The sequence below is a fragment of the Nicotiana tabacum genome, chromosome 23 (assembly GCF_000715075.1).
Source record: "Nicotiana tabacum cultivar K326 chromosome 23, ASM71507v2, whole genome shotgun sequence".
Lineage (NCBI taxonomy): Eukaryota > Viridiplantae > Streptophyta > Magnoliopsida > Solanales > Solanaceae > Nicotiana > Nicotiana tabacum.
In genome coordinates, this window is record NC_134102.1 from 20,674,873 (window position 1) to 20,746,961 (window position 72,089).

General features: G+C 36.8%; 2 protein-coding genes and 1 pseudogene across 2 annotated transcripts; 2 read left to right on the forward strand and 1 right to left on the reverse strand.

Moving 5' to 3' along the window:
- Window positions 1–9,949: 9,949 nt before the first annotated feature.
- Window positions 9,950–26,683, forward strand: LOC107764195 (uncharacterized). The gene is made up of 14 exons (XM_075245292.1): window positions 9,950–10,323; window positions 18,574–18,735; window positions 19,008–19,073; window positions 19,221–19,364; window positions 19,446–19,559; window positions 19,780–19,881; window positions 20,003–20,188; window positions 21,664–21,753; window positions 21,819–21,953; window positions 23,446–23,568; window positions 23,669–23,754; window positions 23,835–24,447; window positions 24,604–24,681; window positions 25,266–26,683. Exons 1-14 carry the CDS (start codon window positions 10,057–10,059, stop codon window positions 26,307–26,309), a joined length of 3,210 nt encoding a protein of 1,069 aa, XP_075101393.1. The 5' UTR covers window positions 9,950–10,056; the 3' UTR covers window positions 26,310–26,683.
- On the forward strand, window positions 11,704–11,820 carry LOC142177715 (U6 spliceosomal RNA; annotated as a pseudogene).
- Window positions 26,684–29,931: 3,248 nt separating the features above from the next.
- LOC107798535 (NAC domain-containing protein 73-like) lies at window positions 29,932–37,931 on the reverse strand. The gene is made up of 4 exons (XM_075245293.1): window positions 37,805–37,931; window positions 37,317–37,537; window positions 36,461–36,650; window positions 29,932–31,038 (listed from the first exon to the last, which is right to left on the reverse strand). Exons 2-4 carry the CDS (start codon window positions 37,467–37,469, stop codon window positions 30,557–30,559), a joined length of 825 nt encoding a protein of 274 aa, XP_075101394.1. The 5' UTR covers window positions 37,470–37,537; window positions 37,805–37,931; the 3' UTR covers window positions 29,932–30,556.
- Between the last annotated feature and the right edge of the window lie 34,158 nt (window positions 37,932–72,089).

Sequence of the window (72,089 nt, forward strand, 5' to 3'; positions counted from 1 at the left end):
GGTTTTTCTCTTCTTCTTCTTTTTTTTCCTCTTTTTTTTTTCTTACTCAAGAAGCCGGTCAACATACAAGCCAAACAAATTAATGCACAAGTAGCACGTAAAGAATGCATCAGGATGGTCCTTTAATTTTGGGTACACCTGTCCTAGACGGACCCAATCCCTGTGTTGAGTCCCCTAAGTCAAATGCACGTAATGCAAGCAGACGTACCTACTAGGGATCCGGCATGAGATTGTGTTATTCTAAATTTAAATCTTGGGTGTATTGTTCTAGACCTGGCTTACCCCAGCGGATAACTCGAGCCGGGGGGAGGGGGCAGTGTACCGGGAATACAGAAGTTTCACCGGCTTTGCAACTTGTCCGAACCTCGTTCTAAAATTAGGATATGACTCTAACAGAAAAGAAGTCACGCGAAGCGCACGCTTCCCAGAAGATTTAGAAGACTCAGAGAGAAGAAGGGCTACAAAGCAGTTTATATACAATTCACACAATAAAAAAACGGCATTTAGCACATTAGGCTCAAACACGTAAAAATCAGACAATCATGAAAGCCAATCATAACAGCTATTTTAAGCTCGAATTCTGAACCCTGAACCAGAGATTCTGGGTTCGATCCCCAGCAGAGTCGCCAGAACTGTCACACCTCCTTTTTTCGTAGGGAATATTAGGGGGAGTTTTTCCAATTTAAGTGACATTGTTCGAAAAGGGATTATTTATTTGATCAGAGTCGCCACTTGAAATAGTTGTTATGGTGTCCCAAGTCACCGGTTTATTTTAAATCCCAAATCGAGGAAATTGACTCTATTTTATGGTCCGCGAACACAGAAGACCGGGTAAGAAATTCTGTTAACTCGGGAGAAGGTATGAGGCACTCCCGGATTCTGTAGTTTTAGCACGGTCGCTCAACTATTAATAATTAGCCCAATTATCTCACTTATTATATATTTAAAACCTATTGTGCTTTTTAGCCTTCTGACCGCTTTTAATTATTTATGGAGTTTGTTTTAACAAGTCGTGATATCGCCCACTCGCTTGTTTTTGGTACACGTTATAAATTGCGCCACATAAAATACACCCGCGATTTACGACGTATTTATTTTATTATTATTCGAAATTATAGTCGGGTCACATAAAATGCACACCCGGATTAGAATTACGTATCATGACTATGTTGCGGGAACTGTACTCATAGTCACGATGATTTATTTATGAATCGCGCCTAAAGTAAGCTACGATATTCAAAATCGCTCATTTCATTTTTAACTTCTTATTGCATGCATTTAGACCGAGTCAAATCCTAAAGCATGTAAATTAAGCAGTAATGGGCTAAATCTTTCCCGATTCCCACCCCTTAATTTCAAGCACAATAATCCTTGTTCATCAGGATGACACAAATCCAAAGCAGACAAAACATCAAAACAAATAAAGAAAGGGATAAAAGAATGATACTGATAGCCATACATTCGAAACAGTTGAAGATATGAGAATTAAGGAAAGTTGGAAAGCATATGAAAGCAAAGTGAATCTGAATAATTAAAAAAAAAATTAAAACAAAAGTCATTTAAAGATTTTCCTATCACCTCCCCCATTCCTTATGATAAATTAAGCATGTCCCATCTAAATCTCCTACTAATTTTATCTAACTGATTTATCCTTCCGATGTTATCACTCGAACTCACACCAAACGCACCCTCAAATGACACAATGGAATGACACCATAACTCAATTTAGTAAGAAAAATGACTAACTCTGACTACTGCTTAACTAAATGCTATTAAAGATTTTTGTGATTGCTAAGTAGCATACTGCAGACCCTAATCCCTTCAGATCTTCAATTCTTTCTTAGTAAGAAAAGATTAACATCTTCTAAAGTCAAATATAGGCAAATGACGATACATATTATAACTCTTAAAGATCTCTGCTAAGACTCAACTAAGGAAGTAACTCCTCAATGCATATGGGTTGGAGTTAACAGAGGATTTTAAAATGCTAATGAAACTCTTTAACCAAGCACAGTAAAGAAAATGCAATATGCTGAAATCAAGCAATGGAATACTTCAAACACTAAGACATATTCATTGTGACAGTGCTATTGCAACATGAAGTCCAATCAAATCTCTGCTCACTCCAACATTAGCGTAACTTAATAGAAGAAGTTGAAAAACAAACTGACAGTCCAAATAAGATAAACCAATTGAAAAGGAATTAGTAAACCCCCAACAACAGCTATTAGTTTAATTCATCTTTTAATGGTTCGCCTAAGATTCGATTCACAACAGAATAAAGGGAAGAGAAAAAGAGAAAAAAAAATGTGAAAATGGAAATTCAAGGCTCAATAGAATCATTCAACATGTTCATAACTTCAAAATAGGCCATGTAAAGTTAAACAAAACTACAGGGATTCCATGTGTACCTATGATTCAGGCGACAGTAGAGTCGCGAAGACCAAACAAAAGCAGTAGAAAAAGAAGAAATCCAAAGCTCAGCTAACAACAGTCGATAGATCCAGCAATCAATGATAAACCCAGAAATTTCAGACCAGTCAAAGCAACGAGCAAAACTTGAACCGATGATTGAAATCAAATCTCGAGCGTAAATTCAGAGTTCAAACTCACTCCATGCTTAAGAATAAAAAAATTAAAATAAAAGAAAATGATTGAAATAAAAAAATTTACTTGGCGGCTCAAAGAAAAAAAGGGGAAAATTGGACCAAAATATTTTATTTTTAAAAAAAAAAAATTCAAACCCTAGAATTTTTCACCCTAGAAAATTTGTCCAAAACCTCCTCTTCCCTCAAATCCGAAAAAGAGTATTTATCTTCATAAATCCCCCAGCCTCTGCCTTTGCTCCCAAGAAACGATTTAAGCCCATAGATCTCTTTAGATGGGCAGATTTTTGACAAATGGAAGGCTAGGATCAACAAGCTTTAATCCTGAGACTCCCATTAACCTTAAATCCATCCAAAAAGAGAGTGAAAACGTGGAAAAAACGGGTGAGACATATTCTTTGTCAGAGGTTTGTTAGGCTACGTGGCAAGAGGAGAGAGGATGGAGCATGTGATGGTTAGAGGAAATTTTCCGGTGGGTTTGGGTGGTGGCGACGCGACAGTGAGGGGAGTGGAACGGGTGGTGTGGCTGGTTAGGGTAAGGGAGATTAGGGTTAGGAGTTGTTAGAAATGAAGATTATATTGGGCATGGGTAAATAACATGGAACGTTGGATCTAAGTGGATGGATGGCCAAGATTAGGAGGGAGTGGGGCAGATTAGTCGGCGGGTCAGCGGGTTGGATTGAGATTAAGGGTCAAGGGGATTGGGCTGGGGCAGATTTTGGCCCAATTTGAATCAAGACCAAACAAAGCCTCTCTTTTCTTTGTTTTCTTTCATTTTAAAAATCTACAAATTTTGAAAAACAAATCCTAATTAGATTCTAGCTCAATTCTAATTTGCAAAATTAACCTACTCATTATTTCTAATATTTAGATAATTAATTAACCTAAAACTAATGAAAGCAAAATTAATTATTCAAAACTAAAAGCTAAAAATACAAGAACCTATGGTATTTTGTGATTTTTGTTTAATAATACAATTAATTAACAACTTAACCTTAAAAATGTAACTAACAACCTAAAATGCAATGCATGAAATTTTGAACATTTTAATGGTATTTTCTATGATTTTAAAATATTAAATATGAACTAAATGCAAACAATTGATTAACAAAATTTCCTACAAAATCTTATGAAGAAAGAAAGAAAAAAAAACAATTAAGAAAAAGGTCTATTTGTAAATATTGTAGCAATATTTTAGTCGGGCAAAAATCACATGCTCACACATAGTAATAGTTTTAATTTGATATATCAGTCAAAGTAGGAGACAATAATTGAAAAAACTAACGATTTGCTTAATAAGAAATTGTCTCATTATTAAAACAAACCTCATTTGATATATGGTAGATTAGTGTCTCATCATTTTCCATTATATTTCTGCAATAGTCACTTTTCATATTGTGTGAAAATATAAATTTACTTTTAAGTTCTTGAGAGAAATGGATGGGCAGGGGTGTAGGTGTTGGTTCAGATATTTAATATTCCACATCGATATATTAAGACATTCAAATAAACTGATGCTTTGAGCTATTTTATCTATTTTCTTAAAGTTTTTGAAATTTCAAATTCTTCCTCAAAGCTTTCTAAATTAGATACTTGAAAATTAGAGAATACTTGTAAATGAAAATGCTTCCTAGCTTTGACAGTTGTGAAATAAATTAAAAAGCAATTTGAAAAGTTATTTTTTTTGTTTTTTTTTAAATGTTTTAATTTGTGGGGCTACAGCCTACATATGAACCTGTAGGAAACGTACTGTTAATTTAAACTTAAATTTCTTAAAGAGATCATTTTACCTATGGGTGTTTAACGGGCCGGATTGACCCGATTTTGGACTGGCCCAGACCGGTATTAAACTGGATCGGTAGGTAGGGGCCGGGCAGGGCTGGGTTCGGGGGTAAGGGGTTGAGCCGGCTAGCTTCGAAATTTCGGTTAACCAGACCGGTCTAAACCGGTAAAGTCAATTCACTGGTGAACCGGTTAACCAGCCCGGCCCAGTCCAACGGCAATTTCAAAAAAAAAATTTAAAAATTAACTTGACCGTTGACAACGATCAGCTTCCAATTTGACCGTTGCCCAACGGATATTTTGCAACAATAGCCCTTTTTGGGCTTTTTTAAAAAAAAACACTTTTAGTAATTACTAATTTAGCACTTTGAAAAATTATAAATACACCCCCCGCCCTCTTCTTCATTTCTTCACTCATCTCTCATTTCTCAAACTCAAATTCTTAATTGTCATTCTCTCATTCTTCACCTAAATTGCAATCAACTATTTGGCTCTCATTTTTTTTTGAAATTTAATTTATGGTATTATTTGAAGTTTGAACTTTGAAAAATTGACGTTTCTTCATGGTAACATTGGAGTTGCGAAATTCAATTTCAAATATTCAAGACTTCAAAAATCATCAAGTGTTCAATTTATCAAGGAATTCGGTGCACTCCCCCCAACTCTTTCTCTTATTTACTATTTTATTTGTATATTTAATTTTTATTAGTAGTTAAATTTTTAAAATATGTTTAATGCTGCAAAAAGAGTTTGTAATAAGGTTGCTAATCGGAGTAATCCGGAAAATAGAAAAAAAGGTACTACTTCAACTTCTAGAAGTAATTTAAATGACTTTAAACATGTTTCTAAAATATCACTTGATAATAATATAGATTATGAATAATTACAGGAAGACTTGGGTATTAAAGATAATGAATTAGAAATTGAAGATGAGACACCACTTACACCCAGTAGTATTAGAGTTAGTAGTAGGGGTGGTGGTCGTAGCGCTAGTAGTAGACCACATGTGGCCCAGACTAGTAATCAGAGAATGAGAAGTAAAGTTTAAAAATATTTTGAGGAAATAAAGAATTCTGATAGAGTTAGATGCAAATTTTGTAAAGATGATTTTAAACATAAGACTGGAGGAAGTTTAGGGGGGACTGGGACACTTAGTAGACAGCTGAGAATTACTCATCCTATAGAATGGGGCTCTGATTTAGATGAAAATCAAGGAACTCTAAACCCTAGTACTAGAAGACTTGTGAAATATGATAAAATGAATGATCATGAGGAGTTAGCAAAAATGATTGCTTTGGTTTGTCTACCTTTTTATTTTGTTTCTTCGTCATATCTTATAATGTATATTAAGAGGATTTATAATCCTTTATTTAAAGGTATCCCTATAAGTACTTATAGATCTGATATCGTTAGACTTCGTGGGCAGTATCAGACATACATACGTTATTTTTTTGACCACTTTCCTTGTAGAGTTTCTTTAACTTCTGATATTGGTCATGTTGTTAATGAAAATGATTATTTGACAATTACATGTCATTGGATAGATAATAATTATTGTATGCAAAAACATATTATCGCTTTTAAATATGATGAAGATCAAAGTCATACTGTTATTTTATAAGTACTACTATTTGCGAAGTTGTTGAATTTTATAATCTTAATAAAAAAAATATTGTGTATGTCTTTTGATAATACTTCTAACAATAATGCCGCTATTTCAATATTAAGACCGCATTTGAAACCACCACTTGACGAAATTTTTCATGTTAGTTGTGCGTGTCATGTGTTGTAATTTAATTATTAAAAGTGGGCTTGATTTATTTTCAACTGAGATTACTCATGTTAGAAGAGCAGTGGATGTTATTCAAGGAAATAATAGGCAATCTAGAATTATGAAATTTAAGACTAAGTGTACCGAGCATAACCTTAACACCAGATTCATGCCAGATGAAATTGTTACTAGATGGAATTATATATACTTGTTTTTAAAATGTTGCTACAAATCTAGATTGCCGATAACTGAAGTTGCTAATGCGCATTGTACTGATCCAAACCATATGTTAACAACTACTACTTGGGAGACTATTAATGATGTTGTTAAATTTTTACATAAATATTATATAGCTACTGTTGAGTTTTCTGGAGCATATTACCCAACTGTTACTATGTTTTAATACATATAGCTGAAATTTCTTTTCTACTCTCTGGATTTAAGAAGAAAGAAAAATATAAGGATGCTGTTGAAAAAATGCAAGCAAGATTCAAAAAATATTTCTTTTCAATTCCTCTGATTTACTTAATTGGTATTGTTTTAAATCTTTCTACTAAGATGTTTAATTGTCACCAATTAATCAATATTTTATATACTTATACGGAGATTGGACCAACTGAAACCCCATATATATATATATTATTCTTGTATGAACAAGCTAAATGATTATTTACAATAATTATATAATTATTATGTAAATATAATTGATGTTGCTGCTATTAATGCAGGCAACGTTAGTCCCACTATGCATTGTACTACTTCTACTGCATCTGCTACTATGGATGAAGAAGGCCTTGATGGTTATAATATTTGGTTTACATTTCCTTCCACTCAAACCGGTAGCAGAAACATTGATGAACTTCAATTCTACTTGCAAAAGCAAACAGAGACTCGCACAAAGGAATTTTCACCGTTGGGATGGTGGCATGAGAATGAAAAGCAACTTCCTGTTCTTTTCGCTATGGCTCGGGACATGCTGGATGTGCCAATTTTAACTGTTGCATCAGAGAGTGCATTTAGTCAGAAGACGAGGAACTTGAAGATATATTAACACATGATAACCCATCTGAATTTAACACTCTAGAAGATGGCCAAGAAGTTCATATTGATTATGAAGAACTTAATAAGACAACGCAAACCTTTGAAGTTCTGAATTTATATTTAGTAATTAAACTTTGAATTTACTCTTTTTTCGTTAATTTAGTTGTTGTTAAATGTAAACTTTAATTTGCAAGTTTGAAATAAAAAAAATTGCAAATTATAAGTGCAATTTTTATCCATCTTCATTGTATTCTATTATATTAAATTCTTAATGAAATATTCAAATATAAGGATTTTAAAGTATTTGCATCCTTTATTCAAACACTCTTTTTATAACATTATTTTTTTATTTTTTATTTTTATTTTATCTTAATATAAATTACGGTAGTTATACAAAATATTAAAAAAAAATCAAAATCAGCCCGACCCGTTAAGCCCTGAACCGTTCCGATTCATTAAATAACCGGATGGACTCTGGCCCGGTAAAACCGATATGGAAAAACCGGTAACCGACCCGGTTCGATGACCAGCCGGTCAACTTTTCGAGTAACCCGGACCGGACCGCCCCCTGTCACCTTTACTTTTACCTAGCTACCTGCGAAGGAAGGCCAATGTCGTCCTTGGAATTCGCAATCAAATCCACTAACTCCCTCACTGTTGCAGTTCTCGTTTCTTTAACTATTTCAGTTGCATATAAAGTTTTTATTTGTAAATGAATTTTTGATTTAGAACAGAAAAAATATTTAAATTTATCCAATTACTATTTGAAATTTCTTAATTTTACTACGCGTAACATTTTTGGTTCATTCATATCCTTAGCAAATTATCTCATATTTCCCGCCATTTTCATTAGTGAAACTCAAACATGAAATAGATAGACTTCACATGTCCAAATTCTTCGAAAAAGATCCAATTTTGGGCTAAACTTTTGATAGTGTTTCAACATTTCCTAAGATTGGGTCAAGAGAAACAACAATTTTTTTCTTAATAAATGGAGTTAAAATTAGACAAAAAGTTTAATGGAAGGCAAAGGTGTTCAATTTATGATAGTATAGGAGCAAAGTTGACTCGTTTATCTTTACAATATGAAATTCAATTAAAATAATTATTTTGAATTTAAATAATAGTAAAAAAAATTAACAAAACTTTTTCTTCTAATTTTAAAGTAAATACCAATTCCCAAATATTCAACATTCACATAATGTTTTTTGAAAAATATTACTACCCAATCATGGGCGGATATAGTATATTACTAACGGTTTCAACTAAACTCATAACTTTCGACGCAAAGTAAAATTTTATATGTAAAAAACGGTAAATGTCACCCCCTGACTTGGGGAGCGCGACCGGCGCTCGACCGAGACATCCCAGTCAAACAAGTCTACTTGTTGCCTTTTACCCAACCTTATCCATGAACAATTTAAGAATCAGTAACAAGAAATAGACATGAGAAGAATAAAGTATACCACATCCTTTTTCCATTACTTGTATGAGCTTCATTTACAATTTCCAAAATATTACAAATTCATAGTTACGAGGGAAAACATGTTCGACAACTACAACATTTCTACTTCATTACCCCAAATTGAATACCACCCACAGCATGTCTACGAAACCTCTAAGTGTAACAAAAGAGTAGTATGAAAGTGCCGGCGACAAGGCCCCGACTATACCTCAAAACACAATGTATAATATCAAGTGACATAAGGCCCCGGAATAGAGTAGGCCCCGAAATAGAGTAGGGCTCACCAAAATCTGTTGAGTAGAGGGTAACTGCTAACGAGGTCAAAGCTGCCTGCTGACGAACCACCTGCATCCATTAAATATGCAGCGCCCCCGGCAAAAGAGACATTAGTACATATGAAATAGTACTAGTATGTAAAACTAAATGCCCTATCATGAAGTAGAGTACCAACATAAAATGAGGTAAACATGGAATCAATAAAGAACTCAAGTAATACTAAATGCCAAGTTAAAACATAATCAATTCCAATTAAGTATTAACAATTTTGGTTGGGAGATCATTAGCCACCGATCATCTCATCATGCACGAGGCACAAAGTTCGATAACAGCTCGATCGGCTAAGCCATCTCTCCACGAATAAATATGGATCGACATGTGATGTGAATCAAATACAATAATAAAAAGGAGGAACCGCCATGGGTGCGACGCCTGGGTCCGGTCGCCACATATGCTGTGTGAGTCGACATCAACTTTTGCTAGCAATCACCTCATCCCAATTAAGGGGAATAATCTCAATACAATATACCACAGGAATTCATCCCTCAATCAACTCGTACACTGGCACGTGTAGTTTAAGGTGTGGACCTTTACAACCCACCATTCCTCGGCTCGCTAATGATACTTCCAAAAATATTTTTATATACAAAAGGAATAGAAATATAAATGTATTCATTTAATAGCCTTTCATACCATATATAGCTTCATTAGCACTTTTAACCACTCACAAGTAAAAATTGCAAAAATAGTAGATATGAACCCATAACTTTAAAAATATAATGAGTTCAATATTAAAACCTTAAAAATTGAACCTATAGATTTTAAATCCTCGATCCGCCTCTTACCTTATACAAATTTTAACTTTCAAAAACTCTTTTTAGGATTTTAAATTTTTAATTCTAAAAGTAAATTCTTTTCAACTCCTCAAATTTTGCTCAAACTGGTCAAAAAAGAAGGAAAAAAAAAAGAAAAAGAAAAAGAGATCAGTCTCTTGGTTGCCCTCACGCACGCTCCAACATCTTGTAAAATAAGAAATCATTCTCTTCACACCGATTCGTTTCCCTCTTTTCTAATTAAACACACACACTCTCTCTCTCCTACAAGTCGCACACATCATGAGGAGGCTATTCGGCAGAGGTTCCGCCGGAGACTCGCCGCAGCAACCTTCGCCGTCACCGTCGCCGCCACTGTCCTCTCTTCACTCCTCCGTTAACATTGCCGCTGGTCCGGCGAGACCGATACGTTTCGTGTACTGCGATGAAAAAGGAAAGTTCCAGCTCGATCCGGAAGCCCTTTCGATACTTCAACTCGTGAAGGAGCCAGTTGGTATTGTCTCCGTTTGTGGTCGCGCTCGTCAAGGCAAGAGCTTTATACTTAATCAGGTAAATTTCAGTAAAGTTAGAGATAAAGGTAAAGCCTTTTTGTATGTGTTTTTGTTAATTATGTTAATTAAGGTTTGTAACTTAGTGTTATTCTCCGATTCTATATGAGAGTGAGCCTAATGCTAGGGTTGTGCTTCTCAGTGCTAGTTTTGGTTAGAATTGGGATTTTGGAAACTAGCCATCAATTATTTAGTTGTTTAATGACTAGAATTTCAAGCATATTGCTCTGAAACTTGAGATACATAATCATTAAATCACTCAATCAACTGTGCCTTAGCTCCAGGGTTTAGTTCAAGTGGCAAAGGTTGAGGGACGTGTGACTTAGTTCACATGTTCGAGCCCTGCGCCATTCGAACTAAGCCAGCTATTTAAGTGGGGAAGTATAGAGAGGTGGGCCCATCCGAGTTTCTAAGGCTGTACCTGGTCCTTAAGGTTTGCCCTAGATGGATTTCTCGATCATAAAGAAAAAAGAGCCTTAATTAAATGGTACCATTAAAGAAAGAAAGAAAGACGTAGAGCAAAAATATATTTGGAAGAATTCACGAAGCACACTGGGATTAGAATGTTGGGAAAGATATTTATGAGTTGGTTGAAGGATGTTCTTTGTACGGGCTTAACTATTTTATGTTAGCTCAACATGCTTATCCAGATGAATTAGATTGCTTTCTAGGAGTGGTTTAACCTATCAAAGATTTTTACCTTTAAAAGTTTACATAACTCAGTAAATTTATAGATAAAATAAAGCCCTTTTTTGTGGTTAATTACGTTTCTTAGGGTTTATAGTTTAGTGTTAATTTTTCTGATTTTGTGTGAGAGTGAGTGTGAGTTTATGGTTCTGTTTGTTAGGGTTTTGCCTGTCAATGTTGTAGGTTTTGGTTAGAATTGGGATTTTGAAAGCTAGTAGCCAACTATTTAATTGTTTGAGGACTAGAATTATCAAGCACATTGCTCTAAGACTTGAGATACAGAATCACTAAATCAATCAATCAAACCATGACTTAGTCCCAGTGGAGACAAAATCACTAGGCAACTTCTTTCCATTTGTCTAAGCTTTGGTGGACAGAATTACATGGTACTTGTGCTGTTGAGAGGTAACTGGTCCACTGTTGTAGAATTAGTCGAGGTGTGTACAAGTTGACCCGAATGCCATCGTTGTCGAAAAAAAAACTATGCCTTAACCCAAACCTTAGACCCAAACATGTTGGAGTCAACTATATGAATTCTCACTTCATTTAAGCTCAATTCATGTCATCGTTATTCCAATAAAAATTATAAGTGAAAAGTAAGTTAAATACATATATAAATAATAGTCATAATAATAATTTTTGAAATTCTCGAATAAAACTAAATCTTATTCCTCATTAGTAGATACCACTTATACCGATCTTTTTATCGGATGTCCCATAAATATTGGAACTATATAGAGAAGATTAGCATGAACCCTGCGCAAGGATGACACACACAAATCGAGAAATGGTGCCAAAACAATGGATTTTTTTCTTCCATTGTACCATTAAAAAAAATAAAGAGGTAGAGCAGAAACATGTTTGGAAGAATTCACGAAATACACCGGGATAAGAATGTTGGGAAATATATAAATGGATTATTTGAAGGAGGTACATTGTACGACCTTAACTATAGTGAGTTAATTAAACATGCTTATCTATACGACACAACAAGTATTTGCTTTGCAACAACAACACCACCCTAGTGTAATCCTACCAGTAGGGTCTAGGAGGGTAGAATGTACGCGGACCTTACCTCTACCCGAAGAAGGTAGAGAGGCTGTTTCCGGAAGACCCTCGGCTCAGAAATGATAGAGAGGACAGAGTAACAACAAGCAACAATACCAGCAAACCAAACAGAAAACGGAAGCAAGGGAAACGGTAAGCAATAACAGAACTATAATCTCATAATAAGAAAATACAAAATTAACACTGAGGGATGCATTAAAACTACTGGAACGAGCAAGGACACTGCTCGGCTACCTAGCCTATTACCTTAATTCTTGACCTCCACACGACAAATATTTGCTTTAGTTTATCTAAATTGTTTGAAGGGGAGTCTTGGAGCAACGGTAAAGTTGTCTTTGTGTGACCTATAGACAGTGTTGTGAAAAGCGCTCGTTGCTCGTTTCAGCGCTTTAAGCGTGAAGCGAAGCGAGGCGGCCACTGTGTCGCTTCTGTAGGGTGAAGCGTAGCAGGTAGGTTGAAGCGTCCGCTTTTGCCAGAAAAGCGAGAAGCGCTCACTTTTGTCTTTTAAGTCACTGATAAATAAAAAAGCTCAGTCTTTTTTTTACAAAATCAGCGAGCAGCAAAGCAAGCAACGACTAGTGTTTCATTTTAAAGCCCAGGGTTTTTCTTCTTCTTCGTCTTCTTCTTCTTCTTCTCAATGCTTAAAATAGCAGCGAAATGCTACCAATTTTTTTTCCCCTTCAGTTTTTCTTTTTCTCATTCTCTTCTTCTTCTTATTATTTCTTCTTCTTTTTCTCATTCTCTTCTTCTTCTTATTTTCGTTTCAAATCCTTAAAATTGTAGCGAAATGCTGCCAAATTTTTTCCCCCTTCAGTTCTTCATCTTTTGTTCTTAGTCTCACTGCCATTTTTTTTAGTATTGACAGTTACATGTGTTGTATGCAGTTACATCTGTAACATGTGTTGTCTATGCAATATTAATTTTAATATTTTTCTTAATTCTACTTCACTTCATAAAAGTGAGCTCTTCGCTTCACGCTTTAAGCGAAAAGAGGCTTGTCGTTTTTCCTCGCTTCACGTTCTTCACAACACTGGTATTGACACATATTACATTGGATAAGTTCTTATGTCTGCAGAGAGTGGGTGAAGAAATCTTGCGCTCTAGATTATTCTCATCACCTGAATATGCTTCAGAACTCATGTGGAATACAAATAACTGTTGCCATTGAGCCAAAAAAAAATCATCAAACCAGAAATAGCATTATTGCAAATGTTTATCTGTGACTGTGTGCCTTCAACTACCCAAAGATTGTCTTCGTTAAAACTACTTATCAAAATAGCCACTTTAACAGCTCCCATCCCAATTTTTTTTTTTTTTTTTTGCAAAGCCTCCATATGTTCCTTTTGCCCTGGATTTCTCTTTTTAAAACTATTGGCTAGTTCTTCTAGAGTGATTTCACTCCCTGTTACAATTTGTGTACGTCAGGGTTCCTCGGGCAAATGCATTTATGCTACAATTCCTTTTATACGTGGAAAGATTCCCATCATTATTGTTTTTCGAGCTCTATATAATCTAATTGTCAAGGAGATAGTGCAATATATTTGCTGGGATGGTAATGGCACTGAAATGATGGAGTTGTTACGTCCCTCTTTGGAATTCGTGATACAAAATCAAGAGGTACTTTTCATGATGTCTTTGCTAAAGATGTGATTCTTTAAATTGACAATTTCAGTATCTTTTTTCCGAGTATATGATTGAGGTTTCTTTCGAGACTAAAAATTCAGTGTTACAACGATTATCTTCATTCCAGCCTACTAATGCTTTTTCTCCTACTCTTTTTTGGTACTCATTGAGTTTAGTTACCTAATTTTACTAGGTTGCTTTGGACTATATTGGAAAGAGAGGGAAACCTTGTAGTGCCTTTAGGAATGAGAGAATTCGGTACGTTTTTTTAATTGCCCAACTCGGACACTATTCTTCATGTGACCTGTCAGAAACCTAAGGATATCTCAATGTGTTGCAGGTATGCGAAAGAGATTCTTCAGAAAAAAATGTTTCCTCATGTTGGAGTCGACGAGAATTGCTGGAAGGATAAAGCATATTATTTTGGGTACAATTTTTGGGTCTTTATGTGGAACATATTTTTGAGTTGTGCGATCACTCTATTAGTTCCTCGTAGAAACCTTTGTCACTAACAAACCTTTGAAATCACTCTATTAGTTCCTCGTAGAAACCTTTGTCACTAACAAACCTTCAAAAACCTAATGCTCGCACGACTCAAAAATATGTTGCAGATAAAGATCCAAAAATTGTACCCGAAATAATATGCTTTATCGTTCCAGCAATTCTCGTCGACTCCAACATGAGGAAACATTTTTTTCTGAAGAATCTCTTTCGCATACCTGCAACACATTGAGATATCCTTAGGTTTCCGACATGTCACATGAAGAATAGTGTCCGAGTTAGGCAACTAAAAAAACGTACCAGATTCTCTCATTCCTAAAGACACTACGAGGTTTCCCTCTTTCCAATATAGTCCAAAGCAACCTAGTAAAATTAGGTAACTAAACTCAATGAGTACCAAAAAAGAGCACGAGAAAAAGCATTAGTAGGCTGGAATGAAGATAATCGTTGTAACACTGAATTTTTAGTCTCGAAAGAAACCTCAATCATATACTCGGAAAAAAGATACTGAAATTGTCAATTTAAAGAATCACATCTTTAGCAAAAGACATCATGAAAAGTACCTCTTGGTTTTGTATCACACCTGCTTCTTCCAAAGAGGGACGTAACAACTCCATCATTTCAGTGTCATTACCATCCCAGCATATATATTGCACTATCTCCTTGATAATTAGATTATATAGAGCTCGAAAAACAATAATGATGGGAATCTTTCCACGTATAAAAAGTATTGTAGCATAAATGCATTTGCCCGAGGAACCCTGACGTACACAAATTGTAACAGGAAGTGAAATCACTCTAGAAGAACTAGCCAATAGTTTTAAAAAGAGAAATGCAGGGCAGAAGGAACATATGGAGGCTTTGCAAAAAAAAAATAGATTGGGATGGGAGCTGTTAAAGTAGCTATTTTGATAAGTAGTTTTAACGAAGACAATCTTTGGGTAGTTGAAGGCACACAGTCACAGATAAACATTTGCAATAATGCTATTTCTGGTTTGATGATTTTTTTTTGGCTCAATGGCAACAGTTATTTGTATTCCACATGAGTTCTGAAGCATATTCAGGTGATGAGAATAATTTAGAGTGCAAGATTCCTTCACCCACTCTCTGCAGACATAAGAACTTATCCAATGTAATATGTGTCAATACCAGTGTTGTGAAGACCGTGAAGCGAGAAAAAGCGACAAGCCCCTTTTCTCTTAAAGCGTGAAGCAAAGCGCTCGCTTTTTTGAAGTGAAGCGGAATTAAGAAAAATATTAAAATTAATACTGCATAGACAATACATGTTACACATGTAACTGCCAATTTTAAAAAAATTGGCAGTGAGACTAAGAACAAAAGATAAAGAACTGAAGGGAAAAGAAAAATTGGCAGCATTTTGCTGCAATTTTAAGGACTTAAAACGAAAATAAGAAGAGAATGAGTAAAAGAAGAAGAATTGAAGGGGAAAAAAATTTGGCAGCATTTCGCTGCTATTTTCAGCACTGAGAAGAAGAAGAAAAAAACATACCTGGGCTTGAAAATTGAAACCCTAGTCGCTGCAAACATACCTGGGCTTTAAAAATGAAACACTAGTCCCTGCTTGCTCTGCTGCTCGCTGATTTTGTAAAAAAAGACTGAGCTTTTTTATTTATTAGTGACTTAAAAGACTAAAGCGAGCGCTTCCGTCGCTTCTCGCTTCGCTAGCGCTTCTCGCTTTTTTGGCAAAAGCGGACGCTTCAACCTACCTGCTACGCTTCACCCTACAGAAGCGACACAGTGGCCGCCTCGCTTCGCTTCACGCTTAAAGCGCTGAAGCGAACGCTTTTCACAACACTGGTCAATACTAGGGTGCTCAATCAATAGTCAGATGGAAGCAATGAGAAAGAGACTTACATGCTGGTGTTAAGGATCTCCATGATCATATGGAGTTCAAATGGGTCAAGGAATGCAAAATGATTGTTGTTGATGATTCAATATGGCAGACCTACATTAAGATAAGCCCTGATGCTAGATTGGTTCATGGACGGATGATTAGGAACTATAATGAACTCTCTTTATCTTAAGTAATGAAGAACTGAAATCTCTGGAAATAGTGTTGATATGATTTGAATTGGACTCTACGCAACGATGCATACGCCGAACTAGCAAATGAAAATCAAGGAGATAGTAGGCTTGTAAACATACCCTTTTTTCTCTAGTCTTTGATAGCATCCACACATACATAGTAGTCGGAGGACGGTCCTGCGAGTCGACCACGGAACGCACGTCAGCAACAAACTCAAATCTATTCCCGTTGACTCTTCTGGAATACACCGACATGGTTGGACCTCGTCCTCTCCTGAGCTATTACCACCCTCTCACAGCCATTCACGATGAAGTATCCACCTTCATCATATGGACACTCTCGATTTCGAATTTTTCCTTTTGTCCAAGCCCCATCTTACACGCAATCACGTGATCTAAGCATTATGGGAACCTAACAAGATTGATAAGTCAGTAAATTAACAACAAACTACGGGTTATACTTGTAATGAATGGTTGGCAAGCTAGATAATTTTACCTTCCCAATTAGGACTTGTTCATAGTCTTTAGTCTCAGTTACTTTACAACCATCAAGCCCTTGCATGATGACTTTCTTTGTGATATTCGCATACAAGGGCAACGAAAAGGTCAAGTTCCGGCACCTCGCCATCATTGGATTTAGTTTAATAACGGAACCATCAAAGTCTGTCACTTTCCAATCCACTAGGAGAAAAATTCGACGAAATATGACCTTGTGGATGGCCTACATAGAAAAAAATGTTAGTTAAGATAGTTCAAGAATAACTAAATCCTTATAATATTTTTAGTAACAAATATCATCCTTTAAGTTTCACAAAGTTAACAATATTGCCCCCACTGTCAGTGATAAGGAAGCACACACATGTGATTAAAAATATATATTCCAAACAACAATGAAAAATGTACTAAGTTCTAACCTCCGAATTGCTAACTTCTATATCTGAATGATGTGCGATTTGTGGCAGACTGTCGATGAAATTATTGAAGGATTCTATTTGTTGATTCACCAATCCATTGCTTTTGAAGTAACGTTGGATGACTTCCCAACTCTCATGTTCTGTGATCTCATCATCCATTGTAACAAACACTCTGTGTAATGGGTGAGAGAGAATAGCGATGAACATAGGGCTGAAACTGCAGATTATAACTATCTCTTCCCTCTTAATCTAATCGTGCATAATGCACTTTCAATATAATAGGTCCCGTTTGGCGATAGATATTATTTCAAATATTTGCAAATTAGTATTTGGTTCACAAATTTGGTATTTTAACTTCAAGTGAAATAGAGAATTTGAAGTCTGAAAAACTAGTTCGGGAAGAATTTCAATTGAAATAATGGTTTTCACTCACAAACACTCAACTTTCTTTCCAAGAAGAGTGTTCTATTTTTTTCATGGACTCTATTTATAGATCACGGGTTCAAGCCGTGGAAGCAACCACTAATGCTTGCATTAGGGTAGTCTATCTACGTCACACCCTTGGGGTGCGGCCCTTCGCTGGATCCCTGCGTGAACACAGGATACTTTGTGCACCCAGCTGCCCTTTTTTCATCTAAATTGTTTGTTAAGGTTCCAGAAAAAGATAATGACCGAGGAATCTGGAGTTCAAGTTCCTGTCATTTTCTGCTTACTGTAGTCATCTGCCCAATATCAAAGAAAGATACCTTTGTTCCGAGGATCAAAAGAGAGATGAACCATAATAAAAGGATGTATGAATAAGAAACTATGTTTTGGAGGGTTTCAACTTTCTACTGGAGTTCACTATAGGTGGATGTATATATTTTCCTAGATTTAGGGTTTTACGCCTTGGATGGCTTCTCTTATTTGTTGTTTTGAGAAGCAGAGATCTGAAACTTTAATGCGAAGAGACTCAGTTAACCGTCCATATTAGTTCAGGGCATAAGCACCTGATTTTTCTAGTTTTATGTGTTGGAAAGTTGCAGGAATGATCTATTAGAGGGGAGACCATTCTGATTAACCATATGGAGCTACTTTGGTTTTCTTTGTGTTTCTTCTGTAACTCCTTTTTATTGTCGCCTTATGCAGTAAGCTTGTCATCCTCTGTCTATAGATTGTTTCGTGTACATTTCATGCATATATTGCAGTCAACTCATGAGTCAAAGCCATAGCACAGTGACACTGTTCTTCTTTTAGAAACTCAAATGATTTATGTTATTATCAAGATCGATTACAATAGGATCACAGTTATCTGTACTAATTACTTATACAGCTATTTACTTAGTTTCTCAATTAAATTTCTATATGTAACTTAGAGCTGCTTCCTACTTTGCCGAAAACATGTAACTGAGTGCCTGCTGTTTGCCCAATAGCTTCTTGGCAGGAGTAGTGGCTTTCAAGTGGCGCCAACTCATCGTCCATGTACAAAAGGTATTTGGTTGTGGAGTGCACCTTTAAGGAGAACTGCTCTTGATGGAACTGAATACAACCTGTTACTATTGGACACAGAAGGAATTGATGCTTACGATCAAACGGTTAGTTTCGACCCTTTAACATATTTATTATTGGGGCTTTGAAGAAGGAATAACCTGCATACTGATAAGTGTCAATATATTTACTACTTACTCACCTGGCACATGCTATATGACTTATATACTTTATTCTTATTCATTTGGTGTTGCTAAACTTTTCACTAGCTGAAGGAACTAGTTCCACAATCCAAGAAAATGTCTTATTTTTTCCTGTGTCCTGTCAATGACTGTCTTTTGCCTTTTGTAAATTTCTGTTTTGTTTTGCTGTTTGACAGGGAACATATAGCACACAGATATTCTCCTTGGCGGTCCTTCTTTCAAGTATGTTTGTATATAACCAGGTAAGGAGCACTCAATCATGGGTCTTGTTCGCTTTTTTTGATATGACCTTCTTGTTAGACTGTATACCGTTTTCCCGTCATGATTCAGTGAATTTGTACAGTTTGTTTTTTTGGTGTCTTCATAATCTCTTTAATCCCTTAATTTAGATGGGTGGTATCGATGAAGCTGCACTTGACCGCCTCTCTCTTGTCACTGAAATGACTAGACATATTCGTGTTAGAGCCTCTGGAGGAAGGGCCAGTGCGTCTGAGCTTGGACAGTTCTCCCCAATCTTCGTTTGGTTGCTTAGGGTAATTCTGAATTTATTTATTTATATTTCTTCTGTGCTTGCTTGTGTAACTGTTAACCTATATTTTTTCTCTCTGCAAAAGGATTTTTATTTGGACTTGGTTGAGGACAACTGCAAAATAACTCCGCGGGACTACCTTGAACTTGCTTTGAGGCCAGTTCAAGGTGGTGGGAGGGATGTTGCTGCCAAAAATGAGGTATATACTTTCCATTAGTGTTCTCTTTTGCTTTACTATGCTGTAATTAATCAATTTCTATTATAACCATCCCTCTTTAAACGACTGGTTCCCTGAACTTTCACGTCTTTTACTTGTCAGAGTAAAACAAGAATGTTTTTATGTATCCTGAAAGCATCCCTTTTTGTCTTCTAATGAGCTAGCGGTAGATTGGGTAACCATTTGGAACTTCTGACTGCAGATTAGGGAATCCATTCGTGCTCTTTTCCCTGACAGAGAATGCTTCACCCTTGTGCGGCCTTTGAGCAATGAAAATGAGCTTCAACGGCTAGATCAAATACCAGTCAGTGCTTAATACTCTTTCATATATTCCATTCTCTACTATCATAGATTCTATCTAATTGTGATTCTGGTTGCGGAAACCCTTTAAATATTCTAATTGTGGTGCCAATTTTCACTTGCAGTTGGAAAACATGAGGCCAGAGTTTAAAGCAGGTCTTGATGCTTTGACAAGATTTGTTTTTGAGAGGACAAGACCCAAGCAAGTTGGAGGGACTATTATGACAGGACCGCTCTTTGCTCGTATAACTCAGTCCTTCCTGGATGCTCTTAACAATGGTGCAGTGCCTACCATCACCTCTTCATGGCAGGTTAGTTATGTTCTTAATGGCAGATATACTGCCTTTTCCTTTCCACATCAGACGTTCTTCTCTGTATCTGCTCAGTTAGTGTGGCCAATAGTAACATTATTCTTTTCATCACCAACACCTTTGACCCAATAGAGTGACAAAAAAGAAACCGCTGATCATTGTTTCACGGCTGTTACTCAATCCTTAATTAGATTGACTTTTAGCACCAAGAAAGTGGCCCTGAACAGAAAGAACAAGGACTAATAGAGGTCTTAAGTCTAGGTCGTATAGCCTTATACTAGAGAAAAACTATTGGAGAAGGTAAGCAAGATCTTTTACAAGGCACCTAACTAGTCCCAAAGAGAATTTCTCAGAAGCAAAGTCTTAGAAGAAGAGTTGCAGGTCCTCTCCTGTAAAGGTTGGTTATTTCTTAACGAGGACTCAGCACCATCAAGATACTATTTAGTTATTTAAGTATAAATATTTTTGGGATAAGGTAATAAATTTAAGTGAAGAAGGGCAAAAAAGGGAAAATATACAAGGAGTAACCAAAAAGTAGAAAACCTTACAAAAGGACATGGTTTTCTACGAATGACACCCAATCTTCTATACAAATAGGTACCTCATGTGTGCATCAAAAGTAAATAAGGGGATATAATCTTATAGACATCTTAAATATACTATCAGAATATGTCAATTACTATTAAGAAGATATTTTACCAATTAAGTTAAGATCACCATAAATATCCATAGTTCCAGATTACATTTGAAAAGTTATTAATCTAACTTAGCATCACACCTCAATAAAATGTCTCAATATAAGAGTTTTCTTAGGGAGGCTACTCGTTCTTCTCTTCTTAGAGATTCGTCGAATATGTTCTTAGCCTTATGAATTTGGAATTTAATTTTGTAATTTCTTGCTATTGCATGAGATTCACTGCCTCTTTGTTTCATCATTATGGCTCGAATTGTTACGCTGGGGAACAACTGGCGCATTTGGTTCTGTTTGGTGTCCAGTTTCAAGGACATGAAGTTTCGAAATTAAAAAGAAAGTTTATAGTCTGGACACCGACTGATGTCTGATGAGCGTCATGCAAATGTTAGATATCTGACATGATATCAATATGTAACCATAGCTTTGGTGTCTGGACTGGGCAAGTTCTTGCATGTTCTTATTATATTTACCATGCTTCACGCACAAGTGAATTAGTCATCTTCAGAATTGCTATGATATTCACTCTTCATTTTTCATTTAAGAAAAAAATATAAGGGAAGAGAAATTTGAGGTAAGTGAAACAACATGACAAGCCAACAAGTGAATGATTTGTAGTAGAATCTTATGGATGTTATTTAACTTCCCATGGCATTGTTTTCATTACTGAAATGGTTTAAGGTTTTCAGCTGAAGCCAAGTGCTACTGTGTTAGTTCACTCTATGTACCCAGCTTATGCTCTTTAATGTATGCCGATGCATGTTTTTCCTTTTGATTTCTGCAGAGTGTTGAGGAAGCTGAGTGTCAAAGGGCATACGATTTGGCTGCTGATAGATACATGGCTTCTTTTGATCGTTCTAAGCCTCCGGAGGAAGTAAGTATTGCTTTATTTTCTTTGGCATCATTATCTGGCTGCTTCTAATATTTCAATCATGGCAGGGTGCACTAAGAGAAGCCCATGAAGATGCAGCTCAAAAGTCCATGACAGAATTTAATTCTACTGCTGTGGGGGCTGGATCCATCAGGATGAAATATGAGAAGCGTCTCCAAAATTTCATAAAAAAGGCATTTGAGGTTAGTTTTTCCTACGCCATTTACTTCGAATATGGAGCATAAAGTGCATATGAGAAAACAAGCAACATGTTTGTGTCATAATACATTCCTTTGTGGAGGATGAGCTAATTCTAATTTTATTTTGCTTCTGCACCATACGTATCCGCAGTAAAAAAGAAAAAAAGAAATTCACAAGGTTGCTTCTGCATTCAATAACTTCTTTGCTTATACTCCGGAATGGTAAAACGGCTGGTATTAGTGATATTTTCCAATAGGTATGCCAATAGACAACACTGGCTAGGTTCTAGGAAAAGTGTCACAGGGGGGTGGGGGGTGCATGCTGACAATTATTTAGTGAGATTAGGATTTGAATGATAACCAGGGACATGGCTTTCATATTATTGCTTCATTGGAGGTTTTTAAGTTTTTGAACTTAGTAGCATTTTTTTAATGATGTTTTGGCTTTGAGCCATGGATTGGCCCTGGATGAAAACAAAATTCCTCCTGGCTTTCAGGGATGGTTCAGATAATGCTTTCAGATAGAACCATTATCATTTCTCGTTGAGTATGTTAATACGGAGAGCTTTTTCTATTTTTCATAGAAAGGCAGAACCTATTTGCACAAAAGTCAAGCTCTAGAATTTTCATTTGATCTTCTTGTTTTTTGATCGGTAATGTAAGGATATTATTTCTGATGTAAAAATCAGCATTTAGGACATTTGATCTTCATTTAAAGTTGTGAAAAAGAGAAGACGAGAGAAATACTAAATGATTTAGTGAAAACATCCAAGACTATTCTAGGATGATGAAATGAGGAAAAGTTCCTACTTAACAGGATTCTTAATTAATCTGTACAATTGTTCTGTTCTTTGGGTAAGTGTACAATTGTTCTGCTTAGACTGTGGTTATTTGCACTAATAACCCTTGCATTAGGGTAGGCTGCCTACATCACACCACTTGGGGTGCGGCCCTTCTCTGGACCCTGAGTGAGTGTGGGATGCTATTTGCACTGGGCTGGCCTTCAATATTGAATTTCAGTCAACTGCCTGGTTATGAAGTTATTGTAGCTTCTTTCGTCGTATAAGTGACCTGTGGAATAAGGACCTTAATTCCTTCCTTCATTTACGACTTTTTTCTCTGCTAACCAGGTGATATTTGAGTCAAAGTTTAGGCATAGTGTGTTTGGTCCGTTTGTTTCTTCCCAGATAAGTGCCTGTCCTGTGTAGTGTCAGTTCTTATCTGTTTAATATCTGTACACGGGCCATCTGCTCACACGACATTGACTATATATGTTATATGGACTGGCCCGTTGACATTCTAGCTGGGATTTAGTTAAAGGTTTCTGGTCCCTTCAAATGGAATGACTTGTCGACCTAGACAGTTTTGTCAGGATGTTTTTGGGTGCGAGTATCTATGCTATGCTAGTAAATAGCTCTTTTGAATTGTTGAGTATCTATGCTATGCTAGTAAATAGCTCTTTTGAATTGTTGATTCGGTTTTTATGTTGATGCAGGAGCTTAAAAAGGATGCCTTTAGGGAGGCTTATCTACAATGTTCAAATGCGATTCAGGACATGGAAAAGGAACTGAGGATGGCTTGTCATGCTCCTGATGCAAACATAGATGGTGTGCTTAAGGTAAGCCCTTTTCACAATAAATATTAGCCAACCTTTTGTGGCTAAACTGGAATTTAGTTTATTGGTTACCAATGTCCTGGAATGCATATGCCATATGCAGGTTCTTGACTGTTCAGTGTCCAAGTATGAAGCAACTTGCCAAGGTCCTGAAAAGTGGAGAAAATTGAGTGTCTTCTTACAACAAAGGTTTGTATATTAATGATTCTTTGTTGATTCTTTCTTACAACAAAAGTTTGTATATATGTCACATCACATTGATTTTCCAGCTTGGAAGGTCCACTTTTTGATCTCATCAAGAAGCAGATAGACCAGATTGGATCAGAGAAAACCACTCTTGCATTGAAGTGCCGTTCCATCGAGGATAAGATGAATTTACTTAACAAACAACTGGAAGCTAGTGAGAAGTATAAATCTGAGTATTTGAAGCGTTATGAAGATGCCATCAACGACAAGAAGCAGCTTGCAGATGATTACACGAGTCGTATTACAAATTTGCAGAGTAAATATAGTTCATTGGAAGAGAGATATTCCAGCTTATCAAAAACAGTCAGTTCTGCTAAACATGTGTCCGCAGAATGGAAAAGAAAATATGAACAACTTCTATTGAAGCAGAAGGCTGATGAAGACCAATCAACTGCAGAAGTATCTGTTCTGAAGTCCAGAACTGCTGCTGCTGAAGCAAGGCTTGCTGCTGCCAAAGAACAAGCTGAATCGGCTCAGGAGGAGGCTGAGGAGTGGAAACGTAAATATGACATTGCCGTCAAGGAAGTTAAGAATGCTCTTGAGAAGGCAGCATCTGTTCAAGAGCGCGCAAACAAGGAAACCCAACTGAGAGAAGACACTTTAAGAGATGATTTTTCGAGCACTCTGGCTGATAAGGTGAAAATATTGCTATGAATATTGGTTCAATTTCAATGTGCTGCTTTGTTTGATTTTCTTCTCTTCCCTCTTTGAAACATCATTTGTGAGTGTGCTGGGCTGCTTCCTTGGTTTCCAAGATGATATTTAAAGTTCTATTTGTTCATGAAACTGCAGGAAGAAGAAATAAAAGACAAGGCATCTAAGCTTGAGCAGGCTGAGCAGCGTTTAGCGACACTGAATTTGGAGTTGAGGGTGAGTTTCTGCTTTTCTAAACCAATATAACTTGCATTTCACCATCTTATGTATGAAAAAAGGGGTTGGTATGATGGGGCAACATAACAGTCAGAAAGGGGTCGTGTGGTGGGGGGGGTGTGTGTGTGTGTGGGGGGGGGGGGGGTCACTCTGTTATTTTAAAGTGGGCTTGCCGACCTTTTTTTTTTGTTTGCCCGAGCTTCTGATGTTTTTTTGTGTTGGCCCTTTGCATTTGAAGTGCAGAGACTTTTATTTAGCAGTCTAATAACCTTTTAGTTATGTGCTACCTTGTGAACTGAAAGGAAAGATTGCCAATTAGATCTGGCGAATGGAAATCTTGCTTTAGGTCAAACTTTTATGATTGGTACCAACTTATCTCTGGCAATACAACTGGGTAACCAGACTATGTAAGCAAAAGGATATTCACGCTCATTATTTATGTGGTAATTTAATAGATTTGCATGTGTGTTAGTACTAATGACTGCCTGAATGGAGCTCAAAGGATCCCAACTAGTTTGGGATTGAGGCATAGTTGATTGATTATATTAGTGCTAATGACTATTCTTTGATTATTCTTCTTACAGGCTGCTGAATCAAAGGTAAAGAACTATGATCTAGAAGTGTCAGCTTTGAAGATTGAAGTCAAGGAATTGGGTGAAAGGCTAGAGAATATCAATGCTACTGCACAATCATTTGAAAGAGAAGCTAGAATTCTGGAACAGGAGAAGGTTCATCTTGAGCAGAAGTACCGGTCAGAGTTCAATAGATTTGAGGATATTCAGGATAGATATAAATCAGCTGAAAGAGAGGCTAAAAGGGCAACTGAGCTGGCTGATAAAGCAAGGGCTGAAGCAGCTACGGCCTTGAAAGAAAAGAACGAAATTCAGCGATTAGCTATGGAAAGATTAGCTCAGATTGAGAAGGCTGATAGAAATATTGAAAACTTACAGAGGCAAAAAGATGACTTGGCTGATGAAGTACGGAGGTGTCGTGCTGCTGAGGACGATGCAAGGTCAAAAGTTACAATGCTGGAGGCCCGAGTAGAAGAAAGGGAAAAAGAAATTGAGATGCTACTGAAATCAAATAATGAACAGAGGGCCAGTACTGTGCAAGTCCTTGAGAGTCTGTTGGAGACCGAGCGTGCGGCACGTGCTGAAGCAACCAACAGGGCGGAAGCACTATCTGTTCAGTTGCAAGCTACACAAGGAAAGCTAGATCTTCTTCAGCAACAGTTAACTGCAGTTCGGCTGAATGAAACTGCACTGGATAGCAAACTTAGAACTGCTTCCCATGGCAAACGTACCAGGATAGATGAATGTGATGCTGGATTTGAATCTGTCCATGACATGGACACAGATGATAGAGTAACAAGGGGAAATAAGAAATCCAGGAGTACAACCAGTCCTCTAAAGTTTACTTCCCCAGATGATGGTGGTTCCGTTTATAGAGGAGATGATGATACTCATAGTCAACAAACAAATGGTGAGGATTATACGAAATTTACAGTGCAGAAACTAAGGCAGGAGCTCACAAAGCATGATTTTGGTGCTGAACTGTTCCAACTGAAGAATCCAAACAAGAAGGATATCCTAGCTTTATATGAGAAATGTGTCCTCCAGAAATCATAGTGTTGTGTAGAAAAGGTTGTAAGTAGCTCAGTTATAGGCAAAGGCGTACAGTTTCTCGGTCGAGGATTTGGGTGCTGGTTTTCGCGAACATCTTTTTGAGTTCTTAATGGAAAGCTTATATCCCTATAAGGTGGCTACAGAAGCTTGCTATATGCTGCTGCTGTCGAAGCTTTTGTGTGACATAGTATTTTTCCTTCTGGTGTGCACTTTAACTTGGGGATTTTGTTTTGAGTTTCCTAGTGTGGCGGTCTTAGATGATGGTTTATACTTTATAGAGGTTTAAAAGTCATGTAAAATAACCAGGCCTTATTCTCATTCGTCTGTGCAGTATTGATGCTTAGTGGGGTTGATGTTAGTTCTCGTGATTAGTAATATTATGTCTTCTTGCTTATGGATTAGTATGTTTTCTTTACTCTAGGGGATTCTACAATTTTTTTTTTTTAAAGTTTGTTTTCCAGGTTTTATGCCTCGTTTCCTTCACTTGTCCTTTCGCACGCTGTTTATCAATCAATTACGTCTAGATCCCAGGCTAGTTGGAAGTAGGCAAAGTAAGTCGTATGCCTTATTTCATACATCTGAAAAAAGTTGGAACCACATGACGCATACAATAGTATCTGCTAACCCCTTGATCTTTTGCTAGCTCTCGTAATATGCTTCTTCTCTGACTTGAGCCTTCCTTTCTGGTTTTACCCTAGTAGGCTAGGCAAATCAATTTTCTAGTTTGCTGATATTAATGTGACTGACTCTAGAATATATATATGAATAATATAATATCATCACGTGAGACTATATATGTTTGAGTACAATCCATGTCTCTGGTTTGCATAAGTTGTTCAATTTGATAATGTCAAAAAGGGGGCACATCTAATAAGCTGCAAAAGGTTTCAAGTAAGATACATTTAAACCTAAACCTAAATCTAAATATTCCTTTTTAAAGAAAACTGGTGTTACTAATCTGTGAATTCATGCAGCAGGAGCATAGTCATAGTCTCCATCATCGTCATCGTCATCTCCTTCCAAAGATGCTGCAGGAGCATAGTCATAATCTCCATCATCGTCGTCACCACCTCCTTCTAAACATGCTGCTGGAGCATAATCATATCCATCATCTCCATCATTGTCTCCATCTGAATATGTCGACCTTCTCTTCTGGAACCCAATAATCTTGAAAATGCAAGACATTTTACTATTATCTCTTATAGAAATATTAAAATATGAGATATTGGGTGTTGTATGTCTTTGATAGGATATTATGAGAGATGGTTTTTGGGTGTGTATGATTGGTGAAGAAAGCATTTTCTTATATAAAGGTACGTAAGAGCCAACTATGGACTCATTTTGACGGATGTTGTCACGTTAGAAAGTGTGTTATGTTAGCTGAAGAATGTGCAAAGCCATAAGCTTGGCTGCATTTAAGCTATTTTTGGGGGCTGCATATCCAAAATTCACTTTACATGTCATCCATCAAATATGATGAGTAGGGGCGGAGCTAGGGGCGCAAGGGGTACATTCGAATCTTCTTTACCAAAAAATTAGTGTATAGTCAAAATTAATTATTTTGTAAGTATATATATTTAATAAATTTTGAATCTCCATGTGTTTACTTCTTTATATTTTCTTTTTGGTTGATAAAGTATGATGATGAGTACTACTGCTAAAGGTTACATATTCTAAATAGAATCCCTCTCTCTATTTTCAAGTGTTTCAACCTTTAAAGTTTACCAGAAAAATTAAAATGATAGCATAAAGTCTTGAAATGGGAGGTACAGGTTCTGTATTGCAGCTAGCTGTAAGCTGTGTAGGCAACAATCTTAGCCCGTGGAAACGTGTGCATGGCACGTGGAAGTGTGTATAATCTACGTGGATGCTTAGTCAGCATGCCACTATATATACAGAGTTACACTGCAGAAACGAATAATGTTGACAAAATTTACCAGTGATAGCAAAGATGGAACAAAATTTGAAGAATTCGTGTTTAATTATAGTATTTCCTTGGAAAAAGATTATCATACCCCTACGTGGTTTCCATTGTATTAGCATTTGAACAAAATTTGAAGAATTCGTGTTTAATTATAGTGGGTGTTTGGACATAAGAATTGTAAAATTCCTGAAAAAAGGAAAAAAAATTTTCAAGTCAAAATGGTATTTGAAAATTAGAGTTGTGTTTGGATATGAATATAATTTTGGGTTGTTTTTGAAGTTTTGTGAGTGATCTGAGTGGAAATTTTGAAAAACAGCTTTTTGAAGTTTTTCAAATTTTCGAAAAATTCCAAAATCCATGTTAAAAGTAAAATTTTAAAAATTTATGGCCAAACACTGATTTGGAAAAAAGTGAAAATTTTTCGGAAAAAAGTGAAATTTTTGTTATGTCCAAACGGGCTCACATAGAAAAGATTAGCATACCGCTACGTGGTTTCCATTGTATTAGCATTTACCTTCCATTTCATTATATTAACTCGGAATTTGGTATATCATCCAATAAAATGTGAACATGGAGTGAATTAATCGAAAAGAACTTCAGAAGAAAGTTGCTGAAGATTGAAAAGATGATGTTTGTGTTGAAAGTTGAAACAATTTGGTCTGCTCAGGAAAGAAAAGAGCCAATGAAGTGAGGGAAAACATAAGACAAGAAATTACATAAATAAGAAATTACTTTGAAATGAAAGACAAATTTAGTAGGTAATTTAAGACAAGAAAAAGTGTCATTCATCTACACCGCCTTTTCAGTTTTTGTTTGAAGAAAGAATGGTATTCTTGTCCATCTTATACATCCAATGAGTATATATATAATCATTTTCATTTCCTAATCTACAAAATAATATTATATGTCATTCAACTACAGTACAAATAACATACATTAATTGACAGTAAATTTAATATGCATTATGAGTTAATTTCGCTTAAATATAGGTAAACGATTTCATTGATCCACTTTACTCTTTAATGGACACTATTGGCGCAAATCAAAATTAATCAGATCTCACAAGCCCTGGGGAAAATAATAAAAAATTTCCTTTGCCCTTAATTTTAAGGTGGTATTCCATTAATTCACGATCCTTGTTTACCCCCAAGTCCCAGTAACGTGCTGTATACAAACTGTATCTCCAGTAATATAGTTTGCTGCCTTCAAACTATTTTTGGCAGGGGTAAAGGATGGGAGAAAATTTTGGAAAATTCACTATATGTTTATTTTTCTTTTTTAATTATTTGGATCACGTGCGTAAAAATTAATGACAACGAGCACTGATGAGATATCAAAAGAATCTCTGTTGAGTAAACAATATCTTTTTATAAAACTTTACAGTTTCGGAAAATCTTAAGGGAAGAATGAAGAATTTCTTTTTTATTTTTCATCAGGTGTTTGGTACTCGTATTGTAACTTGATTAATTCAGATTTGCGTTGGATAAAGACCTATTAATCGAAGCCTCAAAACGGATACTGAACACCGGGGGCAAACTAAAACAAATAAAACTAAGTACCATACTTTCATGATCTATGCTATTTTCAATCTACCTAAGAAGTTTTTATTCCTAAGCTTAGAGGATAAGAATAGCACTTCTCGTGGTATAATTGTGGTGTCCGAATCAACTTCTGCATTAACTTGGTCCACCAAGGCTTGGACATACGAGCGACATGAATTCACCTTTTTTGACCTCTGTTGGAATTTAAATCTGAAACCTCATGGTTCTCAACTCACTTCATTCACGACTAAGCCACTACGAAGTATGACAATATATGCAGCTAAGAATTCCAATTAGCAAAATACAAGTCATGAGCACGAAAATAACGAAAATTTCAAAGGGAAATAAGTCACAGTTCACATTACTTTTTAAGTACATTAACTCTTCAATAACAAGTACTCCTATAGTCCTATTCACTACCTTTAGAAAAGAAAACAAAAGTTCATAAGCAACAGTATCATTGTTCAGCTTCCTCTAGTTTTCATAATTACAAGCAAATTAGGAAAGTAAGAAACGTCTATTTGGTTAAAAGTAACAATTTATCTATATTGGTCGAACTTTCCATAAATACTGTTGTATCTGAATTGGATCTTCCAAAAACGTACTACTTTTGAAGGATCAGACACGTATTTAACGATATTTGTAAGAGTCCTAGTAACATAAATTTTTATTCCTCCATCTTCTTCAGTACCTCAATCTTAACTTATTCATACATCAAACCCCACCCAAATTGTTCTTGTCAATGTTTAACCTAATAATATTAATTTCTTTTCCTTACAACTCCCTCATTCTTTGCTTTCATTATTTGAAGTTACATTAAACATAGATGAGTTATGAACATGGTATGAAATGAAAGGAGGGTTGTAATAATCAATTAAATTTGGGGTTTTTATAATAGGATTATTATCTTGCCTACTTAAAGATATTCTTGATCCACATTGTCTAGGCTGTGTTTGGTAAAAAACTTTAGAAACCACCAATTCACCATCTTTTTCCTCCTCATTATCACCTAAGTGATATTGATGCATTACCCAATTGGTTTTTTCAGGTTTTCTTTGCCTTCCATAATTTGTGTAAAGTACTAAAATCTTCTTGTAACCTTTTAAAACTCCACTTATAAAAACTGGTCTTGTTTTTCCAGTTTTATGCCATCTTGTTTCACCACCTTCAGTATTTGTATCAACTTTTCTCCTTTTTCTATTTCCTGTTGTGTATGCTTTTGAAGGCCTGTGAAAAAAGTGACGGATTTGACCTTCTTTATTCGCTCCTACATAGGGTTAAAAAACATAGGAAAAACGATTAGTTAGTAACCTGAAACCTACTATTCACTTGACGTATGATAAATTTCAGCGGCGGATGTAGCACTCGGACACTCGATTCAATTGAACTCAATACTTTTGACGCAAGACATAAATTTATATATAAAAATTCACTAAAATTTCAATAAATAGTAGGTCTGGAATCATAATTTTAAGGTTGAACTCCTAAAACTTAAATCTTAAACGCGCATCTGATAAATTTTATATTATTAGTGCATATAATTTAAATATCAATAAATGTTACTCCCTCTGTCATAATCTATATGACACTTTTCGTTTTTCGAGATTCAAACTTTTTTATTTTGACCGTATATTTGGACAATTTTTTTAGGTTTTTCGAAATAAAATTTACATATTTGAAAAACTATATAAAAAGTACCATTAAGTCACAATAATTAATAGCTCAAGATATTTAAAAGGCAATGAAAAAAATTACGGTCAAAGAATAATTCGTTTGACTTGATCTCGAAATTTAAACATCTTCACATAAATTGGGACAGAGAAATTACTATTCAAACTATATATTGTGTCATCCAATTGCATGTCCTATAAGAGCAGGTCACTTATGTACATTAATAATATTATATTTAATTTGCGTATAAAAAGTTAAACTCATAAAACATATAGTATTCAATAAACTTTACCACCATTCAAAAAGATGTACAGACGAACTACCAGAAATTTAACAAATTACTACGGCTTTCTTAATTTGAAACAAACCGCAGGAAAAACAAATGGTAATTTTTAGTCATTATATTCCTTTTAATCTTGTATACTCTCTTTTTACCAAATAGTTTACTTGGCGCCTTTAACCAAGTATTTTCCACTTTTGGAACTTTGCAAAATAACAAAATCCTCTCAATTCAGTTGCAGCCAGTATGGCTATTTTCTGTTATAAAACTTTAATTAAATCAAATGACCGAAGTGCATAAAATCTGGTGGAATAAAAGCCAGAATTTAGGGAGGGAAAAAAGAGATTAACAGATTTTCAGGGCTGGACTTTGCGAAAGAAAAAAAAGAAAAAAAAAGAATGAAACAAGTTAGCTAGTATGACCAAATGAAAAAAAGAAGCAGCATAAGTTAGCAAGCAAAACCATATTCTTATATGGTTATTTCCTTATGTGATGACCCAAAATATCATCTTTAAATTTAATGATTAATTATATGATTTAAGCACTGTTTACCATTACTCGACTTGAGCGTGCAGTCCATAAAAATATTTCGGAAAGTTTTCAGGTGAAAAAGGAATTAAAATGTGAATTAGAGCTTTAAAACTCAACTGAGTTGACTTTGGTCAACAGTTTGAGCAAACAGACTCGGATCAGTATTTTGACAATTTTGGTAGGTATGTATCGTGATTTGGGATTTAGGTGTATGCCCGAAATCAAATTCTGAGGTCCCTAGCCAGAGATATGGAATTTTGATGAAAAATTAAAAGTTTAAGTTCAAATAGTGACCGGATATCAAATTATGTGCAAACGACCCCGGAATAGAATTTTGATGATTCCAACAACTCCGTATGGTGATTTTGGACTTAGGAACGTGATCGGAATTTTATTTGGAAGTCCGTAGTAGAATTAGGCTTGAAATGCCGAAAGTTGAATTTTTGGGAAGTTTGACCGAGAGGTTGACTTTTTGATATCGGGGTCGAAATCCGATTCTGAAAATTTTTATAACTCAGTTATGTCATTTATGACTTGTGTGCAAAATTTGAAGTCATTCCGAATTGATCTGATGTATTTTGACACAAGATATAGAATTTGAAAGTTCAAAATTCATTGATTTTGATTTGAGGTGCGATTTGTCATCTTGATTTTGTTTGATATAGTTTGAAGCCTCGACTAAGTTCGTATGGTATTTTGGGACATGTTGGAATAATTGGTTAAGGTCCCGAGGGTCTCGGGTGGATTTCGGAAGGTAAACGGAATGGATTTCGGACAAAGAGTGCTGGAAATTTCTGTTGCAGAAATTTCATGCGTGGAGCCAAATTTGGGAGCTTATATCTCGCAATTCATAAGGAATCAGAAAATGTGCAAAACATGAAAGTTGTAGTCGTTTGATTATAGGTTCCAGAAAGTTAAACTATAAATTATTTGGACATTTGTAAAGAAAGTTATGACCGATTGAATGAAGGCTGGTAGAGCAGTTTTGCCAGAAATTTCGCCAGATATTCTGATGCATGCAGCAGACTATGGGAGCTTATATCTCGCAATGCATAAGGAATCAGAAACATTGCAAAACATGAATGTTGTAGTCGGTGGATTCAAGTTTTCATAACGTTAAACCATTTATCATTTGGACATTTGTACATAAAGTTATGATCAATTGAAGTAAGACTGGTAGAGCTATTTCTGGTGGACTTTTAGTGACGAAAAATGGACCTTTAGTGACGGATTGACAGAAACTTAAAGACCAAAAATGATCATTTCATTCATTTCGTTTTGGATTTTTGGAGCACGGTTCTTGGGCGATTTTTACGGGAAAATATTGGGGTAAGTGTTCCTTATCCTATATTGATTATATTTCATGATTCCATACTCATTTACATCATGAATCCGTGAATTTATGGAAGAAAAATCAAGATTTTTGCAAAATCTTCCAAAAACAAAAATTTAAGATTTGGAGGTCGAGTTGTTATCGGATTTTGGTAAAATTGGTATGGGTGAACTCGTAATTGAATGGGTTGTCAGATTTTTTAAGTTTCGCCGGATTCTGAGATGTGGGTCCCACGGGCAAATTTTGAGCTAATTTCGGATTTTAATGAAAATATAATATTTTCTTATGAAATTGATTACTATAATTTTTGTTGACTGTATCGAATTAATTATGACTAGATACGAGTCGATCAGAGTCAGAAAATCGAGGAAAAAGCATAATACTTGATTAAATTGGAGCAAGTCGAGGTAAGTGACTTGTCTAACCTTGTGTGGGGAAAATTTCCCCTAGGATTGGTATTGATGTGATTATTGAAATATGTTGAAAGTCGTGTGCACGAGGTGACGAGTGTGTACACGGGCTAAATTGCGAAAGATTATATTTTAAAATTATGTAGATCACCGTTGCGCATTTATTAAATTATTTTATCTTGTTATATTCTTCATTATTGATCTGAGATATATACTTCAAATTTGTTTGATCTTTTCTTACTAATTGTTTTACCTGTTTAGTTAAAACTTGGTTTCTTTTATTCTGTGCATTATTTGAAGGTTGATTTTCTTTAAATTAAATATTATTAATATGAAGTATTTGACATTTTAAAACTTGATATTGAAGCAACGTAGTAAAGATTTTGAAATATTATTTTCCTAAATTATTTTCTCCTGAATATTTTTATACTCATTGTGAGGGAGCCGTGCGCTCTTTATTGTGGAAAACTATTATTGATAATTTATTTTGGCATGAGTCGTGAGCTCTTTATTGTGGAAAAATATTGTTGTTGAATTATTTTGGCAAGTTAAATTATTTGAGCACTTGAGGTGCAAATTGTGATATATTGTGATATTGATACGCATGCGGTGGTATAAGGTCTGGGTGTTGAAACGCATGCGGTGAGATAAGGGTGGCTTGATACGCGTGGCTAGTAGGGGAACTACTAGAAGTCATGCGGTGTGATAAGGGTGGCTAAAACGCGGGATGCTATTTCGGAAAAAAATATTTTCTTTAAATAAATTGTGAAGGCTCCCGCGGTGATATAAGGAAATGAGATATTGTGAATTTATTTATTATTTGGGACTACAAGGCGGTACCTCGGGAGTTCCCTTGTTGATATTGATTTATGGCCATAGTTGCTTTCGATTAATTGTTGCGATTTTCATAAAGTTGAAGGAAATTCTGTTTTGATTCCACGAGATATTATTTGTAATTATTTGATGTCATTAAATGTGACATACTATTTGATTCATTTCCAATGTCATTTTATTTTACTACATTAATAAACATTTTACCATGCCATTATTATATTCCAGTAGGGCCTCACCTGACCTCGTCACTACTCTACCGAGCTTAGGCTTGGCATTTACTGGGTACCGCTGTGGTGTACTCATACTACGCTTCTGCACATCTTTTTGTGCAGATCCAGGTACATTTTACCAGCCTTGACGTCAGTGAATTACTTGCGCACGGAGATTTCGAGGTATATCTGCCAGCGTCCGCAGACTCCGGAGTTCCCTTCTATCATTTTATGTTGCTTCCTTATATTTTATTTAGACCTTGACATATAGAGACATTGAGAATAAATTCTTAGAACCTTGTGACTTATTTCTACTGAATTTTGGGAGTTGAAATTGTTTGAATTGTAGTTTATTTATTTCAGATATTTATTATTATTCCGCATTGATAGGCTTACCTAGTATTAGAGACTAGGTGCCACGACATCCTACGGAGGGAATTTGGGGTCGTGACACCTTATTTCCTAAACCATTACTTAGTTATAATATTTTGGCGGAGTCATAATATGAACTTTATTGGTTCTAGATTCTAGGATAGTAACATCAAGTGTTAGTGACTGTATTCTGAATTTAATTTTTGTACATATTTTATGATTTTTTTAAATTTAAATACATTGTTCGAACTAAAGTTATTATGTACAGAGGCGAATCCAAAATTTAAATTCTATGGGTTCAACCATTAAGGTTTTTAGCATTACATCATTATATTTTTAAAGTTATGAGTTCATATTTATTATTTATTGTAATTTTAATAAATTTTTACACATAAATTTATAATTCGCAATAAAAGCACTGGGTTCAGTTGAACCCGGTGTTAGAGGGCTGGATCCGCCCCTGACTATGTACCTCACCTTCTAGCTACGCCAAGTTCCACAACAAAATTCCCATTGTACGTTAGGTTGACGAGTTCACGATTGAAAGACTAAGAAGAAAAGGAAAGAATAATAATAGTACGTAAAAGAGACTATGGATTAGCTAAATTAGGCAAACTTTTAACTTCAAACTAGTTAGTAACACCCCACGCAATTATCACCACTTTTTACCCTATATTAAAATGATATAAGCTGTATATATTAACAATGTAATTTTTTTAAAATATTATCCGTATAAATTCACCTTTCTAGGAGTTATTTTCGATAGTATTAGGTTATCAATTAATGTTTACTATATAAATATGTCTGTAATTACCTTTTAAGTAACATGACCATACAACTATCTTTTACACTATGAACTTAAACTCTATTAAACATTATACACAAGCACGTCGAATAATATGTTTTTGCCTTAAATGACAATATTCAGAATATAAATCCATAACAAAGGAATAAAATTAGGACAAGAAAACATGATGAATCTTCTCTTTTTGGTTTTTTCTTTTCATTGACAGGTCGTAGAATTTGAATTAATAAATAAAGGAAATTACCTGGTAATTTCTCTGGATGAGTGTAGCAAATTCCATTTTCTCCATCAATGGTTGGAATGAATTCGTTAATTAGAGGATGAAGCTTATGAGTATCTGAAAATACCTTTGCTTTTAAATGCTCAAGAATTTCTTGATCAGAAGGATCAAACTTCACTCCAGCTGGTAGACCAGGCAAATCATGTATTCCCCTCTAGTAATTCCAATTATATATGTAAATTAGCCGCTAATAAATTAGTTCAAATATAAAAAACTACGTGACTTAAAAAAAATATATAAAAAGTTTTACCCTCGGTTATACTTTAGAACTATTTATATCAATGATTTTGTATTGTCTTTGTCTTTAGAGATTGAGAGCATTCCACATGTCAAAATACGTTTTCGAAAAAAAATTCGAAAATTTATCTATCTACTTTAGAGAGTGGGTTGCTCTAGTGGTGAGTTCGACTTCCAACCAAGAGGTTATGAGTTCGAGTCACCCCAAGAGCAAGGTGGGGAGTTCTTGGAGGGAGGGAGCCGATGGTCTATCGGAAACAGCCTCTCTACCCTAGGGTAGGGGTACCCTCCCCAGACCCCATTAGTGAGATTATAATGATTGTTGTTGTTGTTATTGTTGTTGTTTTAGACCATGGTTTAATATTACCTCCAATATATTTTAGGTCGAAACTTTATTAAGGTCAAAAGCAAATAGTAGACAATTTACTAGCAATACGGGCATGAACGACCCTAAAATATAACAGAGAATAAAACTAATTAATATATTTCAAATAATAGAAGAATATTTCTGATCTTTTCCCAAAAATGAAAAGGTCGCAGATTACTACTAAAAACCTAACACGTATAGATATATCATGAATACCTGATTTTGAAGCTCAATGCTATGGCCACATGAAGGGCAAGTTATTGTTCTAACTTGATGATCAACTTTTGAGATTATAACACTTTTTTCCTCTGATGTAGCTTTGATTAATTGGAGTGATTCTTGATCATTTGATTCATTGCACCATGTCATGATTTCTCTGCTATTGCTCTTATTCCTATTCACCTTCCTTTTCCAGTTTCCTCTTCTTCCTCCCCTAACTGAAAAAGAAAAAAAAACAAGAACGCTGTAAAACAACAACAACATAGCCAGTGTCTGGGGAAGGTAGTATATTCGCAGACCTTATCCCCTACCTTGTTGAGGTAGAGAGAGTATTTCCAGAAGAGTCTCGGTTCAAAAATTCACATAAGATAAAACGGGAAAAAAGAAAAGGAAAGGAGAAGGAATTTATAAATATTAAAGCACGTTTATTGAGTTAAACCAAATCTAAACAAAATCTAGTAAGAAATTGAAATATTCACTCTTACTTTTTTGGTTTCTTCACGTTTCTGTGATTGAAATGAACCAAAAAAATAGAAGAAATCCAAGGCTTCATATGTTAAACCCTCAAAGAGAGAAAAGATAGAAGAAAATAAAGGAGAGGGGGTTCAGACTATTACCTTGCTTGTGTTTATGTGAAAGGAACAACTAGAAAGAATATTTTCTACATAAAAGGAGGGAAAAAAATATTAAAGGAAAATAGGTTGCTTAGACGTCAAGTCTGGTTTTGTTTGTGTGTATATACACATGTACCAGAATATATGCAGTTTGTAAGGTCCCATTTCTTACTATTCCATGATTCTTATAAGTATGTATTTAACTTATATGCATTGACAGTTAATATTCACCAATAGAATTTTAACATGTTATAATAGATATATAACTTGATTTTTTGTTTAATTTTACTAATTTCTTTTAATGAACGATTAAACCTGTAGTTATTTTTTAGGCGATCGGATAGTGTAAAATATATTCTTTAAACTATCAATGTTGAAGACATATATAATTAATTAAATCAAGTGTTCTCTATATCTCTAACAACTTAAAATTTTAGATGAGTTGATCCTACACTTCAACGTGGTGTTAGAGAAGACAGAGATTCTGGGTTTGAATCTCACCAACACCCAATTATTAAAAAAGAATTTTTACGTAGTTGAACGTCACTTGAACCATGAAATAAAATTTCAGGGTGAGGGTGCGTGTTAAAGAGATAATTAAATAAATAAAAGTGTATTTTCCCTAACAACTTAATTTTTAGATGAAGTTATCACACTTCAACAATCAATATACTCAATTTGTATTTATCCATCACTATTTTAACAAAGAAAACAAAAGATTAGTAAATCAAGTAGTAATATTTTTTTAAAAATAAAACTATCCAGATGGAGGTTCTAGGTTATGTTGTATTTCACAAAAACGAACATGAGGGGAGCATAAACCATACCTCGAAACTAATACAACAGGGGCGATACCATCACCAAATAAAATTGAGGAGGACTGAGAAAATAAAAACGCATAGGTCCTCACTCCAAACACTATATACAACTCTAGCTAATAAAGAAATTATATTTTTCATACTTTGTTCTTATTGTGGGCAACTGCCATTTATTAAGAAGGAATACACTTTTAGCCATGTTTGGGAGTTGTTGGAAGTTCTGGAAACTCTTGGCCTGATTAGAAGTAACAACAAGTTTAGCGAGACAATCAGCTACTTGGTTACCCTCCCTAAGGCAATGTTGCATGCAAACATTAGCATCATTTATGGAGTTGATGATATTGTCCACAATATGCTTAATCTTGAGGTTGTTGGCCTCTTTCTTTGTCAACATATTTGCAATGATCAGAGAGTCGAGTTTAAGAACAAAATTAGTGAACCCATGATGGCTACACCGTTTCACTCCAAACTCACCTGCAAGAGCTTCAGTCATATTATTGATATTACTCTATACGGGGACTGAGAAAGCCATGATCAAATCACCATTACTATTTCTCACAATACCCTCAATACCTGCCGCGCAAGTTTCTTTGATGAAGCTCCCATTAGTATTGACCTTGATAGTATTTGCCGAGGGTGTTTCCCATCTAACTTGCTTTCAAGTTTGAATCGGCTTGAGTTTTTCTATCTTATCACAATAAGTAGGCCACTAGACCTTGCTATCAATACCAGGAACTACCTTCGCAATTGCCTGCTTGATGATCCAGACCCCTTGGTACTTCATAACATTATGGTTAAACTTGTTCTTATTGCTATATCTACATGAGGTCTATTGCTTCCAAATTTCCCAGCATATGATAGTAGGCGCAATCTGCATAATCTGTTTGTGTATTGTGTTAGTAGTTTTTGCATCCCATCATCTCTTGAAAATTCCAATAATAGGTTCAAGTTAATGCTTCATTCCCTGAGGTTTGCCTATTTCATTCCATATGAACTGTGCTGCATCACTTCCATTGGACACATGCTGCATGGTCTCAATCTGTGAATGATTACAACAAAAACATCTAGAAATAATGTTAGTACCAAATTTGCTAATAATGTCATCAAAATGGAGTCTTTTCTTAAAAATCCTCCAAGTTAAAAAAGAGCATTTAAAAGGGATAGAGTTATGCCAAACCTTACTGATGAACTCATTTTTTTGCCTTCGCGCTCTAATAGAGTGCCAGACAGAGTTGTTGGAGAACAAACCATTTTGAGAGATATTCCAATTTGGAAAATCCTTAGTGTTACTATTACCCATAGTGATCTTAGAGATAATGTCAACAATATGAGCAAGAAGAATATCATTCAACTTTGTAGTATCCCATATCCCATTGCAAATATAATGCTTGACTTGAAGTTTAGCAGATTTTCTTTGATCTTGAACAAGCATGGCCAATGCCCCATAACTTGTCCAATTGTCCCACCAGAAACTCGAGTTTCCTGCTTAAATTTTCCAGATGATGTTAGGCTCAACCTTCTTCTTAATCTTCATCATACCTTTCCAGGCGTGAGAGTCAGAGGAGATAGGAATTTTGGCCACAACATGAGCTCTCTTACAATATTTATTCCTAAAGAAGGTAGCCCAAAGTGAGGGTTGGGTTCTAAACCTCCACCATCTTTTAATGTTAAGAGACTCCGTAATATCATCTATCCTTCTAATACCCACACCACTTTCCTCTTTAGACGAACAAAGGTTCTTCCAGGCACTCCAGTGATAGTTATTTTTTCTTCGGAAGTTCCCCAAAAGAAATTAGCAAAATGTTTCTCCATGAGTTTGGGCATACTTTTAGGGGGATTCAAGGCAGATAGAATATATATGGGGAGAGATTGTAAAACATGTTTAATTAGGTTCAGCTTACCCCCATAGGAGAGCATTCTACCATGCCAAGCATTGAACTTCTTCACAATATTAGACAACATACCATCGAACAGAGTAGTATTTTTCCTTCCTTGATAAATAAGACACCCCAGATAGTTGAAAGGGAAGCTTTTATCTATAAAACCTGAAGCATTTCTGATCTTGTTAATCCTGCTAGCTGAGGTGTTAGGGGCAGTGATGAAGAAGCTTTTTACATCATTAACTTTCTGACCTGAGGCATTCTCATACCTCCTGATCACCTTCTTGATAAGTTTAATAGACTTATTATCCCCTCCACTAAAGATAATAATATCATCGGCATAGGCTAGGTGGTTAATAATGGGGCCTCTGCAATCCATAGTGAATGGAGTAAAATTGGTCATACTAATGAGACTGTTGAGAGATCTGGATAATTTTTCAGCTCCAATAATGAAAAGAGATGGGGATAAGGGATCCCCTTGTTTGAGCCATTGAGAAGAGGTGAAGAAGTCTTTTCTAGTACCATTAATAATGATAGAATACCAGACATCATCAACCAGTCTAAAGATTAGGTCAATCCATTCTTCATTGAAAGCAAACTTCCTCATAACTTCCATAATAAAGGTCCATGACATTCCGTCGTAGGCTTTTTCCATATCAAGTTTCATAATGATATTGCCACTAGTGTTAACCTGTTTAATATTCTGGACAATCTTTGAGCAAGTAGAACATTTTCAATAATCATTCTCCATTTGATGAAGCCGCTTTGATTCTCGGATATGATCTTGTTAAGCAAGGGATTGAGCCTTCTAGACAAGATTTTAGAAATAATTTTGTAGGAGAAGTTACTCAGACTAATTGGCCCGAGGTCAGAGAAAACCATAGGAGATTCCACTTTTGGTATAAGAACCAAACAAGTATGTGAATAAAATTTGATAAGCCCTCTACCATTGAAGAAATCCTGGACAAAATCCTGCATATCATCTTAGATAATATTCCAACATTTGTGATAAAGAGTCCCATTGTAGCCATCTGGCCCCGCTGAGCTAGAAGAACTCATGCTAAACACACCTTCCTTGATTTCCTCATATTCAGGTATGACACTGAGGTTGACATTGTCCTCCTCAGTTATGCAGTTGGGGATGTAGTTAGGAATGTCATGATCTCTGAAATCATGATGAAAGTTGAAAAGGTGTTGGAACTAATGGACCCCAGCTTTAGCAATGTTATATTTCCCTTGGATCCAGTTGTCTCTATGATTCTTTATTCGATGAAGCCAAAGTTTTCTTCTTCTATCTCTGATAACACTATGAAAATAAGTGGTATTGGAATCACCTTCCTCAAACCATCTGATTTTAGCCTTCTATTTCAACAAGGTATCTTGCATTCCCATCCACCTGATATATTCAACATGCCCTTTGTTCAGCTCTTCTCTGGATTGAGCATTGTTATTGAGAAGGTCAAGTAGTTCCTCCAGTTCTTGTATCTTTGCTTCCCAGATGTTGACTTGATTAAAAATATTACCAATGACTTCTTTAGACTAGTGAGTAAGCTTCCTACTTAAAAGCTTCAATTTCTGTTATAGCCTCCACATAGGATTTTCATTAATCTGAGTGTGCCACACTTCTTCTACCAACTGCAAAAAATCTGGTTGATTCGACCAGAAATCAAGGAATTTAAAAGTATTTGATCCCATTATTGTCACAACCCGGAATTTCCACCGTCTGGACCGTGATGGCGCCTAACATTTCACTTGCTAGGCAAGCCAACGTTAGAGAATCATTTAAACCAATCCTTATTCCCATTCAGTAAATAATAATAATTAACTAAGATGAAATATAATAAGTGCGGAATAATATAAAAAATTATATTAATTACTACCACCCAGATCTGGAGTTACAATTCACGAGCATTCTAGAATTTACTACAAGTGATAGTCTAAAAGAAATACAACTGTCGGAATGAAAGAAACAGTAGAACATAAAAGATAGTCGGGGACTTCAAGATTTGTGAACGCCGACAGATCTACCTTGAGTCTTCGGATAGCGGCCCAATAGCAAAAATCTTGATCACCCCAAGCCGGTACCAAAATTTGCACAGAAAGTACAGAGTGCAGTATCAGTACAACCGACCCCATGTACTGGTAAGTGTCGAGCCTAACCTCGACGAAGTAGTGACGAGGCTAAGGCAAGGCACATACAAATCAACCTGTACAATTTAATAGTGTATATACAAATAACAGTAATGAAGAGCTAGATAGAAAATATCGGGAGGGAAAAACATGCTGGGGGAAATACGAAATGAATAGCAACAACAGAATGAGAACTGGAACAATCAATATACTATGAATCAACAGGAACACGAATACAGTCAAAGAAAAATGCACGGTATCGCCCTTCGTGCTTTTACTCTCAATCTCACCATAAAATCAATAGAAACAGCACGACATCACCCTTCGTGCATTAACTCTCATATCATGGCACGACATCACCCTTCGTGCTTTTACACTCACAATATGACACGACATCACCCTTCGTGCATTAACACTCACAATATGGCACGACATCACCCTTCATGCATTAACACTCACAATATGGCACGACATCACCCTTTATGCATTAACACTCTCCCTTACCATAATGCAATGAATAAATAACAATAGGGAGATAAAATAACAATTACAACCCTTACTTCAACATTTGGTTCCACAATATCAATCTCAACTTTGAAATAAATACTCAATTATCACCAGAAAATCCGTAAACATGACGAGAACGATCAATTTAACAACATTAGTATAAACAAGTAAAAATTAGGCATAAGAAAGAGATAATATAAGAAAAACGGGGGAAACAGGAAAAACAGGTAAATTGGCGGCGCATAAGTACTCGTCACCTCACATATACGCCGCTCACATGAATTTCACACAGCAAATAATTTGAGGTTCCTAATTCCCTCAAGTCAGGGTTAGACACAGCACTTACCTTGCTCCGAAGGCCACTCAATTGTCAATCACAACTTTTTCTTAAGAATTCACCTCCAAACCACTCGTATCTATTAAAAAAATGACTCAATAATATCAAATATTGCTAAAGGAATCAATTATATTGCATAAATTAAATTTCCCAAATTTTTCCTCCCAAAAGTCAAAAATCGACCCTGGCCCGCTTGGTCAAAACCCGAGGTTCAGACCAAAATCCATTTACCTATTCACCCCCGAGCTCGGATATAAAATTGGTTTTAGAATCCGACCTCAAATTGAGATCTAAATCCCCAAATTTTTGAAATCCCTCGTTTCTACCCAAATCCTTAATTCTACCGTAAAAATTCTAGATTTTTAGGTTGAAAATTTATGAAATAAAGTGGGTAATTGAAAGAAAATCGTTTAGAATCACTTACCAATACTTTGGGAAAGAAAATGACTCTTGAAAATCGCCTCTAGTCCGTTTGGTTTTTGAGAAAATGAAATAAGTGGCCAATTCCCATTTTGATTCTATTTTAAGTGCTGGGCGACAATGTTCATCGCGTTCACGAGAGAACTATCGCATTTGCGAAGATTATAAGCTGCCAAGCCTTCGCGTTCGCGAGACCTTGTTCGCGTTCGCGTAGGCTACCCCCTGGCCTTCGCGTTCGCGAGACATTGCTCGCGTTCACGATGAAGGAAAGACTGACTCCCCCCTCCCCAATGCTTAACATTACGCGTTCGCGAAGGGCATCGCCCCCATCGCTTCGCGTTCACGACCAAGCCTTCGCGTTCGCGAAGAAGAAAATTCCAGCATGACCAGCTTACCCTTCACGTTCGCAAGAGAGCCTTCGCGAACGCGAATAAGGACATACCAGAACACCTGCTATAGCAAAATACCAGATTTTTCTAATTCCAAAATATCCCGTAGCCTATCCGAAACTCACCCGAGCCCTCGGGGCTCCAAACCAAACATGCACCCAAGTCTAAAAATATCATACGAACTTGCTAGCATGATCAAATCGCCAAAACAACACCTAGAACTACGAATTTAGCACCAAATCAAATAAAATTCTCAAGAACACTTTAAAAATTTCTATCTTCACAACCGGACGTCCGAATCACGTCAAACCAATTCCGTTTCTCACCAAATTTCATAGACAAGTCTTAAATAACATAATGAACCTGTACTAGGCTCCGGAATCAAAATACATGCCCGATACCAACAAGATCAAACGTTAACCAAATTCTTAAAAATAATAAATTTTCAGACTTTTAATTTTTATCAAAACTTCATAACTCGAGCTAGGGACCTCCGAATCCGATTTCGGGCATACGCCTAGGTCCCATAATTCGATACGAACCTACCGAGACCGTCAAAATACGGATCCAGGCCCATTTACCAAAAATGTTGGCCGAAGTCAACCAAAATCAATTTTAAGGCAAAAATTCTTATTTTCATCAATTTTCAACATAAAAGTTTTCCGGAAACACGCCCGGACTGTGCATGCAAATCGAGGAGGGTAAAAATGAGATTTTTAAGGCTTAAGAGTGCAGATTCAAGTTCTAAAACATTCGATGACCTTCTTAGGTCATTACATTCTCCACCTCTAAAACAGCCGTTCGTCCTTGAACGGACATCGAAAAGTACTCGAGCTGGCGAAAATGTGGGGATATCTACTCCGCATATCGGACTCAGACTCCCAAGTAGCTGTCTCAATAGGCTGACCTCTCCACTACACTCGAACTGAAGGGTAACTCTTTGATCTTAACTGGCGAACTTGCCGGGCTAGAATAGCCATCGGCTCCTCCTCGTAAGTCAAATCCTTGTCCAACTGGACAGAGCTGAAATCTAACACATGGGACGGATCACCGTGATACTTTCGAAGCATGGACACATGGAACACCGGATGAACTGCTGATAAGCCGGGTGGCAATGCAAGCTTGTAAGCCACCTCTCCCACTCTCTCCAGAATCTCAAAAGGTCCGATATACCTAGGGCTCAACTTGCTCTTCTTTCTGAACCTCATTACACCCTTCATGGGTGATACCCGAAGAAACACTCTCTTCCCGACCATGAATGCAACATCACGAACTCTGTGGTCGGCATAACTCTTCTGCTGGACTGAGCTGTGCGAAGTCGATCCTGAATGATTTTGACCTTATCCAAGGCATCCTGTACTAAGTCTGTGCCCAACAACTGAGCCTCCCCTAGCTCAAACCATTCGACCGGCGATCGACACCGTCTACCATATAGTGCCTCATAGGGAGCCACCTGAATGCTCGACTGATAGCTGTTGCTGTAGGCAAACTCTGCAAGGGGCAATAACTGATCCCACGATCGTACGAAGTCTATAACACATACGCGTAGCATATCCTCCAAGATCTGAATAGTACGCTCGAACTGCCCATCCGTCTGAGGATGGAATGTTGTGCTCAACTCAACCCGCGTACCCAACTCACGCTGTACTGCTCTCCAAAAGTGCGAGGTGAACTACGTACCTCGATCAAAAATGATAGACACGGGCACACCGTGAAGACGAACGATCTCACGAATGTAAATCTCTTCCAACCGCTCCGAAGAATAGGAAACTGCCACAGGAATGAAGTGCACTGACTTGGTCAGCCTGTCCACAATGACCCAAACTGCATCGAACTTCCTCTGAGTCTGTGGGAGTCCAACAACAAAATCCATAGTGATACGCTCTCACTTCCACTCAGGAATCTCTAACCTCTGAAGTAAACCTCCAGGTCTCCGATGCTCGTACTTGACTTGCTGACAATTCAGACACCGAGCTACATATGCAACTATATCCTTCTTCATCCTCCTCCACCAATAATGTTGTCGTAAGTCCTGATACATCTTGGCGGCACCCAGATGAATAGAATACTGGGAACTATGAGCCTCCTCTAGAATCAACTCATGAAGTCCATCCACATTAGGCACGCAAACACGACCCTGCATCCTCAAAACTCCATCATCACCGACCGTAACCTGCTTGGCATCACCGTGCCGCACCGTGTCCCTAAGGACAAGCAAATGAGGGTCATCATACTATCGCTCCCTGATGCGCTCAAACAACGAAGACCGAGTGACGATAAAGGCTAGAACACAACTAGGCTCATAAACATCCAACCTCACGAACTGATTGGCCAAAGCCTGAACATCTAGTGCAAGCGGTCTCTCACCGACTGGAATATGCGCAAGGCTACCCATACTAGATGACTTTCTACTCAAAGCATCGATCACCACATTGGCCTTCCCGGGATGATATAATATGGTGATATCATAGTCTTTCAATAGCTCCAACCATATTGAGAACGATCAATTTAACAACACTAGTATAAACAAGTAGCAATTAGGCATAGGAAAGAGACAATATAAGAAAAACGGGGGAAACAGGTAAATTGGCAGCGCATAAGTACACGTCATCTCACATATATGCCACTCACATGAATTTCACATAGCAAATAATCTGAGGTTCCTAATTCTCTCAAGTCAGGGTTAGACACAACACCTTGCTCCGAAGGCCACTCAATTCTCAATCACAACTTTCCTCTAGAATTCACCTCCAAACCACTCGTATCTATTCAAAAATGACTCAATAATATCAAATATTACTAAAGGAATCAATTATATTGCATAAATTAAATTTCTCAAATTTTTCCTCCAAAAACTCGAAAATCGACCCCGAGCCCGCTTGGTCAAAACCCGAGGTTTGGACCAAAATCCATTTATCTATTAACCCCCGAGCCCGGATATATAATTATTTTTGGAATCCGACCTCAAATTGAGGTTTAAATCCCAAATTTTTGAAGTCCCTAGTTTCTACCCAAACCCCTAATTCTACCATGAAAACTCTAGATTTTTAGGTTGAAAATTTATGAAATGAAATGGATAATTGAAAGAAAATAGTTTAGAATCACTTACCAACACTTTGGGGAGAAAAATGACTCTTGAAAATCACCTCTAGTCCATTTGGTTTTTGAGAAAATGAAATAAATGGCCAATTCCCGTTTTGATTCTGTTTTAAGTACTGGGCGGTAGTGTTCATCACGTTCGCGAGAGCACTGTCGCGTTCGCGAAGAGTATAAGCTGCCAAGCCTTCACGTTCGCGTAGGCTACCCCCTGGCCTTCACGTTCACAAGAAATTGCTCGCGTTCAGGATGAAGGAAGTACTGACTCACCTCCCCCTCCAGTGCCTAACACTATGCGTTCGCGATGAGCTTGTCGCGTTCGCGAAGGGTAACGCCCCCATCGCTTCGCGTTCGCGACCAAGCCTTCACGTTCACGAAGAAGAAAATTCCAGCCTGACCAGCTTACCCTTCGCGTTCGCGAGAGAGCCTTCACGAACGCGAAGAAGGACATACAAGAACACCTGCTGCAGCAAAATACCAAATTTTTCTAAGTCCAAAACATCCCGTAGCCTATCCGAAACTCACCCGAGCCCTCGGGGTTCCAAACCAAACATGCACCCAAGTCTAAACACATCATACGAACTTGCTCGCGCGATCAAATCGCCAAAATAACACGTAGAACTACGAATTTAGCACCAAATCAAATGAAATTCTCAAGAACACTTTAAAAACTTCTATTTTCACAACCGGACGTCCGAATCACGTCAAACGAATTCCGTTTCTCACTAAATTTCACAGACAAGTCTTAAATATCATAATGAACCTGTACCGGGATCCAGAACCAAAATACGAGCCCGATACCAACAAGATCAAACGTTAACCAAATTCTTTAAAATAATAAATTTTCAGACTTTTAATTTTCATCAAAAATTCATAACTCGAGCTAGGGACCTCCGAATTCGATTCCGGGCATATGCCGAGGTCCCATGATTCGATACGGACCCACCGAGATCGTCAAAATACAGATCCAGGCCCGTTTATCAAAAATATTGACCGAAGTCAATAAAAATTAACTCTTAAGGAAAAAATTCTTATTTTCATCAATTTTCAACATAAAAGTTTTCCGGAAACACGTCCGGACTGGGCATGCAAATCGAGGAGGGTAAAAATGAGATTTTTAAGTATTAAGAGTGCAAATTCGAGTTCTAAAATATAAGATGACCTTCTTGGGTCATCACAATTATGTTGGCTATTATAGCTTTTAACAAGAAGAGGTCGATAGTCGGAGCCAATTCTAGCTAGATGCCTCACCATATTATGTTGAAACAGTTGAGACCATTGATCGTTAATGAAGACCATATCAAGTCTTTTCCAAATCATTTTTTAGGCTCCCAATTGTTACACCATGTGAACTTGCGGCCAACATACCCCAATTTGACAACTTCACACGTAGCCATACAATTGCTGAAATCTAGAATTTTATGCATTCTATGAGGTCTACCCCTTTATTCTCTTCAGAATCCAGAATAATATTAAAATCACCACAAATGCACCATGGCCCGGTAATCTGACCATGAGCAAATTCCAAACTACTCCACAAAACTTTCCTTTCAATTGTAGTGCATTTTACATAAACAACAGTAAGAAAGAGATTGCAATTGGCATTGGCATAATTAATTTGGATAGTGATATGTTGGTCGTAATTAGCAATAACACTAGTCTGGTAGTTACCAAGCCACATAAACCAAATTTGACCATAAGTGTTGGAGATACAGTGATGTAAGCCAAGATAGTTCATGTACCTTTCAATTTTGTTCATGGTGAAGAAGGGTTTCAAGATAGCAACGAGTTCCACCTTGTTGATGGTCATAAGTTTTTTTAGCCTTTGAATGGCATTTTTAGAATCCACACCTCAGATATTTCAGAAAATGATGTTAATCATGGAAAAAACCAGTGGGGGATTAGTTTTTGTTCCTTCCGTCTCCTGGAAGGTTAGCCTTGACTTTGTTCTTCTTCCCATTTTTTTTAAGTCCTTGCCATTTTTAACCGGAGAGAAACCATCCTCATTAGCTTGATTCTTTTGTTCTGTTTGAAGTAAATCTTCAGGGATGGTAACTGTGACTCTATTTGGAGAGATGATATCAAAATGTTGCTTCGCTCCCTTCCTTTCTTGCTCTGCCTCTTGTTGCTTTTGTGCTGGATCCCAATTAAGATCTGTTGGGATGTATACGATTAACTATGGGTTTGGTTTAGAAATAGTATTTATTATGAAATAATTATTTATTCAGTTTTAATAAAATTTTAAATAGATCATATATTAGTCTGTGTCCTTTGCTTATATAGTAGATGATTTAGTGTATAAAGTTTAGCTTATAAACAGAAGATTAAATCATCGGTTCTTATAAGTATAAAGTTTGAGTCACAATCTAATGATGGAATTGGACAAACCATCATGGATGATTGTAGCACAAGATTAAATATAATTTATTTTGATTATGGGAATGGTTTAATTCCAACTTCTTGTGCTAGTACATTTTGTATGTATTGAACGAGCCAAGTAGAGATAAGTATTTTATACTGACTTAATAAAATTATGATGACCCAAAAGGTCATCTTATACTTTAGAACTCGAATTTGTACTCTTAAGCCTTAAAAATCTCATTTGTACCCTCCTCGATTTGCGTGCGCAGCCCGAGCAGGTTTTCGGAAAAGGTTTTATGTTGTAAACTAATGAAAATAAGAATTTTTTTCTTAAAAGTTGATTTTAATTGACTTCGGTCAATATTATTGGAAAATGGGCCCGGATCAGTGTTTTGACGGTCCCGGTAGGTCCGTATCAAATTATGGGACTTGGGCGTATGCCCGGAATCGAATTCAGAGGTCCCTAGCTCAAGTTATAAATTTTTGAGAAAAATTAAAAGTCTGAAAATTTATTTATTTTTAAGAATTGATGGATGCATGGCATTATTGGTATCGGCTCCGTATTTTAGTTACGGAGCGCGGTACAGTTTCATTATGATATTTAAGACTTGTCTGTGAAATTTTGTGAGAAACGAAGTTGATTTGACATGATTAGACGTCCAGTTGGGAAGATAGGAACTTTAAAGTGTTCTTGAGAATTTCATTTGATTTGGTGCTAAATTTGTAGTTCTAGGTGTTGTTTTGGCAATTTGATTTTGGTTTCGCATGATGTTTTTAGACTTGTGTACATGTTTGGTTTGGATCCCCGAGGGCTCGGGTGAGTTTCGGATAGGCCACAAGATGTTTTGGATTTGGAAAAAATCTGGTTTTCTTCAGATTCTGGTGTCTGGCATATCCTTCTTCGCATTCGCGAAGGTCCTTTCGCGAACGCGAAGAGTAATCTGGTGAGGCTGAGAATTATTCTTCGCGAACGCGAAGGCCTGGTCGCGAACGCGAAGTGATGGGGGATTTACTCTTCGCGAACGCGACCTGACCATCGCGAATGCGAAGCACTTGGGGATCTGGGGGAGGGTTGGTCATGTTCTTCTACACGAATGCGAAGCACTTGGGGATTTGGGGGAGGGTTGGTCATGTTCTTCTACGCGAACGCGTCCACTGGGTCGCGAACGCGAAGGCTAGGGGGGAGTTGCCTTATGCGAACGCAAAGGAAGACTCGCGGACGAGAAGGCCTTAGGCCGCTGTGCATCGCGATCGCGACAGGCCTCTCGCGAACGCGATGAAGGCCTGTCCAGTGACTTAAAACAAACTCCAAACACGGGTTTGAGCCATTTCTTCAATAATTTTCAAGAACCAAACGGGTAGAGGCGATTTTCAATAGTCATTTTTTTCCCAAATTGTTGATAAGTGATTCTAAACTATTTTCTTTCAATTACCCATTACATTTCTTGAGTTTTCAACCTAAAATCTAGAGTTTTCTTGGTAGAATTAGGGGTTAGGGTAGAAACTAGGGATTTCGGAAATTTGTGAATTTAGACCATAATTTGAGGTCAGATTCCAAAACCAATAATATATTAGGGCTCGGGGATGAATGTGTAAAAGGATTTTGGTCCGAACCTTGGATTTTGACCAAGCGGGTCCGGGGTTAGTTTTTTGACTTTTTAGAGAAAAATTTGTGAAATTTAATTTATGAAATGTAATTAATTCCTTTAGTAATATTTGATATTATTAAGTCATTTTTGAATAGATACGAGTGGTTTGGAGGTGAATTCCAAGGAAAAAATTGTGATTGAGAATTAAGTGGCCTTCGGAGCGAGGTAAGTGTTGTGTCTAACTTTGGCTTGAGGGAATAGGTATTGTGTGAGTATTTGCTACGTGTTTTGTAGTTGAATACGATGTATAGTTGAGGTGACAAGCATCTATACGTTGTGATGGAGTCATAGCATGCGAGTGAAATTCCATTTCTTGTAATTTTGTAGTCTTAAATCTTGCTATCCATATGTTGTTGTTGGAATGTTGGAAGACTTGTATCCGGTTCCACCAAGGTCGATAAAATTGTGAATATTGATTCGAGGTTGAGATGTTAAATTGTGAAAGTAATCATTTATGAAATATTGATTTCCTGTGAAACTTCTCTCTATCCGTTGTTATTGATTTTGTGAATATAATTTAATTATATTTTGAGGAAGAGTGTAAAGCACGAAGGGTGATGCCGTGCATAATTTAATTATATTGTGAGGAAGAGTATAAAGCAAGAAGGGTGATGCCGTGCATAATTTAATTATATGGTGAGGAAGAGTGTAAAGCACGAAGGGTGATGCCGTGCATAATTTATTTATATTGTGAGGAAGAGAGTAAAAGCACGAAGGGTGATACCGTGCATTCTTATTTGTTATTTGGTGAGGTTGAGAGTAAAAGCATAAAGGGTGATGCCGTGCAGTTTTCCTTGCTGTCTTGATGGCTCAATTCGTTTAAGGATTTCTGATTTAATTATGCCCTCTCATTATTCTCACTCTTTATGTTGTATTCCCTCACTGTATGTTCCCCTCGCATTATTTTTGCATTATTGTTTTACTTATTGTGGTTGCCTCTAGCATGATTATACTATTCAGGTTATATGTGGGTGTCTTGTCTTAGCCTCGTCACTACTTCGCCGAGGTTAGGTTCGACACTTACCAGTACATGGGGTCGGTTGTACTGATGCTGCACTCTGCACTTTCTGTGCAGATTTTGATACCGGCTCAGGTTGATCGAGATTTGCTACTGGTCCGCTGTCCGGAGACTCAAGGTAGATCTGTCGGCGTTCACTGACCTTGAAGTCCCCATCTATCCTTCATGTCTTACTATTTTCTTTCGTTGAGGCAGTTGTATTTCTTTCAGATTGTTACTTGTTGTAAATTCTAGAATGCACGTGAATTGCGACTCCAGATCCGGGTGGTAGTAGTTAATACAGATTTATGATATTCCGCACTTGTTATATTTCACTATAGTTAATTAATGTTAATTACTAAATGGAAATAAGAAATTAGTAAATGATTCTCTAACGTTGGCTTGCCTAGCAAGTGAAATGTTAGGCGCCATTACGGTCCCGTCGGTGGAAAATTTTGGGTCGCGACAGTTGTTATCAGAGCACTAGGTTGCCTAGGTCTCATGATTCACGAGCAAGCTTAGTAGAGTCTGGAGGATCAGTACGGAGACGTCTGTGCTTATCTTCTAGAGGCTATGAAGTTTAGGAACAAGTTTCACTTCTTTTCTTCTCTGTCGTGCGATTTTGCTTTCTCAATACTGACTGAACTCTTCTACTCTTATTCTCTCGCAGATGGCGAGAACACGTACCACTTCCTCAACTGAGCAACAGTCAGAGCCTCCAGTGACAGCTCCTACGCGGGGCAAAGGTCGAGGCCGAGGCTGTGCCAGAGGCCGAGGCAGGGGCAGGGCTCAGCCTAGAGCCCGAACAGCAGCCCCAACAACGGAACCTCAGATAGAGCTTGACGAGGAGATTCCAGCCCGGACTGTTCCTGCCGGACCACCTCAGGTTCTAGAGGGGTTCATTGACACCCCAGTACTTCAGGACGCTTTGGTCCGTTTGGTGGGCCTTATGGAGAGTATGGCCCAGACTGGCGCATTTCCCATGGCACCAGCAGTATCTCAGGCTGGAGGAGGAGCCCATACTCCCACCACTCCCGCTCTGGAATAGATAGCTCCCCAGTATCAGGCTCCAGTAGCTCATCCAATCAGATTAGTTCAGCCGGTTATTGCGGCATAGGTCAGAGATGGGCCAGCTATGTCTTCTGAGGCCTTATGGAGATTAGACAGGTTTATCAAGCTCTTTCTTGTTGACTTCAGCGGTGCTCCTTCAGAGGATCCCTAGGAGTATCTTGACAGCTGTCACGAGGTTTTACGAAACATGGGTATAGTGGAGACCAATGGGGTCGATTTCACTGCATTTCAGATGACTGGTTCCGCCAGGAAATGGTGGAGAGATTACTTGTTGACCAGACCAGCTGGGTCGCCTGCTCTTACTTGGGACCAGTTCTCTCAGCTCTTCATAGAGAAGTTTCTGCCTATCACATTGAGAGAGAAGCGTCGCCGTCAGTTTGAGTGTCTCCAGCAGGACAGTATGACTGTTACTCAGTATGAGACCCGTTTTGTGGATTTGTCCTGTCATGCTATTCTTCTGCCTCCCACCGAGAGAGAGAGAGAGAGAGAGGGTGAGGAGGTTTATTGATGGACTTGCTCAGCCTATCAGATTGCATATGGCTAAGGAGACGGGAAGTGAGATTTCTTTTCAGGCGGCTGCTAATGTCGCCAGACGAGTTGAACTGGTTCTTACTCAGGGAGGTCAGGGGTCTGACAAGAGACCTCGTTATTTCGGTGAGTTCAGCGGTGCCTCACCTAGAGGCAGGAGTACTTTTGGTAGAGGCCATCCTCCCAGGACGTTTCATTTAGCGCTTCAGGTATCTCACGGTGCCTCAGGTGGTCGTGTCCCTCAGATGCATTATTCCGACCAGCTAGCCTACAGTGCGCCACCAGCTCCTATTAGTGCACCTCCACTCTAGAGTCATCAGGGTGGTTATTCAGGTCGACAGGGTCAATTTCAGGGTCAGCATTCACAACAACCAAAGTTATGTTATACTTGTGGTAATTCGAGGCACATTGCTAGATTTTGCCCTCGGGCAACGGGCAACTCACAGCATCAGAGTTCTTATGCCATGGTTCTGGCACCAGTTGCTGCACCACCTACTCAGCCAGCCAGAGGCAGGGGTCAAGCAACCAGAGGTAGAGGTCATACCGTTAGAGGTGGAAACCAGCCAGCTAGAGGTCGTCCCAAGGACGTAGTTCAGGGTGGTGGGGCCCAGCCCCGGTGTTATGCTTTCCCAGCCAGGCCTGAGGCTGAGTCATCTGATGCTGTTATCACATGTACTGTTTCAGTTTGCAGTAGAGATGCTTCAGTTCTATTAGATCCGGGATCTACTTACTCATATGTGTCATATTATTTTGCTTCCTATTTGGTTGTGCCCCGTGATTCTTTGAGTGCTCCTGTATATGTGTTCACACCAGTGGGAGATGCTATTGTTGTAAATCGTGTTTATCGTTCGTGTGTGGTCACCCTTGGGAGTCTTGAGACTCGTGTAGATCTCCTACTTCTCGACATGGTTTATTTTGATGTCATACTGGGTATGGATTGGCTGTCACCTTATCATGATATATTAGATTGTCACACCAAGACGGTGACCTTAGCCTTGCAGGGGTTGCCTCGATTAGAGTGGAGAGGGAATTTTGGCCATTCTGCCAGCAGGGTTATCTCTTATATGACGGCTCGACATATGGTTGAGAAGGGGTGTCTAGCTTATTTGGCTTATGTCCGCGATTCTAGTGCAGAGGTTCCTTCCATAGATTCGGTGCCGGTTGTTCGTGAGTTTACAGAGGTATTTCCTGCAGACATGCCGGGGATGCCACCCAACAGGGATATTGATTTCTGCATTGATTTGGCTCCGGGCACTCAGCCTATTTCCATTCCACCATATCGCATGGCCCCGCCAGAGTTGAAAGAATTGAATGAGCAGTTGCAAGATTTGCTTGATAAGGGCTTCATTAGACCTAGTGTCTCGCCCTGGGGTGCACCTGTGTTGTTTGTGAAGAAGAATTATGGATCGATGAGGATGTGTATAGATTATCTACAGTTGAACAAAGCCACCATCAAGAACAAATATCCATTGCCGAGGATTGATGATTTATTTGATCAGCTTCAGAGTGCCAAGGTGTTTTCAAAGATTTATTTGAGATCTAGCTACCATCAATTGAGGATTAGGGCATCCGATGTTCCTAAGACAGCTTTTCGGACTCGGTATGGGCATTATGAGTTTCTAGTGATGTCATTTGGGCTGACAAATGCCCCAGCAACATTCATGGATTTGATGAACCGGGTGTTCAAACCCTACCTGGATTCTTTTGTGGTTATGTTTATTGATGATATCTTGATCTACTCCCACAGTCGAGAGGAGCATGAGCAGCACCTACGGATCGTTCTTCAGACTCTGAAAGACAACCGGTTATATGCTAAGTTCTCAAAATGAGAGATTTGGTTGAGTTTAGTTGCTTTCTTAGGTCACGTTGTATTAGCAGAGGGTATTTAGGTAGATCCTAAGAAGATTGAGGTAGTTCAGGATTGGGCTAGACCTACATCAGCTACAGAGATCCATACTTTCCTGGGTTTGGCGAGCTATTACCATCGATTTGTAGAGGGATTTTCATCCATAGTAGCCCCGTTGACCAGATTGACCCAGAAAGGTGCCCCGTTCAGGTGGTCAGACGAGTGTGAAGCGAGCTTTCAGAAGCTCAAGACTGCTTTGACTACGACGTCGATATTGGTGTTACCCACAGGTTCAAGATCTTATACAGTATATTGTGATGCATCTCGCATTGGTCTGGGTGCGGTATTGATGGGTGGCAAGGTTATTGCATATGCTTCGCGCAGCTAAAGGTTCACGAGAAGAATTACCCTGTTCATGATCTAGAGCTGGCAGCCATTGTTCACGTGCTGAAGATTTGGAGGCACTATCTTTACAGCATGCCATGTGAGGTATTCATTGATCATCGGAGCTTGCAGTATTTGTTCAAGCAGAAGGAACTCAATTTGAGGCAGAGGAGGTGGCTGGAGCTATTGAAAGACTATGATATCACTATATTGTATCATCCCGGGAAGGCCAATGTGGTGGCCGATGCTTTGAGTAGAAAGTCAGTCAGTATGGGTAGTCTCGCATATATTCCAGTTAGTGAGAGACTACTTGCATTGGATGTTCAGGCCTTGGCCAACCAGTTCGTGAGGTTAGATGTTTTTGAGCCCAGTCGTGTTCTAGCTTGTACAATTTCCCGGTCTTCTTTATTTGAGCGCATTAGAGATCGGCAGGATGACGATCCTCATTTACTTGTCCTTAGAGACACAGTACGGCACGGTGGTGCCAAGCAGGTTACTATTGGTGATGACGGAGTTTTGAGGATGCATGGTCGTATTTGTGTGCCTAATGTGGATGGACTTCATGAGTTGATTCTTGAGGAGTCCCACAGTTCCCTGTATTCTATTCATCCGGGCAATGCCAATATGTATCAGGACTTGAGACAACATTATTGGTGGAGGCGAATGAAGAAGGACATAGTTGCCTATGTAGCTCGGTGCCTAAATTGCCAGCAGGTAAAGTGTGAGCATCAGAGACCTGGTGGTTTACTCCAGAGGTTAGATATTCCTGAGTGGAAGTGGGAGCGTATCACTTTGGATTTTGTTGTTGGACTCCCACTGACTTAGAGGAAGTTCGATGCAGTTTAGGTTATTGTGGACAGGCTGACTAAGTCAGCACACTTCATTCCTGTGGCAGTTACCTATTCCTCGGAGCGGTTAGTAAAGATTTATATTCGTGAGATCGTCCATCTTCACGGTGTGCCCGTATCTATCATTTCTAATCGAGGTACGCAGTTTATCTCGCACTTTTGGAGGGCAGTTCAACATGAGTTGGGTACGTGGGTTGAGTTGAGCATAACATTTCATCCTCAGACAGACAGGCAGTCCGAGCGTACTATTCAGATCTTGGAGGATATGCTCCGCGCTTGTGTTATAGACTTCGGAGGATCGTGGGATCAGTTCTGGCCCCCTACAGAGTTCGCCTACAACAACAACTACCAGTCGAGCATTCAGATGGCTCCCTATGGAGCATTATATGGTAGGCGGTGTCGGTCACCAGTTGGGTGGTTCGAGCTGGGAGAGGCTCGGTTATTGGGTACAAATTTAGTTCAGGAGGCCTTGGATAAGGTCAAGATTATTCAGGATCGACTTCGCACAGCTCAGTCCAGGCAGAAGAGTTATGCCGACCATAGAGTTCGTGATGTTGCATTCATGATCGACGAGAGAGTGTTACTTCGGGTATCTCCCATGAAGGGTGTGATGAGGTTCGGGAAGAAGGGCAAGTTGAGCCCTAGGTATATCAGGCCATTTGAGATCCTCGAGAAAGTGGGGGAGGTAGCATATAGACTTGTGCTGCCTCCAGGGTTATCCTCAGTTCATCCGGTATTCCATGTGTCTATGCTCCAAAAATATCATGGTGACCCGTCCTACGTGTTAGATTTCAGCTCTGTCCAGTTGGACAAGGATTTGACTTACGAGGAGGAGCCGGTGGACATTCTAGACCGGCAGGTTCGTCATTTGAGGTCAAAGAGTTACCCTTCAGTTCGAGTGCAGTGGAGAGGTCAGCCTATTGAGGCAGTTACTTGGGAGTCTGAGTCCGATATGCGGAGTAGATATCCCCACCTTTTTACCAGCCCAAGTACTTTTCTATGTCCGTTCGAGGACGAATAATTGTTTTAGAGGTGGAGATTGTGATGACCCGAAAGGTCATCTTATACTTTAGAACTTGAATCTGAACTCTTATGCCTTAAAAATCTCATTTTACCCTCCTCAATTTGCGTGCACAGCCCCCGGGCAAGTTTTCGGAAAAGCTTTTATGTTGAAAACTAATAAAAATAAGATTTTTTGCCTTAAAAGTTGATTTTAATTGACTCCGGTCAATATTTTTGGAAAATGGGCCCGGATCCATGTTTTGACAGTCCCACTAGGTCCGTATCGAATTATGGGACCTAGGCGTATGCCCAAAATCGAATTCGGAGGTCCCTAGCTCAAGTTATGAATTTTTGAGGAAAATTAAAAGTCTAAAAATTTATTTGTTTTTAAGAATTGATGGATGCATGTCATTGTTGGTATCATGTCCATATTTTGGTTCCAGAGCCCGGTACAGTTTCATTATGATATTTAAGACTTGTCTGTGAAATTTGGTAAGAAACAAAGTTGATTTGACATGATTCAGACATCCAGTTGAGAAGATAGGAACTTTAAAGTGTTCTTAAGAATTTCATTTGATTTGGTACTAAATTTGTAGTTCTAGGTGTTATTTTGGCGATTTGATTGTGCGAGCAAGTTCGTATGATATTTTTAGACTTGTGTGCATGTTTGGTTTGGAGCCCCGAGGGCTCGGGTGAGTTTCGGATAGACCACGGGATGTTTTGGACTTGGAAAAAATCTGGTTTTCCACAGATTCTGGTGTCTGGCATATCCTTCTTCGCATTCGCGAAGGTCCTCTCGCGAATGCGAAGAGTAATCTGGTAAGGCTGAGAATTCTTCTTTGCGAACGCGAAGGCCTGGTTGCGAACGCGAAGTGATGGGGGATTTACCCTTCGCGAACGCGACCTGACCATCGCGAACGCGAAGCACTTAGGGATCTGGGGGAGGGTTGGTCATGTTCTTCTACGAGAACGCGTCCACTGGGTCGCGAACGCGAAGGCTAGGGGGAGTTGCCTTACACGAACGCGAAGGAAGACTCGCTAACGTGAAGGCCTTAGGCCGCTGTGCATCGCGATCGCGACAGGTCTCTCGCGAACGCGATGAAGGCCTGTCCAGTGACTTAAAACAGACTCCAAACACGGGTTTGAGCCATTTCTTTAATATTTTTCAAGAACCAAACGGGTAGAGGCGATTTTCAAGAGTCATTTGCTTCCCCAAATTGTTGGTAAGTGATTCTAAATTATTTTCTTTCAATTACCCATTATATTTCTTGAATTTTCAACCTAAAATCTAGAGTTTTCATGGTAGAATTAGGGGTTAGGGTAGAAACTAGGAATTTCAGGAATTTGTGGATTTAGATCACAATTTGAGGTCGGATTCCAAAACCAATTATATATTCGGGCTCGGGGATGAATGGGTAAAAGAATTTTGGTTCGAACCTCGGGTTTTGACCAAGCGGGCCCGAGGTCAATTTTTTGACTTTTTAGTGCAAAATTTGTGAAATTTAATTTATGAAATGTAATTAATCCCTTTAGTAATATTTGATATTATTGAGTCATTTTTGAATAGATACGAGTGGTTTGGAGGTGAATTCCAAGGGAAAAACTGTGATTGAGAATTAAGTGGCCTTCGGAGCGAGGTAAGTATTGTGTCTAACTTTGGCTTGAGGGAATAGGTATTGTGTGAGTATTTGCTACGTGTTTTGTTGTTGAATACGACGTATAGTTGAGGTGAAGAGCATCTATACATTGTGGTCGAGTCATAGCATGCGAGTGAAATTCCATTTCTTGCAATTTTGTAGTCTTAAATCTTGCTATCCATACTTATTGTTGTTGTTGGAATGTTGGAAGACTTGTATCCGGTTCCACCAAGGTCGATAAAATTGTGAATATTGATTCGAGGTTGAGATGTTAAATTATGAAAGTAATCATTTATGAAATATTGATTTCCTGTGAAACTTCTCTCTATCCGTTGTTATTGATTTTGTGAATATAATTTCATTATATTGTGAGAAAGAGTGTAAAGCACGAAGGGTGATGCCGTGCATAATTTAATTATATGGTGAAGAAGAGTGTAAAGCACGAAGGGTGATGCCGTGCATAATTTATTTATATTGTGAGGAAGAGAGTAAAAGCACGAAGGGTGATGCCGTGCAGTCTTATTTGTTATTTGGTGAGGTTGAGAGTAAAAGCACGAAGGGTGATGCCGTGCAGTTTTCCTTGCTGTCTTGATTGCTCAATTTGTTTAAGGATTTCCGATTTAATTATGTCCTTTCATTATTCTCACTCTTTATGTTGTATTCCCTCACTGTATGTTCCCCTCCCATTATTTCTGTATTATTGTTTTACTTATTGTGGTTGCCTCTAGCATGATTATACTGTTCAGGTTATATGTGGGTGTCTTGTCTTATCCTCGTCACTACTTCGCCGAGGTTAGGTTCGACACTTACCAGTACATGGGGTCGGTTGTACTGATGCTGCACTCTGCACTTTCTGTGCAGATTTTGATACCGGCTCAGGTTGATCGAGATTTGCTACTGGTCCGCTGTCCGGAGACTCAAGGTAGATCTGTCGGCGTTCACAGACCTTGAAGTCCCCGTCTATCCTTTATGTCTTACTATTTTTTTTCGTTCAGGCAGTTGTATTTCTTTCAGAGTGTTACTTGTTGTAAATTCTAGAATGCTCGTGAATTGCGACTCCAGATCTGGGTGGTAGTAGTTAATACAGATTTATGATATTCCGCACTTGTGATATTTCACTGTAGTTAATTAATGTTAATTATTGAATGGAAATAAGAAATTAGTAAATGATTCTCTAACATTGGCTTGCCTAGCAAGTGAAATGTTAAGCGCCATCACGGTCCCGTCGGTGGAAAATTTCGGGTCGTGACAAAAATAAACTCTCTAGCCATTAAATGTACTTATACTCTTAATCTTGATATAATTATTATTAGTTGTATATATTATTATTGTTTTGATTTATTAAAAGGCGAGATACTTTCGTGGGTCAATATGCTTGGTAAATTAGATAATAATAATGTACATTGGCGAAGTAATAGTTAGTTGATGGAATCCATGTCTCGGTTTAGATATTGATGATACACTTTTATGAAAGCTTATAAGTTTTCATGTGTAAACCCGGCCGGTGGATTTTGTATCCGACATATGAAATAAGTTCAGCGAAAGTATAAAGGAAATAATCAATAAATTAAATCGTCAGTAATTTAATTTAATTAATTAGTATCTGAATCTTAACATGGGGAGTTAAATAAGATTTAATGGATGAATTTCAAAATTGAATAAGGAGTGCAATTACGAATTTTTAGTGAAACAATTCGTAATTAATTATGGTGGATATTAATTTCGAAAATTAAAAATTAATTTCATAATTTGAAGCCTTGTTAATTAAATTCTGTGGTCCCTGATGTGCTTAAATAATAGGAAATAAAGGAATCCTTTTTCCGGTGGAAAGAAAAACCTAACAGATTTTGAAAAAGGGTTTTAACTCTTAAAACTTGTGCTATATATATATTCGGGCTCGGGGATGAATGGGTAAAAGAATTTTGGTTCGAACCTCGGGTTTTGACCAAGCGGGCCCGAGGTCAATTTTTTGACTTTTTAGTGCAAAATTTGTGAAATTTAATTTATGAAATGTAATTAATCCCTTTAGTAATATTTGATATTATTGAGTCATTTTTGAATAGATACGAGTGGTTTGGAGGTGAATTCCAAGGGAAAAACTGTGATTGAGAATTAAGTGGCCTTCGGAGCGAGGTAAGTATTGTGTCTAACTTTGGCTTGAGGGAATAGGTATTGTGTGAGTATTTGCTACGTGTTTTGTTGTTGAATACGACGTATAGTTGAGGTGAATAGCATCTATACATTGTGGTCGAGTCATAGCATGCGAGTGAAATTCCATTTCTTGCAATTTTGTAGTCTTAAATCTTGCTATCCATGCTTATTGTTGTTGTTGGAATGTTGGAAGACTTGTATCCGGTTCCACCAAGGTCGATAAAATTGTGAATATTGATTCGAGGTTGAGATGTTAAATTATGAAAGTAATCATTTATGAAATATTGATTTCCTGTGAAACTTCTCTCTATCCGTTGTTATTGATTTTGTGAATATAATTTCATTATATTGTGAGAAAGAGTGTAAAGCACGAAGGGTGATGCCGTGCATAATTTAATTACATGGTGAAAAAGAGTGTAAAGCACGAAGGGTGATGCCGTGCAGTTTTCCTTGCTGTCTTGATTGCTCAATTTGTTTAAGGATTTCCGATTTAATTATGTCCTTTCATTATTCTCACTCTTTATGTTGTATTCCCTCACTGTATGTTCCCCTCCCATTATTTCTGTATTATTGTTTTACTTATTGTGGTTGCCTCTAGCATGATTATACTGTTCAGGTTATATGTGGGTGTCTTGTCTTATCCTCGTCACTACTTCGCCGAGGTTAGGTTCGACACTTACCAGTACATGGGGTCGGTTGTACTGATGCTGCACTCTGCACTTTCTGTGCAGATTTTGATACCGGCTCAGGTTGATCGAGATTTGCTACTGGTCCGCTGTCCGGAGACTCAAGGTAGATCTGTCGGCGTTCACAGACCTTGAAGTCCCCGTCTATCCTTTATGTCTTACTGTCTTTTTTCGTTCAGGCAGTTGTATTTCTTTTAGAGTGTTACTTGTTGTAAATTCTAGAATGCTCGTGAATTGCGACTCCAGATCTGGGTGGTAGTAGTTAATACAGATTTATGATATTCCGCACTTGTGATATTTCACTGTAGTTAATTAATGTTAATTATTGAATGAAAATAAGAAATTAGTAAATGATTCTCTAACATTGGCTTGCCTAGCAAGTGAAATGTTAGGCGCCATCACGGTCCCGTCGGTGGAAAATTTCGGGTCGTGACAAAAATAAACTCTCTAGCCATTAAATATACTTATACTCTTAATCTTGATATAATTATTATTAGTTGTATATATTATTATTGTTTTGATTTATTAAAAGGCGAGATACTTTCGTGGGTCAATATGCTTGGTAAATTAGATAATAATAATGTACATTGGCGAAGTAATAGTTAGTTGATGGAATCCATGTCTCGGTTTAGATATTGATGATACACTTTTATGAAAGCTTATAAGTTTTCATGTGTAAACCCGGCCGGTGGATTTTGTATCCGACATATGAAATAAGTTCAGCGAAAGTATAAAGGAAATAATCAATAAATTAAATCGTCAGTAATTTAATTTAATTAATTAGTATCTGAATCTTAACATGGGGAGTTAAATAAGATTTAATGGATGAATTTCGAAATTGAATAAGGAGTGCAATTACGAATTTTTAGTGGAATAATTCGTAATTAATTATGGTGGATATTAATTTCGAAAATTAAAAATTAATTTCATAATTTGAAGCCTTGTTAATTAAATTCTGTGGTCCTTGATGTGCTTAAATAATAGGAAATAAAGGAATCCTTTTTCCGGTGGAAAGAAAAACCTAACAGATTTTGAAAAAGGGTTTTAACTCTTAAAACTTGTGCTATATATATTCGGGCTCGTGGATGAATGGGTAAAAAAATTTTGGTCCGAACCTCGGGTTTTGACCAAGCGGGCCCGAGGTCGATTTTTTGACTTTTTAGAGCAAAATTTGTGAAATTTAATTTATGAAATGTAATTAATCCCTTTAGTAATATTTGATATTATTGAGAAATTTTTGAATAGATACGAGTGGTTTGGAGGTGAATTCCAAGGGAAAAATTGTGATTGAGAATTAAGTGGCCTTCGGAGCGAGGTAAGTATTGTGTCTAACTTTGGCTTGAGGGAATAGGTATTGTGTGAGTATTTGCTACGTGTTTTGTTGTTGAATACGACGTATAGTTGAGGTGAAGAGCATCTATACATTGTGGTCGAGTCATAGCATGCGAGTGAAATTCCATTTCTTGCAATTTTGTAGTCTTAAATCTTGCTATCCATGCTTATTGTTGTTGTTGGAATGTTGGAAGACTTGTATCCGGTTCCACCAAGGTCGATAAAATTGTGAATATTGATTCGAGGTTGAGATGTTAAATTATGAAAGTAATCATTTATGAAATATTGATTTCCTGTGAAACTTCTCTCTATCCGTTGTTATTGATTTTGTGAATATAATTTCATTATATTGTGAGAAAGAGTGTAAAGCACGAAGGGTGATGCCGTGCATAATTTAATTACATGGTGAAGAAGAGTGTAAAGCACGAAGGGTGATGCCGTGCATAATTTATTTATATTGTGAGGAAGAGAGTAAAAGCACGAAGGGTGATGCCGTGCAGTCTTATTTGTTATTTGGCGAGGTTGAGAGTAAAAGCACGAAGGGTGATGCCGTGCAGTTTTCCTTGCTGTCTTGATTGCTCAATTTGTTTAAGGATTTCCGATTTAATTATGTCCTTTCATTATTCTCACTCTTTATGTTGTATTCCCTCACTGTATGTTCCCCTCCCATTATTTCTGTATTATTGTTTTACTTATTGTGGTTGCCTCTAGCATGATTATACTGTTCAGGTTATATGTGGGTGTCTTGTCTTATCCTCGTCACTACTTCGCCGAGGTTAGGTTCGACACTTACCAGTACATGGGGTCGGTTGTACTGATGCTGCACTCTGCACTTTCTGTGCAGATTTTGATACCGGCTCAGGTTGATCGAGATTTGCTACTGGTCCGCTGTCCGGAGACTCAAGGTAGATCTGTCGGCGTTCACAGACCTTGAAGTCCCCGTCTATCCTTTATGTCTTACTGTCTTTTTTCGTTCAGGCAGTTGTATTTCTTTTAGAGTGTTACTTGTTGTAAATTCTAGAATGCTCGTGAATTGCGACTCCAGATCTGGGTGGTAGTAGTTAATACAGATTTATGATATTCCGCACTTGTGATATTTCACTGTAGTTAATTAATGTTAATTATTGAATGAAAATAAGAAATTAGTAAATGATTCTCTAACATTGGCTTGCCTAGCAAGTGAAATGTTAGGCGCCATCACGGTCCCGTCGGTGAAAAATTTCGGGTCGTGACAAAAATAAACTCTCTAGCCATTAAATGTACTTATACTCTTAATCTTGATATAATTATTATTAGTTGTATATATTATTATTGTTTTGATTTATTAAAAGGCGAGATACTTTCGTGGGTCAATATGCTTGGTAAATTAGATAATAATAATGTACATTGGCGAAGTAATAGTTAGTTGATGGAATCCATGTCTCGGTTTAGATATTGATGATACACTTTTATGAAAGCTTATAAGTTTTCATGTGTAAACCCGGCCGGTGAATTTTGTATCCGACATATGAAATAAGTTCAGCGAAAGTATAAAGGAAATAATCAATAAATTAAATCGTCAGTAATTTAATTTAATTAATTAGTATCTGAATCTTAACATGGGGAGTTAAATAAGATTTAATGGATGAATTTCGAAATTGAATAAGGAGTGCAATTACGAATTTTTAGTGGAATAATTCGTAATTAATTATGGTGGATATTAATTTCGAAAATTAAAAATTAATTTCATAATTTGAAGCCTTGTTAATTAAATTCTGTGGTCCCTGATGTGCTTAAATAATAGGAAATAAAGGAATCCTTTTTCCGGTGGAAAGAAAAACCTAACAGATTTTGAAAAAGGGTTTTAACTCTTAAAACTTGTGCTATAAATACATAAGGTTTTTCACCTAGAAGAATAAGAAGACATGGTGGCCGAATTTCAGCCCCTTTTTCCTAGAAATTTTGCTCACACGAAATTGTAATTTTCGGATATTATTTGGGTAACACGGTAGAAGACCGTGAGACTAGAGGATGATCTAGTGGACGGATTTTGCTCATGCTTGAAGGTATTTATGCGAGTGCGGTCACGCTTTAAAAGATAAGTATCGATTTTATGTCTGATTGAATCTATACTTGTGTGTTGTCTATATTTCATACAAGTGATCTTAACTATTTGCTTCCGCTGTTTATACCTGTTTTTCATCAATTGGTATCAGAATCTGCTTGTATCTAAATAGATAACGCAGAATATACATATGCGAAATTATGTATGAATGTCGATTGTTGATTGGTAAATTAAGCAAACGAAGGAGAAAGAAAAACGAAGGATACTGGTTGGTTGGCTACGGACGAAAGACCGTGGAAAGCCTGATCAAGTAACCTGTTGGGATTTCTAAAAAGTTTATATTCTTTAATCAACAAACAATGGATGGAAAAAATATGCTTGCTATTTTCTTGTTGCTGCAGCAAAACAATTCCTTGTTTCGTTGAAAGTGTGTTTTAACTTTTGACCAAAGTTTTACCAAGTTAAAATATTTGTTTAAAAAGGTTAATCCTCGCTGGTGGCGCAACATCTTGGATTTTTTAATTAATGTGAAGTCTTGATTCTTCATGTGACTTCTATATATTTTGGCTGATCAAAATCAATTATTACCATAATTTGGTTTCGTCTGTCGTAGCTCGCTAGGAATTGTAAAGTTTTGGTAATTTTAAAGGTATGTGCAATAGCTTGGTATTTTGAAGTTGTTAGTTATTGGCACTTTCAAACTAAAGTAGTACATATATATTATGGTGGAAATTGATAGAACATGGGCTAAAGTTATGTATCATGTTTGGCAGTGGGTTAGCAATTTAACGAATTAGCCGGAATTTTAACTCAGGTGTTCATGAAATCAAATTTTGTGCCAGTTAAATATATAGGGTTTACTACTTGGCCATTGTTTTCCTCTTTTTATCCTCATATGTATATAATAATAATATTATAGATTGAGAATTTATGATTAATAAATGATTATCACTAGGGTGATTTATTTATTTGAAATTATTGAAAATTCTTAAAGTTTTATACGTATGAGATGAAATCATACATATGTTAAGAATTTATGATTAAATAAATTGTTATCACCAAGGTGATTTATTTGTTTAATATCATTGAAAATTCTTAATAGCTTTATACATGTATGATTATGTCAGTACATGGATTGAGGGTTATGATTAATAAATAGGATCTACTAAAATAGTCTATTTATTTGAGTCATTATAAAGGTACTCAATGTACCATGTGAAAATTATCTTTAAAAGTGTATGCTAGTGAAAAAGGATTTACCATTAGATACTAGTAACACTATATTCATGAGAAGAGATATTAAGTATTTCACCCTAAAGGATGAGAAGTAATATCTTGGATTCTCATGTATATAAAACGGGAGGACAATTTGATGTAAGAGAAAATTTTGTGTATCTTACCCAAAGAAAGGACATAATCAATGTCATGTGCTCATGGAATAATTATAAGGATAATAGAAAGCATGATCATATTTATTTTAATCCATGAGAATGCCTAAAACGGTTAATCTCTGAATTTGATCATAGATTTGGAGGTCATGAATTTGACAAACTCCAATTGACCTGAAATTTAGTAGATCCATTGAAAATGACTTGGTGAGAAACATTCACTGCTATGCAGTTAATCACATTATTTTCTGGTATTTTGAGGTTTTTAAGATGGGGGTTTAAGCAGTTTATTAGATTAAATAAGCTTTAAATATGAAAAACTATTCTTTATATATCGGTTTTATTTGCGTTAAATCTGGAACATGATTACACATGATGATTTAACTTAATATGATATATGGAAAGAGTGTAAATCACATTGGTTGAATCTTAAATTTGTCTAAAAAGACTTATTAGAATTTGGTCTAGTTTTGGTGATCATCATCTCCAATTGACTTGAAATTTGATGGGATCATAGAAAACGATCTGATAAGAAATACTCATTGTATAAATTATGTCGTATTTTGACAATTCGGGATCGCTTAGATGGGTTTTTTGGCAGTTTGCCAGATTAAAATATGATTTGGATATGAAAAGTCATTCCTTTTATATCAATCTTATTTATGTTAAATCTGGAACATGATGACGCTTGTTTATTTAACATGAATTGGTATATAGTTGTAATGTATGTCATATTTTAAATTCCTAAAAATGCTTAAACAAGTATTTTGTGAGTTTTGGAACTTAATACTTAGAGAAAATTTCGTGGCTGTGATCAAGTGGTGATAGGAATTAACTCCAATGGTCTCCACTATTTATTTATAGTGAGATAATAAATTTATGCGCCAACTTTAGGTCTTCCTCCATATCGGATAAATTCATTATAAACTCACTGAGTATAATTATTAGTAGTTGTAACATGTATTGACTCTCCATCTGAGTTTAAGGGTTGAATCAATTTTGTAACTAAAATAAAATCATGATTAAGTGGTGATAGAAATATATTTCTATGATCTTCCACTATTAATTTCAAGAGAGTAATAAATTTACGCCTTGACTTTAGGTCTTCCTCCATATCGGATATATTTATTGTAAGCTCACTAGGTAAAATACTAGTAATTGATATCGTGTACTTACTCTCCATCTGAGTATACATGTTGGATCAATGTTACTAGAGCTATTAATTATGATGTTCACTTGACTTAAATTAACATTATACTCTGAGTTGGGTCTGTTTTAATTATTAGAGTGAATAATCTGGCATTACATATGTATGTTGCATGAGTAGTTCTTTTCCCATCGAAATTGCTATTCGATATGCATGAATACATATATGTGTAGTGTGTTTAGAATTTTCGTATTAAAAGGTTACATACAATTGACTGAAAATAATAGTATACTCTCCATCTGAGTTGGTTCTATTTATTTTTGGATTGTATAATTCTTGCATTATATAATAAACTTTGCTTGAATGATTCTTTTCCCATCGAAATTTATTATTCGAGATGCATGTATGTATATAAATATTGAATACAATCTGAATTTTATTATTCAGTATTTTGACTTATTATGATCCATTTAATATTTTTATTTCAACTCCATAATGACTTTGTACAATTTGTCGTATTACTTGTTAAAATTTTCTTTTAGTAATAAGACATTAATTTAAAGGATGCAATATATGTACCTTTTATTAGAAGGAATTTAATTCTGGTTTCTGAGCGAAATAAGAGATGGATATTTATCTTATTTTTCGAATAACTCTTGAGTTATTGAGCTTGATAAACATTTTATCTCTTCTGATACATGAATGCATGACCTTGTTATTGTATATTAATGTCTCTCCTGAACAGAACAATATTAGTCTACCTCATAAGAGAATATGTTCTTCAAAATTGAGTAAAACTTATATGTGTACTTTTGTCTAAGTCATATTAATCTGGATAGGATTTCAAGTTGGTCAAAGATGAACCTTAATGTTCATTGAAAGTAGAGGCACTACCAACTTGTGGATTCTGTTTGGAAGGGAATTTGACTAAAGGATATTTCCCTTCAAAAGGAAATAAAGTTAGTGATAAGCTAGAATGAATCCCTTCTGATTTGTATAGTTAAATGAACATACTGGCAAGAGATTATTTTGAGTATTTTTGTGACGTTCATAAATGATTACTCAAAATATTAATATATTTATTTGATGCACCGTAAGTCTTAATGATTTAAGTAATTCAAGGTTTTTGAGACTTGAAACGGAGAAGCACCAAGAAAATATATTAAGTTACTACAATTTGATTGTAGTGGCGAGCACCTCTCTAAAGAGTTCTTTTGTTACTTATCAGAATAAGGGATTACATCTCAATTGTCTACACTGTAAACTCCATAATAGAGTGGTGTTGTAGAAAGAAGAAATAAGTCTCTTTTGGACATGGATAGATTAATGAAGTGTTATTCAGATTTGCCTTATTCATTTTTGAAATATTTCCTAAAAACTGCAAATTACATTCTGAATTTAGTGACATCTATAGAACTGTGGACTTAATGTAAGCTCAGTTTGTGGCATGTTCATATATAGAATTGTCCCGCATATGTGCTGAAAGGGAAAGCGAATGTCATGACCCAATTTCGCCTATAGGTCATGATGGCGCCCAACACTATAGCTAGGCAAGCCAACTAATAAATTAAACATATATCAATAAAATTTAAATCCAAAAAAAATAATAAGACACCAATTCTACCAATATGTGTGTGCCAAGATCTGGTGTCATAAGTGTATGAATATCTAGTAGATTATACAAAACTCCAAGTACTGTCTGAAATAAAAATAGACAGAATTAAAAAATACAAGAAGAGGCACTGGTAGCTGCAGGACAGCTCAGAAGGCAGCTCACCACTACGCCCCTGGATAACGAGGATGTGCGATGATAGGTCCTCCACTAGTATCTGTCTCAGATCCTGCACAAAAAGTGCAGCAAGTGTAGCATGAGTACGTAAACAACGTGTACCCAGTAAGTATCAAGCCTAATCTCGAAGTGGTAAAGACGAGATGGCCGACTTTGACACTCACTAAGGGTCAACAATAATAAATGGAATAAATTATAATTATTCAAATCAGCGTATTCACAGAGTTAACAATAATTTATTCAATTAGCGAAATAATAAAAATTCTTCAAATGCAATAGTTTCCAATCTATTAATTAAATCCTTCAATTTCAATAAAACTCCCAATTTATCAAATAGCTTTACAAGCTGTAATTCAATTTCAATAAATTTCTAATTTATCAAATATCTTTACAAGTTACAATTCAATTGTCCAAAAAACGTGTAATTATTATTATTGTCAAGCACGATTTCTGCCGAGGTCCTACGGCTCGATCCAGAGTTTCGTGTACACTATCGAGGGATGTGCGACACGATCCATAGATACATCTATCCTGCCGAGGCGTTCGGCCCGCTCCACAAGAAAGGAGGACATTTTCTTATGTACCTCCGGAATGAGAGTATATTTATTATAAGATAAATTCAGGAGGAAGAACAATTTCTCTTAACAATTAATTAATTTAAACAGAAATTCAAGCATATGAGATTTTCATCCTTTAATATTTTTATCTAACAATTCACTAATATATATATATATATATATATATATATATATATATATATATATATATATATATATATATATATATATATATATATATATATATATATATATATATATATATATATATATATATATATATATATATATATATATATATATATATATATATATATATATATATATATATATATATATATATATATATATATATATATATATATATATATATATATATATATATATCATAATTAGCAACAATTATTTAATTTAATCATCTATGGGGTAATTTCTCCCTCACAAGATTAGACAAGAGACTTACCTCGTCTTGCTCTAATTTAATCCACTAGTAGGCCTTTTCCTCGATTATCCAACATCGATTGGCTCGAATCTAACTAAAAATAATTCGATACAATCACTAAAATTAATAGGAATCAATTCTATAAGGAAATACTACATTTTTACTAAAAATCCCGAAATTAATTAAAAATTCGTCCATGGGACTCACGTCTCAGAATCTGGCGAAAGTTATGAAATCCGATAACCCATTAAATTACGAGTCCAACCATACCAATTTCACTAAATCCGACTCCGAATCGATACTGAAATCTCACAAATTCGTTTCTATGAGATTTCTAAAATTTCCCAAAATTCAATCTAAAAACACTAATTTATGGTGAAAATAATGATATACTTGTATATGTAGACCAAATCCAAGTTAGAATCACTTACCCCAATGCTTTTTCCTTGAAAATCTGTCAAAAGTCGCCTCTGCTCAAGCTCAAGTTACTCAAAATGGCAAATGGGACGAATGCCTTCTTTTATAAACTGCCCAGGCAGCCTTTGGAATTGGGCCTCGATCGTGGCCCTCGAGCCTGGGCTTCGGTCATGGCCTCGATCATGGTCTCGGTCCTGGGACTCGGTCATGGATTCGAGCCTGGGACTCGGTCATGGCCTCGATCATGGCATCGATCCTGTGCCTTCGATCGTGACCCTCGATCTTGGGTCTTGATCCTGGCCC

What these genes read in the sequence shown, in the direction of transcription:
- LOC107764195 (XM_075245292.1), top strand. Translation starts at nt 10,057, where the DNA reads ATGAGGAGGCTATTCGGCAGAGGTTCCGCCGGAGACTCGCCGCAGCAA. An exon ending in ACATAGATGGTGTGCTTAAG is followed by an intron (nt 23,569 to 23,668) that starts GTAAGCCCTTTT and finishes TGCCATATGCAG; the next exon opens with GTTCTTGACTGTTCAGTGTC. An exon ending in AGTGTCTTCTTACAACAAAG is followed by an intron (nt 23,755 to 23,834) that starts GTTTGTATATTA and finishes TTGATTTTCCAG; the next exon opens with CTTGGAAGGTCCACTTTTTG.
- LOC107798535 (XM_075245293.1), bottom strand. Translation starts at nt 37,469, where the DNA reads ATGACATGGTGCAATGAATCAAATGATCAAGAATCACTCCAATTAATC. An exon ending in GCATTGAGCTTCAAAATCAG is followed by an intron (nt 36,651 to 37,316) that starts GTATTCATGATA and finishes TGGAATTACTAG; the next exon opens with AGGGGAATACATGATTTGCC. An exon ending in TCATCCAGAGAAATTACCAG is followed by an intron (nt 31,039 to 36,460) that starts GTAATTTCCTTT and finishes AACCCTATGTAG; the next exon opens with GAGCGAATAAAGAAGGTCAA.